The sequence below is a fragment of the Lagenorhynchus albirostris genome, chromosome 6, assembly GCF_949774975.1.
Source record: "Lagenorhynchus albirostris chromosome 6, mLagAlb1.1, whole genome shotgun sequence".
In the NCBI taxonomy this organism is placed as follows: Eukaryota; Metazoa; Chordata; class Mammalia; order Artiodactyla; family Delphinidae; genus Lagenorhynchus; species Lagenorhynchus albirostris.
The window spans coordinates 117,060,426-117,132,514 of NC_083100.1; positions in this window are offsets into that span (position 1 = coordinate 117,060,426).

Below are 72,089 nucleotides of genomic sequence, written 5' to 3' on the forward strand. Positions count from 1 at the left end.
GTCTAAAGTTTTATAGAAGGAAAAAGAATTGCCTCCTTATCTGTTTCAAGGAGTACAACCCCATACACTAGGTCCCCTAACCAGGCAGGACCCCCCCTCCCCAATCTTTTCCCTATTAGTTAGAAACTGCCTGAAGTCAAAAAGGGGCATAGATGTGGCAGACGGGTCAGGCCAGTGAAGATAAAATAATTCTCAAGGTCAATTCCAGTATGACAGTGTGAGGCACTCCACTGAACTGCTCCACAGTAAAAATGATGAAAATTATTTTTTTAAATACTATCATTTACAGCATCAACTCAACTGTTAGTATTTTAACCGGAACACTTATGTGCTTAGGATGAAAAAGTTTAGGATTATAAGGTGTTCTCTGAAATGCCAGTGGAAAGAAATATTTTGAGATATTGCTGATATGGGAATTTAGTATATAACATATAGGTAAAGCAATCTTCCAGCACAGTGAGCTTGAAGTTAACTCTAAAAGAATATACCTGGAGTAAAATAATCCCATCATCTTAAGTAAAGAAATGAAAGTTTTAAATCTTAGTAATGAGATAAAAGTAATACCAGAGAGTATTCTTTAAATAGAGAATATACAAATAAAAATTCAGGTAATGACCACTGGAAAAGCTATCAATTTAGAGACACAAAGATTTCTTTTCTTGTAAAAAAAAAACAGTTAAAGATTAAAATTAGAAGAAACCAACTCCCCATGACATTCAATTTTAAAGTAGCAAATTTAAGTGGAATAGGCTCTTTTGGTTTTCAAAATTCTTTTCGAATTACTGGGGAACTCTTAAGTGTGGTGGGAATAATTGGAAAAGATTCTTAGAGCTAGGGAAATTTCTGGGAAAATTTTTAGCTGTACTTAAAAAAAAAGACGTATTTTTTGCTTTGCTCAATAGGACACTTCGCTTTTGAAGAACTTTGTCAGTGCTGCATCTATAATCATTAAGCACCAACTATGTGTAAAATTTCATGACTTTTCATCTTATCCTTACTTATACTCTATATATCTAGATATTTCTTATACATTTGATTGTGTATCATTTCAATTTCCCAGTTTCTTTTTATTGGTATCATATGCTTTAGAAATATTTAAATCCCATGTCATTTTAATCTGTTATGTTAAAAGATAATAAATGAATAGGACAATCAAAATATATATATATATATGGTCATTTAAATCCTCTAAAAATGTTCCTAAGGGTAAAGAGCAAATGAAGAAATATCTATTGAAGAAAGTCTACAAAAATTCAGTCAGGGAAACTGTGGTGTTTCAACCTGGACAGATCCCTTCCTCCCTCCTCCAAGCTTAGCAAAACAAAGACTCCTTTCCAGACCACTGAAGCCAAGAACACAGGGCTCCCTCTCCCCAGCTCCCAGCTGGAAGGAGCTCCTTCCTTGGAGGAGCTGAACATCAGTGTTTCTTACCCTGTCCGATGCTACCTGTTGCTGAGTGACTGCAGCTGAGGGGTGGAGACTCCATTTTTTCAACCAGCTCCCACTCATAGAACTGAGGCTCTATTGCCAGGACAGTGCACTGAGAACACCAGGCTCATTGTTCTTCCCCTGGCTCATACAGTGGTGTTTCAACATCAGGAGAGGCAAACCAAGAGGAGCCCAGATCACTGCCTCCCCTCCATCAAGTATTCAGATCCTACAGCATGTGTGTCACTCAGAAAGAAGATTGACATTGTCCCCGCCTCCAGCTCCAGAACCCTAATTAAGAGATTTTTCTTGGGAGGAAATTAGCAGAGACTAAACATACAACTCTTAATTTCTTCTCAAAGGAACTGACTTTATTTGCAACAGAGCATGGAGAAGTTCAGGCTTAAGGGTGCTCACAAGAATGATGGAAGTTATGGTGAAAGGCAATTTGGGAAGAAATGCATGAATTTAATGAAGATACAGCCTAGACTATAGGCTGGCTAGTTTGCAGGAGAGAACCAAGGAGTCAGTCAGCTGAGAGAAGTCCTCCTGGTGCAGAACAGACATCAACAGAAACTATTTCTTAAAAGGAGCCACAATTTGATTGGATTAGTTTGAAGAATAACTTATGTCTCAGGACATTGTTGAAATGAAGATATACAAATGACGAATAAGCAGATGAAAAGATGCTTAGCATCATTAATCATCAGGAAAATGCAAATAAAGATACCACTTCAAACTCCCTAGGGTGGCTAGTCAGATAATAAGTGTTGGTAAAGATTGAAGAAATTTGAATACTCATACACTGGTGGTGGTAGTATAAAATGATCCATCTCCTGTGAAAAATGGTGTGAAAGTTCCTCAAACAATTAAACCTGGAGTTACCATATGACCCAGAAATTCCACTACTAGGCATATACTCAAAAGAAAAGAAAATATATGTCCACACAAAAACTTGTACACAAATGTTTATAGCAGCATTATTCATAATAGCAAAAAAGTATAAACAATCCAAATATACATTTCCTGATGATGGATAACAAAATGTGAACTAATCTGAAACCATAAAATTTTAGAATCAAACATGGAAAGTAGGCTCTTTGATATCAGTCTTAGCAATATTTTTTTGAATATGTCTCCTTAGGCAAGGGAAACAAAAGCAAAAATAAACAAATGGGACTATATCAACTAGAGAGCTTTTGCACAGAAAAGGAAACTATCAACAAAATGAAAAAGGCAGCTTAGTGAATATGAGAACATATTTGCAAATGATATATCCAATAAGTGTGAGTATCCAAAATGTATTTTTAAAAACTCATACAACTCAATGTCAAAAACACACACAGCTTGATTTTAAAAATGAGCAGAGAATCTGATTAAACATTTTTCCAAAGAAGACATACAGATGGCCAACAGGTACATGAAAAGATGTTCAACACCACTAATTATTAAGGGAAATGCAAATCAAAACCACAGTAAGATATCACCTCACATCTGTCAGAATGGCTATTTTCAAAAAGACAACAAATAAAAAGTGTCAACAAGGATGGGGAGAAGAAGGGAGCACTCGTACACTATTGGTGGGAATATAAATTGAAGCAGTCACTATAGTAAACAGTATGGACATTCCTTGAAAAATTAAAAATAGAACTGCCCATAAGAGCCAGCCATTCCACTTCTGGATATTTACCCAAAGGAAATGAAAACACTAATTTGAAAAGAATACGCACCCTTATGCTCCTTAAGGTATTATTTACAGTAGTCAAGACATGGATGAATGGATAAAGAAGAATGGAATATTACTCAGACATAAAGAATGAAATCTTGTCATTTGTGACAACGTGGATGGACCTAGAGGATATTATGCTAAGTGAAACAAGTCAGACAAAGAAAGAAAAATACCATATGATTTCACTTGTATATAGAATCTAAAAAACAAAGCAAATGAATAAATATAACAAAATAGAAACAGACTCATAAACACAGAGAACAAACAGGTGATTGCCAGAGGGGAGGGGAGGGGAGGGGAGGGGAGGGATGAGAGATAGGTGAGGGGGATTAAGAGGTATAAACTTCCAGTTACAAAATAAATGAGTCACGGGGATGAAATATACAGCATGAGGAATAGTCAATAATAATATAATATCTTTGTATGATGGCAGATGGTAACTAAACTTATGGTGATCATTTTGTAATACATAAAAATATTGAATCACTATGTCGTGCACCAGAAACTAACGTTGTGTTGTAGGCCAATTATACTTCAAAAACAAATGAACAAACTCATAGAAAAAGAGATCAGATTTGTGATTTTCAGAAGCAGAGGGAAGAGGCATTGATGAAGGTAGTCAAAAGGTACAAACAGTTATAAGATAAATACATACCAGGGATGTGATATGCAACATGATAAATATAATTAACACAGCTGTGCACTATATATGAAAGCTGTTAAGAGAGTAAACCCTAAGAGTTCTCCTCACAAGGAAAAAACATTTTTTCTTTTTCTTTTATTTTGTATCTAAATGAGTGATGGATGTTCACTAAACTTACTGTGGTAATCATTTCAAGATATATGTAAGTAAAATCATTATGCTATATGCCTTAAACTTATAAAGTGCTGTATGTTAATTATATCTCAATAAAACTAGAATAAAAAAAGAATGTTTTAAAAAATTTTAATGTGGTCTATCCATACAGTGGAATATTTTTTGGCCATAAATAGGAATGTAGTATCAATACATGCTATATCATAGATGAACCTTGAAAACATGCTAAGTGAAAGAAACAGTCACAAAAGACCACATATTATATGATTTCATTTATATGAATGGCCCAGAATAGGGATATCTGAAGAGACAGAAAGTAGAATAGTAGTTGTTTAGGGCTGGGAGAGGGGGATGGGAAGATAGGAGCATGGTACAGGGTTTCTTTCTGAGGTGATAAAAATGTTCTAAAATTGACCGGGGTGATGGTTTGTACATCTATAAACGTACTAAAAACCATTGAATTGTACAGTAAATGGGTGAATTTTATGATATGTGAATTATATCTCAATAAAACTCTCATAAAGAAAGCCTTCAGATATTTCCATGAGTATACACATAGAGCAGAACCTGGTAGGGTTGAGTTCTGACAGTTTCTGCCACAACTGTTAAATCATAAACTGAGGTGTGGCCAAGTCTACAGCATGTTACCGTCGTGTTCAAATATGAGGATGTGCTTGCATTTGTTTGTATAGAGTATCTCCACATGGATGTACAAGAAAGACACTGGCAGCACACATGTCTGGAAGGGGAGTTCGATGGCATGCAGACCGGAATGAGAGATACTCACCTTTCAGTATACATTTTGCATCTTTCAAATTTGTATCATGTGCGTATTCAAAAGAGTAATGAAATTAAATAAATAAAATCATTCAGTGGTTCCTTGTGGCCTTCGTAGTGAAATCACATTTACAAAATGGCATAAAAGTCCTTTCATGATCTTGATTGTACTCTGTCTTCAGCTTCTCCCCAGCACATCTTTCCTTCCATTCCCAGCCCTAAACCTCCTTCAGCTCCACCTCTGGGCTTTGTCTTCTGAATATGCCCACTCCCTCAATTGCATCTCCCTCTTGGCCTTGGAAGAACTACACAAGCACTCTGAGAAGCTTCCCCTGACCTGTCAGACTGTGTCAGATGTCCCTCTGTGAGCTCCAATGTCTCCCTGTGTCCTACCATTCAACAAAACTGGCTGTGGGGAAAACAGATTTAGAGCTCCTGGCAGAGGGCCTGGAACATAGGAAGCACTCCATTACTGTTTGTCAGTGAGTGAGTGAGTGAGTGAGTGAACGGGTAGGAGCAGACACCCATAAGGACCCTGCCACAGAAATAACCAGCAGACACAGCATAGGCTTTGAACCACTGAACAGCCCCCATGCGTCTAGCAATGTACCAGCTCTTGAGTCAGCCCCCAAAGAGAACACCTCAACCCGTCTTTGTTGAAGTTTAGCCCATTCACAGAAACAGCCCAAACTACACAGCATCAGCACAGTCATCACTGACATGCCTTCTTACACACCTTGATAACACACCTGTGAGGATACCATTCAACAGGTGAGGATCATACAGAGAGGTGAAGTGATCTGCCCAAAGTCCCTAGCTTGTAAGTGGTGGATCTGGAATTCAGAGCTGATTCCAAACCTCAGGCTCTTTCTACTCTATTATGCTGCGTTCCAAAAACTCCCAGCTCCCCAGAAAGGGAAATTAATAGCTTTCAAGGGATTTTCCTTGGGCTCCTTGGGTCCTCCTCACCCAAACTCATCTTTAAATCCTCTTTCAAAACATCTGTGTACATCTTTTATTATTTGGACTGACAGGTTTAGAACTTTATTGCCTCAATTATTTCAGTCCTTTGATACAGCCACTGTGGAGAACAGTATGGAGGTTCCTTAAAAAACTACAAATAGAACTACCATATGACCCAGCAATCTCACTACTGGGCATATACCCTGAGGAAACCATAATTCAAAAAGAGTCATGTACCAAAATGTTCATTGCAGCTCTATTTACAATAGCCCAGAGATGGAAACAACCTAAGTGTCCATCATTGGATGAATGGATAAAGAAGATGTGGCACATATATATAATGGAATATTACTCAGCCATAAAAAGAAATGAAATTGAGCTATTTGTAATGAGGTGGATAGACCTAGAGTCTGTCATACAGAGTGAAGTAAGTCAGAAAGAGAGAGACAAATACTGTATGCTAACACATATATATGGAATTTAAGGAAAAAAATGTCATGAAGAACCTAGGGGTAAGACAGGAATAAAGACATAGACCTACCAGAGAATGGACTTGAGGATATGGGGAGGGGGAAGGGTAAGCTGTGACAAAGTGAGAGAGTGGCATGGACATATATACACTACCAAATGTAAGGTAGATAGCTAGTGGGAAGCAGCCGCATAGCACAGGGAGATCAGCTCAGTGCTTTGTGACCACCTGGAGGGGTGGGATAGGGAGGGTGGGAGGGAGGGAGACGCAAGAGGGAAGACATATGGGAACATATGCATATATATAACTGATTCATTTTGTTGTAAAGCAGAAACTAACACACCATTGTAAAGCAATTATACTCCAATAAAGATGTTAAAAAAAAGATTCTAAATGGAGATTTTTCTACTAAAAATGTCAAAAGATGAAAAAAATCCACTAATCATGTTGCATAATATGGTACTTTATTCCAAAAATAAGGCTGACATACATTGGTTTTTATCATTTACTGTGGCTTTCTTGTGGGGTGTTCCATCTTCTAGGAAACATGATATTCACCTGATCACTTCTAAGTCATGGTCCCTACCCTTATGAAAGCACTCTATGATCTGATACAGAACAAGAAACACTGGGTGAATATGTTAGAATGCAGTAAGTGATATCAGCGATAATCAGAGAATGTGAAGTCCCAGCTACCTCGGTTGAACTTGAGATGCCTTTGAAGGCTACTCAAGCCCCAGTGCTGCCTATGAGTCAGCAGAGGCAGTCGGCAGCCTCCCTGGCACTGGGCTTCTCCCCTGCCCACTCCTGATTCCTTCTAATTTTGAGTATTCTAATGCGTTTGTCACTGTGGTTTTAATTTGCGTTTCTCTGATGACTAATGACATTGAGCATATTTTCATGTGTTTCTTGGTATACATATATTCTTTTAATGAAGTGTCTGCAGAAACTTTGAGGCCATTTTTTATTCGTTTCTTTGTTTATTATTGAACTTTGAGTTCTTTGCATTTCACAGGTAAAAGTCCTGTATGATATACAAACATTTTCTCCCGGCCTATGGCTTAACTTTTCATTCTCTTGACAATGTCTTTCAAGGAGCAGAAATTCTTATTTTTTATGAAATCCAGTCAATCAATATCTTCGTCTATGTATCATATTTTTGGTGTAATATTTAAGTATTTAAGTATATACATGGTATGTCCCTACAATTATTTAAGTCCTTTTATTTCTTTCAGCAATGCCTGGTAGTTATGAATGCACACAGGTCTTGCATTATCTTTTATTTGATTTATGTCTAAGTGTTTCATAAGTTTTATATTATTGTCAATAATATTTTTTAAATTTCAATTTCTGATTGGTTATTTCTAGTATATAAAAGTACCATTGATTTTCGCATGTTGATCTCTTCTCTGGTAAACTTGCTAAACTTATTTATTAGTTCTACTAGCTTTTTTTTATATTCCATTAGATTTTCTGCCTATTCAGGTACATGCCTTTTGTAAAAACAGTTTTACTTATTTATTTCCAATCTGGATGCCATTTATTCTTCTCATGACTTATTGTATGAGCTAGAATTTTTAGTACAACTAGAAAAGGAGATATGAGATCAGACATCCTTGGCTTTTACCTCATCTTTGAAGGAAAGCATTCAGAATTTCAACATTAACTATGCTGTCACTTTTGAGTAAATGCCCTTTATCAGATGAGGAAGTTGCACTTTTATTTTTGTCAAAAATGGATATTGAATGTTATCAAATGCTTTATATATATAATTATATATAATACATATATATATATGTATTATCCATCCATTCATCAATGGACACGTAGGTTGTTTCCATATCTTGGTTGTTGTAAACAATGCTGCAATGAACACAGGGGTACATATATCATTTTGAATTAGCATTTTCATTTCCTTTGGGTAAATATCCAGAAGTGGAATAGATGGAACATATGGTAGTTCTATTTTTTATTTCCTGAGGACTCTCCATACTGTTTACTATAGTGACTGCACTAATTTACATTCCCATCAACAGGGTACAAGTATTCTCTTTTCTATGCATCCTTACCAGTCCTTGTTATTTGTTGTTGTTTTTTTTTAATTTATTTTCTTTTATTTATTTTTTATTTTCGACTGCGTTGGGTCTTTGTTGCTGTGCGCGGGCTTTCTCCAGTTGCGGCGAGTGGGGGCTACTCTTGGTTGCAGAGCAGGGGTACTCTTGGTTGTGGTGCACGGGCTTCTCATTGTGGTGGCTTCTCTTGTTGTGGAGCGCGGGCTCTAGGCGTGCAGGCTTCAATAGTTGTGGCACGCATGCTCAGTAGTTGTGGCACTCAGGCTCTAGAGCACAGACTCAGTAGTTGTGCCACATGGGTTTAGTTGCTCCACAGCATGTGGGATCTTCCCGGACCAGGGCTCGAACCCGTGTCCCCTGCATTGATAGGCGGATTCTTAACCACTGCACCACCAGGAAAGCCCTATTTGTTGTCTTTTTGATAAGCCATTCTGACAGGTGCGAAGTGATATCTCACTGTGGTTTTGATTTGCATTTCCCTGATGATTAGCAATGTAGAACATCATTTTATGTGCCTGCTTGCCATCTGTATGTGTTCTTTGGAAAAATGTCTACTCAGATCCTCTGCCCATTTTTAAAATCAACTTGTGTGTTTTTTGCTATTGAGTTGTATGTATTCTCTCCATATTTTAAATATTAATTCCTTATTTGATATATGATTTGCAAATATTTATCCCATTTAGTAGATTGCCATTTTATTTTGTTGAAAGTTTCCTTTGCTGTGCAGAAGCTTTTTAGTTTGATATAGTCCCACTTGTTTTTTCTTGCTCTTGTTGCCTTTGCTTTCGGAATCAGACCAAAAAGTCATCACCTAAACCAATGTCAAGGAGCTTACTGGCTTTGTTTTCTTCTAGGAATTTTATGATTTTAGGTCTTACATTCAAGTCTTTAATCCATTTTGAGTTAATTTTTGTGTATGGTATAAGATAGTAGTCTAATTTCATTCTTTTGCATGTAATTGACCAGTTTTCTCACTACATTTATTGAAGAGGCTGTCTTTTCTCTACTGTATATTCTTGCCTCCGTTGTCATAAATTGACCTTAAATAGTGTGTTTGTTTATTGAGTATTCTGTTCCACTGATCTGTGCATCTATTTTTATGCCAATACCATACTGTTTTGATTAGTATAGCTCTGTAATATCGCTTGAAATCAGGGAGAATTATGCCTCCAACTTGATCCTCTTTCTCAAGATTGCTTTGTCCATTAGAGGTGTTTTGTGATTCCATTCAAATTTTAGGATTGCTTGTTCTATTTCTGTGGAAAATGCCATTGGAATTTTAATATAGATTGCATTGAATCTGTAGATTGCTTTGAGTAATATGGATATTTTAATAATATTAATTCTTTCAATCCCTGAGAACAAAATATCTTTCCATTCCTTTGTGTCTTCTTCAATTTCTTTCATTAATATCTTATAGTGTTCAGTGTACAGGTCTTTCAACATCTTGGTTAAGTTTACTCCTAGGGATTTTATTTTTTTCAGTGAAATTGCAAATGGGATTGTTTTCTTAATTTCTCTTTCTGATAGTTTGTTGTTAGTATATAGAAATGCAACACATTTTTGTGTATTGATTTTGTACCCTGAAATTTTCTGAATTCATTTATTAGTTTGAACAGATTTTTGGTGGAGTCCTTAAGGGTTTTCTACATATGAAATCGTGTCACCCATGAATACTGACAGTTACTTCTTCCTTTCCTATTTGGATGCCTTGTATTCCTTTTTCTTGCCTAGCTGCTCTGACTACAACTTCCAATATTATATTGAATAAAAGTGACAAGAGTGGACATCCCCGTCTTATTCCTGAACTTAGAAGAAAAGCTTTCAACTTTTCACCATTGAGCATGATGTTAGCTGTGGGCTTGTCATATGTGGCCTTTATTATATTAAAGTACATTCCCTATATACCTGTTTTATTGAGAGTATTTATCATAAATGGATGTTGAATTTTGTCAAAAGCTTTTCTTCATCTATTAAAATGACCAAATGTTTTTTTATTCTTCAGTTTGTTAATGTGGTGTATCACAACAATTTATCTGTGGATATTGAGCCATACTTGAATTCCTGGAATCAATCCCATTTGATAATGTTGCATGATCCTTTCAATGTGTTATTGAATTCAATTTGCTAATATTTTGTTGAGGATTTTTGCATCTATGTTCATCAGTGATGTTGGCCTGTAATTTTCTTTTCTTGTAGTGTCCTTTTCTGGTTTTGCTATTAGGGTAATGTTGGCCTCATAAAATGAGTTTGGAAGTATTGTTTTCTCTTCAAGTTGTTGGAAGAGTTTGAGAAGGATAGGTATTAAATCTTTGAATGTTTGGTAGAAATTATCAGTGAAGCCACCTGGTCTTAAACTTTTTATTTGTTGAAGATTTTGATTACTGATTCAGTACCCTTACTAACAATCAGTCTATTCAAATTTTTATTTCTTCATGATTCAGTCTTGGAAGATTGTATGTTTCTAGAAATTTGTCCATTTCTCCTATGTTGTGCAATTTTTTGGCTATTTATTGTTCATAGTAGTCTCTTATGATCCTTTGTCTTTCTGTGGTGTCAGTTGTAATGACTCCTTTTTCATTTTTTATTTTATTTATTTGAGCCCTCTCTTTTTGTCTTGGTGAGTGTAGCTAGAAGTTTGTCCATTTTGTTTATCTTTTCAAGTAAACAGCTCTTAGTTTCATTTATCTCTTCTGTTGTCTTTTTAGTCTCTATTTTATTTATTTCCACTCTAATCTTTATTACCTTCCTTCTACTAATTTTGGGCTTCATTTGTTCTTTTGCTTGTTCTTTTAGGTGTAAAGTTAGACTGTTCCTTTGGTATTTCTCTTGCTTCTTGAGTAGGACTGTATCATTATGAACTTTCCTCTTAGAACTGCTTTTGCTGCCTCCCATAGATTTTGGTGTATTGTACTTCCATTTTCATTTGTATCAAGGCATTTCTTGATTTCTCCTTTGATATATTTATTGCCCCTTTGATTGTTTAGTAGCATGTTGTTTAATCTCCACAGATTTGTGGATTTTCCAGTTTTCTCCTTGTAATGAATTTCTAGGTTCATACCTTCGTGGTTGGAAATGATGTTTGATGTGATTTACATTTTTTTTTAATTTATTGAGACTTGTTCTGTGGCCTAGCATGTGCTCTACCCTGGAGAATATTCCATGGGCACTTGAAAAAAATATGTAGTCTGCTACTTTGGGATAGTATGTTCTGTATATATCTATTAAGTTCATCTGATCCAATGAGTTTTTTAAGGCCAATGTTGCCTTGTTGATTTTCTGTCTGGATAATCTATCCATTGATGTAAGTGGGAAAGTAAAGTCTCCTATTATTGTATTGCTGTCAGTTTTTCCCTTTAGTTCTGTTAATATTTGCTTTGTATATTTAAATGCTCCTATGTTTGGTACATAAATATTTACAAGTGTTATATCTTCTAGTTGGATTGACCCCTTTATCATTATGTAATGTCCTTCATGTTTCTTACTACAGTCTTTTTTTTAAAGTCTATTTTGTCTGATATAAGTATAGCTATCCCAAATTTCTTTTGGTTTCTATTTGCATGGAACAGTGTTTTTCAATCTTTCACTTTCAGTCTTCAGGTGTCCTTACATCTGAAGTGAGTCTCTTGTAGGTAGCATATAGATGGGTCTTGTTGTTTTTGTTTTGTTTCATACATCAGCCACTTTATGTCTTTTGATTGGAGAATTTAGTTGAATTACATTTAAAGGGATTATTGATAGTTATGTACTTATCACCATTTTGTTAATTATTTTCTGGCTGTTTTGTAGTTCCTCTCTGTTCCTTTCTTCTCTTCCCCTCTTCCCTTGTGCTTTGATGACTTTCAATAGTGTTATGCTTAGATTCCTTTCTCATTATCTTTTGTGTATCTACTATAGCTTTTTGCTTTATTGTTACCCTGAGGCTCACATATAACAGCCTATATATGTAACAGTCTATTTTAAGTTGACAGCAATTTAAGTCTAAATGCATTCTAAAACCCTATAGTTTTACTTTCCACCTCACATTTTATGTTTTTGATGTCAAATTAATATATTTTATTTTGTTTATCCCTTAACTAATTATTGCTGTTATATTTTTACTACCTTTGTCTTTTAACCTTAGAACTAAGCTTTATAAGTGATTAATCCACTACCTTTATTATATATTTACCTTTATCAGTGAAATCTATACTTTCATATGTTTCCTTTTTACTAATTAATAGCCTTTCTTTTCAGCTTAAAAAATTCCTTTTTTGTAAGTCCTGTTTAGTGGTGATGAACTACTTTACCTTTTGCTTGTCTGGAAAACTTTTTAAACTTCAATTCTGAATGATAACTTTGTCACATTTTTTTCTTTCAGCACTTTGCACATAATGTGTCACTACCTTCTGGCCTGCAAGGTTTCCCTTAAAAACCTACTAATAGTCGTATGAGGGTCCCCTTGCACATAACAAGTTGCTTTTCTCTTGCTCCTTTTAAGATGTCTTTATCTTTAACCACTAACATTTTAAGTATAATGTGTCTTGGTAAAGATCTTTTGGGGTTCATATTATTTTGTACTCTCTGGGCTTGCTGGGTATGGATGTCTGTTTCCTCAGGTTAGAAAAGCTTTCAGCCATTATTTCTTCAAATACATTTTTTCTCTCTCTCTTCTCCTTCTGGGACCCCTATGATGTGAATATTATTCTGACCAATGTCCCATGAGTCCCTTAAGCCATCATCACTTTTTAAAATTCTTTTTTCTTTTTGCAGCTTTGTTTAATTGAGTTCCACTACCCTGTCTTCTAGCTTACTAAATTCTTTCTTTGCTTCATCGAGTCTGCCGTTGAGCCCTTTGATTGTATTTTTCAGTTCAATTATTGTATTCTTCAGCTCTGTGACTTCTATTTGGTATTTTCTTATATTTTCTATCTCTTTGTTGAAATTCTATGTTCATCCATTCTCTCCCAAGGTCCATGAGCATTTTTATGAACATTATTTTGAACTCTTTATCAGGTAAATTACTTATCTCCATTTCATTAAGGACTTTTTCTGAGGTTCTATTCTTGTTCTTCCATTTAAAACATATTCCTCTTTTCTTCATTTTGCTTGATTCTCTGTATTTGTTTCTGTGCACTAAGCAAAACAGCTACCTCTCTCCATCTTGAAAGAGTAACTTTGTCAAGGAGATGAACCTTGTCATTCAACCTTGCCCTAGCTCTTGGATATCTCTCAAACCTTTGTGATTGTCTAAGCAGCCTCATTAATTCTTGATAGGTCCCGGTTGTTCAGGGTGTGCCAACACCTATCAGCATTACAAAGGGAGGAATCTCAGTGGGCACTTAATTTCAGACTGATTGGAAGCCAAATTCGCAGGCAGCAACTGTTAAAGTATGCAAATATATTCAGCCCTGAGGGACCACAATTTTAAGCACTGCTGGCCTCCAGACCAGGCAATCTGGAGGTGTTCCCTGGGCAAAAGTTTCAAAACTAACGGCTCCCAATGAGTGTTTGAGCTCTTTTCTGGGAGGTAAGAGTAAACTGTAGTGAGGACAAAGGAGAGTGCGAAGATGGCTTCCCCTGGCCTCTGTTCCCTGAGAGCACCTCTATAGCCTCTAGATGTTGGCAAACCTGAAGCCTTTCCCCTCAGGTTGAAGCTCCAGGGCAAGTAAATAGAAACACACACCAGAGAAAGACTGGCTGTGTGTTTCAGTATGCTGTCTCTGCAGTGCCTTGGGGATGTCGCCTGCCAAGAACTGTCTGACTGTTACAGTCCCCTGGGACCCAGGGATGACAGCCCCCTGGCCAGCAGAGCCAGGTGAGCAAGGAGCATCCTTTGTGTGGACTGCATATACCCAATGGCCCCAGTGAGTCAGAGGGAAAGTTCAGGTCTTGGGCATGCCTGCCAACTTTAAGCAGGAAACCATAGGGCCAAGGCAAGCTCACTGGCTTTAGTGAGGCAGAGTAAGAATGCAGGGGTGGTGCACACCCTCCAGATTTAGCAAAGCAGTGACAGAGTGCAGGGACTGCATGTGCCCACCGGCACTAGCAAGGTAGGGGGAGAGCACAAAAACAGCAGTCAGCAGCCCCTCCATCCCTAGAGCTTCTCGACAGGCTCCTGCCCCTCCAGTAAACATTTTGAGATTAGCAAATGAATCTCCTTCACATATACTCTAAGCACTTTTTAAACTGCTGCTTTTTTACGAGTCCCTGGGGAAGGTGAGGCTGTCTGAGAGCCCATTAAAAGCAATATCTCAGTTCCTTATGGCCCTTTGGGTCTCCTGGACATGAGCCCAATTAGTTTTCCGACGTTGTGGAAACATTATCAAGCAGGTCTTAGGGTTGCAGTGCCTGATGTGGCATATGAACAGTTCCCTTCTCAGGGAAAAGCTCCAGATTTGTGAGATCCCTCCTAATTGTGAGTCTCCATACTGCGGGTAGAGGGAGGTTGTTGGTGAGACTGTGTCTCTGCCCCAATTACCCATTTCAATCTGACCCTTTTATCAATTGTCATGAAGGAGCTGTTTTCAGTTCTATTTCAGAGGGAATTTTTCCAAACGTAGCTGTAAATTCAGTGTGTCCATTGGAGGAGATGAGTTCAGGGTCTTCCTATGTCTCCACCTCAAACCACCACCCCTAATTATCCTTTCAACATCTGTAGAATCTTGTGATGTCAACTCTTTCCTTCCTTAACTTAGATTACATGTACTATTATTTCTCTAGTTTCTTAAGGTGAAAGTTTAGAACATTAACTTGAGATGTTCCTTCTTCTCTAACATAGGCATTATTGCTATAAATATACCATGATTAGTAATACTGCTTTAGCTCTACCCAACACATTTTGATATGTTTTTATTTTCATTCAGTTTTAAATTTCTTCTAATTTTCCTTTTAATTTATTCTTTAATCCATAGGTTGTTTAAGTTGTGTTATTTAGTTTCCAAATACTTGGGGATTTTCCAGATATACTTCTATTGCTGATTCCTAATTTAATTCCGTTGTTGTCAGAGAACATCCTCTATGTGACATGAATCCTTTCAAAATTATCAAAACACATTTTGTGGTCAGAGTATACTTTATCTTGGTAAATGTTCGATGAGCACTTGAAAATCATGTGTATTCTGCTACATAAGAGGGGTCTGTAAATGTTAGTTAGGTCACATTTGGCTTGTCATTTTGTGCCATATTCTTACTGATTTTATGTCCACCAATTCTTTACAGACAAGTGTGGAAATATCCAACTATATTTGTAGAAGTATCAGTTTCTCTTTGAAGGTCTATCCATTTTTGCTTCATGTACTTTGAAGCTTTTTTAGATGAATGAACACTTAGTATTCTTATGTGGAGATTAATCAATCCCTTCATTATTGTGAAATGACTTTCTTATCCATGGTAAAAATATTTTGCTCTGAAATCCACTTTACCTGATATGAAGATAATGACTCCTGATTAATGTTAGCACAATATATTTTTTTCCATTCTTGTACTTCTAATTTGCATGTGCGTGCATGTGTGCACACATGCATGCTACTATAGTTGGATCTTGCTTTTTAATCCAACTGGGACAATATTTAACATTTAATTCAGATGTACTTTAGACCAGTTTCATTTAATGTGATTATTGATTTGGTTGGGTTTAAAACTCATTTGTTTTCTCCTTGTCCAGTCTGTTACTTATTTTCTGTTTCCTTTCTTCTGAGGAGGAGGAGAACTTTTTGTAATTGAGGGTTTTTTCTTTCCTATCTATTTCTTGTTATTTATATTTATTTTATTATTTTTGGCTTTAATCTTTCTTATTCCCTTTTCTCTACCTATTGGTTTGCCCCATTATCCTATTTTCAACTTTTTTTTTACATCTTTATTGGAGTTTAATTGCTTTACAATAGTGTGTTAGTTTCTGCTTTATCACAAAGTGAATCAGTTATACATATGCATATGTTCCCATATCTCTTCCCTGTTGCATCTCCCTCCCTTCCACCCTTCTTATCCCACCTCTCTAGGTGGTCACAAAGCACCGAACTGATCTCCCTGTGCTATGCTGCTGCTTCCCACTAGCTATATATTTTATGTTTGGTAATGTATATATGTCCATGCCACTCTCCCAATTTGTCACAGCTTACCCTTCCCCCTCCCCATATCCTCAAGTCTATTCTCTAGAAGGTCTAAGTCTTTATTCATGTCTTACCCCTAGGTTCTTCATCACATTTTTTTTCTTAAATTCCATATATATGTGTTAGCATACGGTATTTGTCTTTCTCTTTCTAACTCACTTCACTCTGTATGACAGACTCTAGGTCCATCCACCTCACTACAAATAACTCAATTTCGTTTCTTTATATGGCTGAGTAATATTCCATTGTATATTAGTGCTACATATTCTTTATCCATTCATCAGATGATGGACACTTAGGTGGTTTCCATCTCCTGGCTATTGTAAATAGAGCTGCAATGAACATTTTGGTACATGAATCTTTTTGAATTATGGTTTTCTCAGGGTATATGCCCAGTAGTGAGATTGCTGGGTCATATGGTAGTTCTATTTGTAGTTTTTTAAGAAACCTCCATACTGTTCTCCATAGTGGCTGTACCAATTCACATTCCCACCAGCTGTGCAAGAGTGTTCCTTTTTCTCCACACCCTCTCCAGCATTTATTGTTTCTAGATATTTGATGATGCCCATTCTGACTGGTGTGAGATGATATCTCATTATAGTTTTGATTTGCAATTCTCTAATGATTAATGATGTTGAGCATTCTTTCATGTGTTTGTTGGCACTCTGTATATCTTCTTTGGAGAAATGTCTATTTAGGACTTCTGCTGATTTTGGATTGGGTTGTTTGTTTTTTTTTGTTTATTGAGCTGCATGAGCTGCTTGTAAAGTTTGGAGATTAATCCTTTGTCAGTTGCTTCATTGGCAAATATTTTCTCCCATTAAGAGGGTTGTCTTTTGGTCTTGTTTATGGTTTCCTTTGCTGTGCAAAAGCTTTGAAGTTTCATTAGGTCCCATTTGTTTATTTTTGTTTTTATTTCCATTTCTCTAGGAGGTGGGTCAAAAAGGATCTTGCTGTGATTTATGTCATAGAATGCTCTGCCTATGTTTTCCTCTAAGAGTTTGATAGTTTCTGGCCTTACATTTAGATTTTTAATCCATTTTGAGCTTATTTTTGTGTATGGTGTTAGGGAGTGATCGAATCTCATACTTTTACATGTACCTGTAAAGTTTTCCCAGCACCACTTATTGAAGAGACTCTCCGTTCTCCACTGTACATTCCTGCCTCCTTTATCAAAGATAAGGTGACCATATGTGCGTGGGTTTATCTCTGGGCTTTCTATCCAGTTCCGTTGATCTATATTTCTGTTTTTGTGCCAGTACCATACTGTCTTGATTACTGTAGCTTTGTAGTATAGTCTGAAGTCAGGGAGCCTGATTCCTCCAGTTCCTTCTTTCGTTCTCAAGATTGCTTTGGCTATTCGGGGTCTTTTGTTTTTCCATACAAATTGTGAAATTTTTTGTTCTAGTTCTGTGAAAAATGCCAGTGGTAGTTTGATAGGGATTGCATTGAATCTGTAGATTGCTTTGGGTAGTAGAGTCATTTTCACAATGTTGATTCTTCCAATCCAAGAACATGGTATATCTCTCCATCTATTTGTATCATCTTTAATTTCTTTCATCAGTGTCTTATAATTTTCTGCATACAGGTCTTTTGTCTCCTTAGGTAGGTTTATTCCTAGGTATTTTATTGTTTTTGTTGCAATGGTAAATGGGAGTGTTTTCTTGATTTCACTTTCAGATTTTTCATCATTAGTATATAGGAATGCCAGAGATTTCTGTGCATTAATTTTGTTTCCTGCTACTTTACCAAATTCATTGATTAGCTCTAGTAGTTTTCTGGTGGCATCTTTAGGATTCTCTATGTATAGTATCATGTCACCTGCAAACAGTGACAGCTTTACTTCTTCTTTTCTGATTTGGATTCTTTTTAATTCCTTTTCTTCTCTGATTGCTGTGGCTAAAACTTCCAAAGCTATGTTGAATAAGAGTGGTGAGAGTCGGCAAACTTGTCTTGTTCCTCACCTTAGTGGAAATGCTTTCAGGTTTTCACCACTGAGGACAATGTTGGCTGTGGTTTTGTCATATATGGCCTTTATTATGTTGCGGAAAGTTCCCTCTATGCCTACTTTCTGCAGGGTTTTTATTGTAAATGGGTGTTGAATTTTGTCAAAAGCTTTCTCTGCATCTATTGAGATGACCATATGGTTTTTCTCCTTCAGTTTGTTAATATGGTTTATCACATTGATTGATTTGCGTATACTGAAGAATCCTTGCATTCCTGGAATAAACCCCACTTGATCATGGTGTATGATCCTTTTAATGTGCTGTTGGATTCTGTTTGCTAGTATTTTGTGGAGGATTTTTGCATCTATGTTCATCAGTGAAATTGGCCTGTAGTTTTCTTTCATTGTGACATCCTTGTCTGGTTTTGGTATCAGGGTGATGGTGGCCTCATAGAATGAGTTTGGGAGTGTTCCACCCTCTGTTATATTTTGGAAGAGTTTGAGAAGGATAGGTGTTAGCTCTTCTCTAAATGTTTGATAGAATTCGCCTGTGAAGCCATCTGGTCCTGGGCTTTTGTTTGTTGTAAGATTTTAAATCACAGGTTCAATATCAGTGCTTGTGATTGTTCTGTTCATATTTTCTATGTCTTCCTGATTCAGTCTTGGCAGGTTGTGCATTTCTAAGAATTTGTCCATCCCTTCCAGGTTGTCCATTTTTTTGACAAAGTGTTGCTTGTAGTAATCTTTCAGGATCTTTGTATTTCTGCAGTGTCACTTGATACCTCTCCTTTTTCATTTCTAATTCTATTGATTTGAGTCTTCTCTCTTTTTTTCTTGATGAGTCTGGTTAATGGTTTATCAATTTTGTTTATCTTCTCAAAGAACCAGTTTTTGGTTTTATTGATCTTTGCTATCATTTCCTTCATTTCTTTTTCATTTATTTCTGATTGGATCTTTATGATTTCTTTCCTTCTGCTAACTTTGGGGTTTTTTTGTTCTTCTTTCTCTAATTGCTTTAGGTATAAGGTAAGGTTATTTATTTGAGATATTTCTTATTTCTTATGGTAGGATTGTATTGCTATAAACTTCCCTCTTAGAACTGCTTTTGCTGCATCCCATACGTTTTGGGTCATTGTATTTTCATTATCATTTTTTTCTAGGTATTTTTTGATTTCCTCTTCGATCTTCAGTGATCTCTTGATTATTAAGTAGTGTGATGTTTAGCCTCCATGTGTTTGTATTTCTTACAGATTTTTCTCTGTAATTGATATCTAGTCTCATAGCGTTGTGGTCAGAAAAGGTACTCGATATGATTTCAATTTTCTTAAATTTACCAAGGTTTCAAATGTGACCCAAGATATGGTCTATCTTGGATAATGTTCCATGAGCACTTGAGAAGAATGTGTATTTTGTAATTTTTGGATGGAATGTCCTATAACTATCAATTAAGTCCACCTTGCTTAATGTATCATTTAAAGCTTGTGTTTCCTTATTTATTTTCATTCAGGGTGATCTCTCCATTGATGAAAGTGTGGTGTTAAAGTCCCCTACTATGATTTTGTTACTTTCGATTTCCCCTGTTATGGCTGTTAGTATTTGCCTTATATATTGTGGTGCTCCTATGTTGGGTGCATAAATATTTTACAATGGTTATATCTTCTTCTTGGATTGATCCCTTGATCATTATGTAGTGTCCTTCTTTGTCTCTTGTAATAGTCTTTGTTTTAAAGTCTATTTTGTCTGATAAGAAATTTGCTACCCCAGCTTTCTTTTGGTTTCCATTTGCATGGAATATCTTTTTCCATCCCTTCACTTTCAGTCTGTATGTGTTCCTAGGTCTGAAGTGGGTCTCTTGTAGATAACATATATACAGGTCTCGTTTTTGTATCCATTCAGCCAGTCTATGTCTTTTGGTTGGAACATTTGATCCATTTACATTTAAGGTAATTATCGATATATATGTTCCTGTTTCCATTTTCTTACTTGTTTGGGGTTTATTATTGTAAGTCTTTTCCTTCTCTCATGTTTCAGGCCTAGAGAAGTTCCTTTAACATTTGTTCTAAAGCTGGTTTGGTGGTGCTGAATTCTCTCAGCTTCTGCTTGTCTGTAAAGATTTTAATTTCTCCATCAAATCTGAATGAGATCCTTGCTGGGTAAAGTAACCTTGGTTGTACTTGTTTCTCCTTCATCATTTTAAATATGTCCTGCCACTCCCTTCTGCCTTGCAGAGTTTCTGCTGATAGATCAGCTGTTAACCTTATAGGGATTCCCTTGTGTGTTATTTGTTGTTTTTCCCTTGCTGCTTTTAATATTTTTTCTTTGTATTTAATTTTTGATAATTTGACTAATATATGTCTTGGTGTGTTTCTCCTTGGATTTATCCTGTATGAGACTCTCTGTGCTTCCTGGACTTGATTAACTGTTTCCTTCCCATATTAGGGAATTTTTCAACTGTAATCTCTTCAAATATTTTCTCAGTCCCTTTCTTTTTCTCTTCTTCTTCTGGGACCCCTGTCATTCGAATGTTGGTGGGTTTAATATTGTCCCAGAGGTCTCTGAGACTGTCTTCAATTCTTTTCATTCTTTTTTCTTTATTCTGCTCTGCAGTAGTTATTTCCACTGTTTTATCTTCCAGGTCGCTTTTCCATTCTTCTGCCTCAGTTATTCTGCTATTGATCCCTTCTAGAGAATTTTTAATTTCATTTACTGTATTGTTCATCACTGTTTGTTTGCTCTTTAGTTCTTCTAGGTCCTTGTTAAACTTTTCTTGTATTTTCTCCATTCTATATCCAAGATTTTGGATCATCTTTACCATCATTATTCTGAATTCTTTTTCAGGTAGACTGTGTTAGGTCTGGTTGGTTTTTGCCTTGCTCCTTCATCTTCTGTTTGTTTCTCTGTCTTCTTATTTTGCTTAACTTACTGTGTTTGGGGTCTCCTTTTCGCAGGCCACAAGTTCATAGTTCCCGTTGTTTTTGGTGTCCATCTCCAGTGGCTAAGGTTGGTTCAGTGTGTTGTGTATGCTTCCTGTTTGAGGGAACTAGTGCCTGTGTTCTGGTGGATGAGGCTGGATCTTGTCTTTCTAGTGGGCAGGTCCACATCTGGTGGTGTGTTTTGGGGTGTCTGTGGCCTTATTTTGATTTGAGGCAGCCTCTCTGCTAATGGGTGGGTTTGTTTTCCTGTCTTGCTAGTTGTTTGGCATAGGGTGTCCTCCACTGTAGCTTGCTGGTCGTTGAGTGGAGCTGGGTCTTGGCATTGAGATGGAGATCTCTGGGAGATTTTTGCCATTTGATATTATGTGGAGCTGGCAGGTCTCTGGTGGACCAGTGTCCTGAACTTGGCTCTCCCACCTCAGTGGCACAGCCCTGATGCCTCTCTGGAGCACCAAGAGCCTATCTTCCACAAGGCTCAGAATAAAAGGGAGAAAAGAAAGAAAGAAAGAAGCAGATAAAATAAAATAAAGTAAAATAAAATAAAGTTATTGAAATACAAAATAATTATTAAGAAAAAAATTTTTTTTAAGTAATGAAAAAAAAAACGGACAGACAGAACCCTAGGACAAATTGTAAAAGCAAAGCTACACATACATAATCATACACACAAGCATACACATACACACTCATGAAAAGAGAAAAAGGGGGAAAAAATATATATATATATATATCGTTGCTGCCAAAGTCCACCTCCTCAATTTGGGATGATTCGTTGTCTCTTCAGGTATTCCACAGATGCAGGGTACATCAAGTTGACTGTAGAGATTTAATCTGCTTCTCCTGAGGCGGCTGGGAGAAATTTCCCTTTCTCTTCTTTGTTAGGACAGCTCCCGGGGTTCAGCTTTGAATTTGGACCCACCTCTGCATGTAGGTCGCCTAAGGACATCTGTTCTTCACTCAGACAGGACGGAGTTAAAGGAGCAGCTGAGCTGGGAGCTCTGGCTCACTCAGGCTGTGGGGAGGAATGGGTACGGATGTGGGGCAAGCCTGCGGCGGCAGAGGTCAGCATGATGTTGCAACAGTCTGAGGTGTGCCGTGTGTTCTGCCAGGAAGTGGTACCACTTTGCCACCTCCTGATTTCTTCTGTCCATCACTTGTTTACAAGTCTATCTCCCTCATCTGAGCTCCTCCTTATTCCCATCACACCCCAATAACCTCATAGTGTCGGGAGAACATTCACCATCCAAGACACGCCCAAGACAAGTTCAATAAAATTTATCTGACTCCCCTCCTGCCCCTCAGATCCATAATCCTGTGGTTCTAGAGTGAGAATCCAGCCACATCCCTCCACTTACCCACTTCTATGAATCCCTCAGGCCTTTGGGGGATGCTGAAAGCCTCGTATGTCTGGACTCTGCCTCACACCCCAGCTGCATCTCTTCCTATGCCCTCGTCGAGGTCCCTTGGTTCCCAATCACCTGCAGTTCTTCAGAGATGTACCAGATATGGCAGAGTCGAGGTAAAGGGAGAGATATCCCACACCGTATGGGTGGGTAGAGAAAAGCCTTAAAAGACAGGCAGAAAGGAGCACACCTCTTTCTATTTGCAATCAGATCCCATTTTAAGCAGTTTTTTTATCTAAATGGCTTATTCATTCACAAGCATTTACTGAGCACCTAGTGTGTGCCAGGACAAGGGCTAGGAGATGAGTGGTAAGCTGTGTCTTTCCCTCTAAGGGTCAACGTCGGGTAGACATTGAATTGGAAGCAGTAACACAATAATGTGACTCAGGATGTTGGGAACTTAGATGAGGGGAAATTAAGTCTGCCTTGGGGTTGGGGAGGCACTCTAGGAGGTCCTCCCATAGGAAATGCTACTGGGATTGTGTGTAAAATGATGTGGAGGTGGAGGATCGGGGGAGCCCTATGGGGCTTAAATACATAGGAGGCTGTTTGCAGCATTCAGGAAAGAGCAAGCACAAAGAAGAAGTCTCTTCGTTGAACACTTTCCTTGGCTCGGTTTCCTCAACTTGCTTCAAGAAGCTTCCATGAAAAAGTCACCATGAAATTCCATGGGAAAAAAAGTCCTTCATGTGAGATTCCAATTAACAGCACTTACACACCTGAAAACACCCACCAGGCACTACCTTAATGATCCCTAAGCTTCACAATGTGACCCACTTCCAACAAGGCCCACAAACACCTCTCCATCCTCCACCTCTCTCTCCCTGTGGTCAGCTTACATGAATGCCTGGCTGACCTTGGAAGCCTCATTTTGACAACGGGTCCCTGAATGACTCCATGGAGTAAGCCTCCCCATGTCTGCCTTGTCACTGATCAGACCTCCTGTGAGGCTGAAATAAATGTTGGTTGTGATAAGCCACTAAGAGAGCAGGGCTTTCTGTCTATCCACTACCATTATCTTTAAAAGACACATGGGAAAAGTCCAGAAGAGCATAAGGAAAAAGTAAAATCTATGCAAGGACTGTTGGAGGGTATTTGGATAACTTTCACTGGCATACATAATTGCCGCTCTGCATACATATGTTTTTCTGAAGAAAGAGTCCATGACATTTACTAGATTTTCCAGTGGGGTCAGAGATCCAAAAATGCTGAGCTTCACTGTCTTACATTATCTCATTTAACCATGTAAGTTAAGCATTATTGAGGCTCTTGGTCTAAATTTACTGAGCCAGTTCATTCGTTGATTCACTCAGCACATATTTACTGAGCATCCTTTCTGCTCCCATCACCCTCTGTGCTCTTGGAATATGCTTTAGAGCAGGACAGTCCAGTCCTTGTGGAGGTGCGCAAGAGAGGTGGCAGTGCCAGAGGGCCCATGGCCTGGGGGTGTGCCCACTCTGGGGGTGAGGGAAGGCACTCTGGAAAGGGAGATGTAGCTGTGACCCATTCACACCTGGGCTGGAAGGGTGCTGCCTGCTGAGGGAAGGGCCCATGTGGATGCTTAGCAGCAGGAGAGCAACCAAGGCCATCAAGAAGCCAGGAGTCTCTGTGCAGGAGCCTGAAGCTCTAGGGAAGGGCAAGGGGCCAGGGAGGTGGCAAGGCTGAGCCATGGAGGGCCCTGTGGGCTATGTAACAGCCCATGCTCACTCAGAGGCAGAAACCATGCAGGAGGGTCCTGTGACCCAAGGCTAGTGCCATTACTTCAATAATTCACTCAACAAACCAGCCGTGAGCCCCTCAAACCCCAGCGAGTGGTCAGTGGAGGCACTCTCCAGGTGACCCTGTCACCCAACATGCATTCACATGGGCACATTGCCATGTCCCACCCCAGGACCAGCTTGTCCCAGGGGCCAGCCCCAAAGTGACTCATCAGCATATCTGAGGTGCAATAAGTGCAAGTGAAACAGCCAGAACTTAATTCATAAGTGGCACCTTTATCTCCGTTCTCCTGATCATGGAGAGCAAGCAACAGCAGCCTGTAGGACTGTGTCTGTCTGACTGTCAGGGCTGTCACTCAGCTGATCTGATGTCTCAGTGCCTATTTGAAATGGAAAATTGTCCCATTAAGAAGATTGTGCAGAAGTCACCTGTCACCAGCATTTTCCCATTGCAGTGATGTCTACTGACCACCTGCCATTAAAGTCATCCTGTAAGGGAAAAAAGCTAAGGTGCCAGGAACACTGCATGGTTACAGTAAATTTAACGAAGGGAGCAAGGTCCAGTTTTTAAAATGAAAATACAGCAGGCTTCTAATGAAAAATAAGATTGTAGAGAATATTATCTTAATTGAAATAAGTTGTGTCTACATAGTTTTGTGTGTATGTATATCTAATTAATATCCAGAGATCAATTTACCTATTATTTTCTTCTCCATATATTGCTTGTTATTTCCAGTTAATGATTCATATCTGACCATTATGGAAAGATGATTCCAAATTGTACGTAATGAAAATTTAACCCTATCACTGAGGCATATGACATACACACACTGATACATATACACACATGTACATATGTATTTATACACATATATGACACATACCCATATATGGTGATGGAGTATTAAAAAATGTTTATGATTTTAAATGCTCAAGATTACAGGAGATTTTAGTTTTCTTCTTTCTTTTGACCTCATTTTTTGCTATGTAAATGCATTTACTTTGTAATAGAAATTCATTCAGAAACAATAGCCTTATCTATTCATTGGAGAAAATTTGGAAAAATCATAAAACCGTAAGTAAGAAAATTTAAATCATTCATGATTCCACCAGCCAGAAATAACCACTTCGGACATTTTGGTTCATTCTTTCCAAAAAAGTTTTTCTTTATATGAGAGTGTGTGTGAGTATGTGTTCGTATACAGAATTATATACTTATACTGAAAAAAATTTTTTTTAGGTTTTTAACCTTTTTTTCTCTTAATAAGAGGTTTTATCATGTCATTAAAAATTCTAAAAAAAAATGAAAAAAAATACAGTAGGCTTCAAATCCTGCCACAATTTGAAGACTTCCCATCAACAGAGCCTCTGAAGAGAGCACCAAGTCACTTGAACTCCAGCCCCCTCACCAGTTACTGGTTGGCCAACCCAGCTTGCCTAGTGCCCCCTCCTCTTGCCTGCTATGCAGTGAATTGACAAAATGGCACTGTTTTAATAGCAGAGATTATCAGCCTGCCAGAATCTGAATTAATGCAATGAAGATGTCAGGTGAAACTCTCCACTGACATTGATAAAAAGCAAATTTGAAAGCTCTCCCCAAAGAACCAATAAGTAAGCAGTTCAGGTCATAGTTGGTGAGGCAAGCACCTGGACCCAGCCATGTGGTCATCTCATGCTGCCCCAGAAAGCTAAGCCCAACACTGAGGTGTGGGTGTCCCAGAGCCAGAACAACTGGTTATCCATGTGAAGAAATGAGCTTGGATTGCTACTGAACACTCTGCTGAAGTGTCTATGCCAGGTGGATTAAAGACATAAATGTGAAAAGGAGACTGCTAAACATTTAAAAGATAACACAGGAGAATGTCTTATGACTTTGAGATAGGAAAGGACTTTCTTTCTTTCTTTCTTTCTTTCTTTCTCTTTCTTCCTTCCTTCCTTCCTTCCTTCCTTCCTTTCTTTCTTTCTCTCTTTTTATTGAAGTATAGTTGATATACAATGTTGTGTTAATTTCTGCTGTACAGCAAAGTGGTCCAGTTGTACATATATACACATTCATTTTTTATATTCTTTTCCATTATGGTTTATCATAGGATACTGAATATAGTTCTCTGTGCTGTACAGTAAGACCTTGTTGTTTATCCATTTTACATATAAAAGCTTACATCTGCTAATCCCAACCTCCCACTCCATCCCTCCCCAACCCCCTCTCCCTTGGCAGCCACCAGTCTGTTCTATATGTCCGTGATTCTGTTTCTGCTTCATGGATAGGTTCATCTGGGTCATATTTTAGATTCCACATATAAGCGATATCATATGGTATTCATCTTTCTCTTTCAGAAAGGACTTCTTAAACAAGACATAAAATGCACAAACCATAAAAGAAAGATGGATAATTTTAACTACATTAAAGTTAGGAAAATCTGTACATCAAATGACTTCACAAAGAGAGAGAAAAGGCAAATCATAAACTAAGAAAATATGCTTGCAACATGTATAACTGAATTATCATTGAGCACATACAAAGAATTCTGATTTAATAAGGAGAAGGCTAACAAGCTCCCCAAAAATGTGGGCAAAATACATGAACAGGCATTTTCCAGGAAGAAGACAACTATGACCCATAAGCACATGAAAAGTTGTTCAACCTCATTTGTAAACAAAAACTGGTACATTGGAACCATAAGAAAATACCATTTCACATTCGCAAGTTTGGAAAACTTAAAGAGCTGAAACTTCCAAAGATGTGAGTTTGCAGGAACTCTTCTTCACTGCTGCTGGGCGTCATTTGGTCCAGCCAAGGCAGAAGTAAGTTGAAGATGCAAAAGTCTCTTCAAAATATACCAAGATCAGCAGTGCTCACAGACTCTATACTTTTACACTATTTACACCCTTGAAAATTATTGAGGAAACTAAAGAAGTGTATGTGGATTCTAGCTATCTATTGATGTTTATACCATATCAAAAATTAAAACTAAGAAAGTTTTAAATGTGTAATCATTTATTTTAAAATAGCAATAATAATCCCATTTCATGTTAGATAATATTTTAAGTGTATTTTCCCAAAAAATAATTTAGTAGAAAAGTGGCATTGTTTTATATTTTGACAAATCCTTTTTAATGTCTGATTTAATAGAACACAGCTGGGTCCTCATGTCTGCTTCTGTTGTGATATATGTGATATGTGTTTTAGTTGGACTATGAGAAGAAAATCCAGCCTTTTGCAGATAAGGAGTTGGTAAAGGAAGGAGTTACCTTTCAGATAACTGTGGATATTCTTTCTTGGTATTATATCAAAACTTGATCAATGACTGTTCCTTAAAGATTAGCTGTAATGTGGAATCTGAAACTGCACCAGTGAAACTTTCATACTCAGTTACATTAAAATCCACTGGCCTGTCTTGCACTTTGAATGTCTCTCTTAACCATGTGTGACTCTGTAACATTGTGCATCAGTCATTTGGAAAATAACTGAGTCCCTGAGTTGCGCAGACTTTCCAAATGCACACTTATGAGAGAATGGCAGTGAAAAGGGCAAATAATATTTTAGCATTATTATGAAAGTGGTTTGACCTCAGAAACCCCCTGAAAGTGTTTTGGGATCAACAGGTATCCCCAGACCAACTTTGAGAACCATGCCATCCAGAAACTGCTGCAGGTGTGCGCCAGGCAATACCATGCACTGGAAAGTTCACAGAGGCAGTGTTATGATAGGAAAACATGGCAATGAACCAAATGCTCACCAAGACTGCAACAGAAAAATGAATTGTGGTAAATGCACACAATAGAATACTGCACAACGTAAGACAAAGCAAACAGCTACAGTTATATCCATCAACATGGATGGGTCTTCAACATGTAATAATGAGCAGAAGAAGGGAATCACAAGAGAATACATAGAATTAGGACTATCCCAGGTCCTCAAAGTTCAAAAACAGACAAAAATTAAGCAATGTAGTGTAGGGGTGCACACATGGGAAATGTAAGGATTATTTATTAACACAAAGATCTGGATGGTAGACACATTTCCTGAGGCAGGAGGGGACGGCAAATGTTAGTAATCTTCTACCTCTTAACCTGTGGCGGTAAGTACGTGAGCATCTGTTTTAGCATTAGTCTTTTTTTTTTTTTAACAACTTAGAATTTTTTTTTATACTTACTGAAAAAACTATTATTTAGGCATCCTTTTATAATATATCAGTATACTATAAAAAGTTAAATATAAGCTAAATAAATTTGTTTGTGTATTCCTAAAATTTCTCACTTTTAGAGTCCAAATCTTCTGAATCTTTTTTTGGCTCAGAGTTGTAAACTTTCCCAATTTTCCACAGTGTTTTTCTTTACCATCAAAAGTAATGGTGATATAGCATTTCTTAAAAGAGTGCTCCACTTCTGTCTCCAGGATATTCTTCCAAGTAGTTAACACCAATTCTGTGAGTTTTGGTAGCATTAGTCTTTAAACTGTGCTTGTGTTTTTTTCACTCTTTTGTATAAATGGTACATTTCATAATAAAAAATAAACTGTTACGGATAAGAGAGGAAAAGAATAAAAAATGAGAGAAGACAGATGAAGGTAATTCGCTGAGAACTGCTGCTCTCTGAGCCTGTTTCACAATGTGAACTGTCTTCACGGACAGTTGTCCCCTTTATCTGGGTCATCCTCCTAAGTAAGCCATTAGCAAACCTATGGACCTTGCTGTTTCCAGGATAATAGAATCTTTGGCAAATGAGCCCTTTCTCAGGAATCCTGCTCCGACCTGGCTCTGGTCCTCTGAGTCAGAGCCTGCCCCACTGGAACAGGGCATCTGGGTCTCCCCTGCCTTCCTGTGAGCTCCCCAGGGCAGGACTCACACCTCACCCAGGGTCCCTACAGAGCGGGGCTGCTTTTGCTGTGCCCGGCAGCCCGTGTCAAATGCCAGCAGATGAATAGTGATGAGGCTTCAGAGGAGAGACAATGCTGCTGCCGGGGGAGTAGGTACACACTCTCACCCCTCACATCTCAACACTAGCTCCACGAGGAAAGGCCTGCAGAGCCCTCCCGTGCCCAGCCTCTCTCCCCTCACTCCTGCCAGGCAGGACACTTGTCTTCGCCTGAGCTGGCCATCGCCTGGGCCCTCTCCTTCCTCCCACCTCCCCTGGATCTGGCTGCCTTCAGTTCTCAGTCGGTTGTCACCTCTTCCAGGCAGCCCTCCTTGTGCCCCGCCTCCCCACACTTCTGTCTATCCCAGCAAGTTACAGACAACATGGAAGTGTCCTCATCTGTCCCCTCTGTGCCCTGATCTCCCCTATGCTAAGCATAGGGTCTGGCAGGGAGTGGGTGTGAAATCGTTTTTGAATGCCACAAGGAATGGAGGAGCCCTTGTCTCCTCTGGTCTTGCCTGGTCAAGTCCTGGCAGAAGGATGAAGGACATGTGACCTACTCATCCCCCAGGGGACTGGAAGCCCAGCCAGCAGGCTCTGTGGGGAGGTGCTGAGCTGAGAAGGCCAAAAGCCACCTGTGCTGTCCCCGGCTAAGTTATGTGGCCCTGACCTATAGAGGCCACAGACCAATAATTTCAGATCAGATCCCCCCAAGACTGCCCAGGAGGCCTGCCAGAGCAGCCAGAATCCCAGCTCACCCTCTCTGAGCACAGCATGCCTGTGTCAGGAAGACAGCCACCCCCAGGCGCTCAGGGAAACAGACAAACGGCCAGCCCATGGGGGCAGGGCAAAGACACCCCAGGGGACCTCGCCTCCAGGGTCAGTGCCAGACCACACACATGGGGCTGCTCTGAGCACAGTCTCCATTCTCCTTCTCTCTGGTGTGGATCAGAACGCAAGCAGCAGCTTCTCAGATGCAGAAACCGGGATGGTTAATTTTATGTGTCACGTTGGCTGGACCAAACATTATTCTGGATGCTTCTGTGAGAGTGTTTTTGGATATTATCATTTTAATCAGTGGGCTTGAGTAGAGCAGATTGCGCTCCACCGTGTGAGTGGGTTCCTTCTGATCAGCTGAAAGCCTGAATAGAACAAAAGACTGCCGTCCTCCAGGGAAGAGGGGATTTCTCAGCAGGCAGTCTACAGACTTGAACTACAGTAGTGGCTCTCCCTGGTCTCCAGCCTGCTGGCCTGCTCTGCAGGTTTTGGACTTACCAACCTCCGTAAGCACATGAGCCAATTCCTCCAAATGAACATCTTTCTAAACATACACGCACATCCTGTTTGCTCTATTTCTCTGGAGAGCCCTGACCAATACAAAGATCTATTTGCCAGGATCTCAGGGCCAGGAGCAGCCTCTCTGGGCCTGAATTGCTCACCTGTTACATGGGGGTAAGAACGGTCTTATGGGGGTTCCTGAAAATTAAATGAGCAAGCAGGCATAACGTGACGTGGCTCACAGGGGCATGTAGTGAATGTCAGAGGGAGACGGGGGAGCAGAAGAGAAGTATGAGAATGAGGGGAAGATGGAGAGGAAGAAGATGAGAAGCCCTTCCCAGAACTCAGGAGGAATCCTGAGGGGGGTTCCCCGCCCTCTGCCTGCAGCAGCCCTCTCCCCTCTGCCCAGTGTACGATCACCGCTCTTCCCAAAACAAAGCTGCCTGGCTTTCCTCTTGGGAGAGTGGGAGGAATCCTCATACTGCCAGGCTGATGAATCCCCAATGGTAAATGGAAGACCCAGGGCCCCATTAATGTCCAAATAGCTCACTGTCTTACACTCCCAAGTGAGGGATAAAAGCCACCTCTTTTAACCCCTAAGTGGTGCCTTGAGAGGCCCCTGGAAATGATTTCAGTGTGAAGTGATGTTCCTAGATAACAGGGTGGGGTGAGAAGGGAGCAGGAGGCTGGGGTTGAGGACACAGAGCAGCAGCCTGCAAAGGCAATGTCACGTGTGGACACAGCCACCTGAGCACAGGCACGTCAACCGCCTGCTCAAGCCCCTGCTCTGTACCTTGGCTGTCATGCAATCCTACGCTTTCTAATTGACTTATTAGCAAGGTCACTTTCCATGTCATTAAATATTCCTGAAAAACTTGATTGTAAAGGCTGCATAATTAATCATCATCTAAACGTAGTATAATTAATATACCCATTTCTCTATTGTGAGATTTGTTCATCATTTCCAATTTTTTACTATTATAGATGATGCTGCAGTGAAAATTCAACATTCATAAATCTTTGATTACATCTTTGATTATTTCTTTAGAATAGAGCCTGAACTGAGGGTTATTGAGTCTAAGAGTTATCATGTGAAGTTTCTGTTACATAAAGCCAAGCAGCTTAAAAGAAAAGGTCATTATCCATATACACTCTCACAGCTGTGCTTGAGAAAATCCTTTATATCGTATCTTTATCTTTTTGAGAGGCAAAATATTGCATTCTTTCAATATTTTCTTATTATTGAAGGAGGACATTCCCCATAAGCTGCAAAGCAGTGGTTTGCTATTGTGCTCTGTTGTTTTCACTTCATTTTTACATCCTCTGTTCACTGAGCAATATGGGATTTTTACATGTTAAAAAATACTACTTCCTTCCAAGTGTACCACAAATACTTATATTCAGTGTGCACTTGCCTTTAAGTTTTACTTATTTAAGTTTTACTTATAAAATTTCCTTTTAATTTCTATATACCTAAATCTTACCGTATTCTTTATGCCTTTGGTGCTGTGCTAGTAAAACTTACCCTGGCACAGACTGTGTAAAATATTCACCTACATAATCTCTGGCTGCTCTCTGTCCACCCCAGCTGCTCAGCACCTCTCCTCCAGGGTGCAGGCCTCTGTGGAACTGAGCTGGCTGGACACATTGTCCTGGTGGTAATCCCAAGTTTTTCTTTTAACGTGGCCCTAACAATTGGGCCAGTTTTTAAAGCTTAATGTTAAAAGAATTAGGCTTACAAAGATGATTTCACTCAAAAATATATTCCAATCAGATAGCCTTGAATTCATTGATACCTTACCTGTCACAAGAGCAGGGTAGAGTTACATGATTATAACCCATCTTACTGACTGCCTGTAGGCTCTGACTTTCTATGCCCATCCCATAGGCAGGCCTGGGCCTGATCATTCAAAACTATGTACAAGGCCTTGATCTGAGCCAGGGGCTGTGCTTTGCACTGAAGGTGGAAAAGCATGTGCAGATGGCACCCGGCCACAGAGAGCATCCACTCTGCTAAGTCACCACAGACTGGGGTGGGAACCAAGTGGAAAAAAAGAAACTGGAACGAGGCTGCGTGGGTGGTCAGGAGACCACCTGGGATGACACCTGAAGAACAAAAGGAGAGTCCTTCACAAACAGCCAAGGGAAAGTGTCCAGTAAAGACAACCTCAGAGTTCCCGGGAAAGGATGAGGTCAAGTTCAGGCACAGGTCAGGTGAAGACGTGGCAGGTAGAGCTGCAGGGCAGACAGGAGCAGGGCCTGAGTTAGATCTGTCACAAAAGTCTGGGCATCGATGAACAGTTTTGAGCCTAGAAGTTGCATGATCTGATTTATATTTTCCAAAGATGACTTAGGCAGCTGTGTGGAGGTGGATTGAAGTAGGGCATGAGGAGAGGAAGAGAGAACAAAGGGTTTGTTGGCTCAGAACAGTGAGAAATGGCGATGCCTTCAAAACACAAGGTAAAAAGAACAAGATTTTCCACTTGCATCAATGTAACAGATGAAATAAACCTTCCTCCCATCACAAACGAAAAGAAGTAGTGGGTGATATATAATAAAACATATTTTTTAAGCAATGGTGAATTTAAACGAGAAAGTAAGGGAAATCCTCAGAAAGAAAAACATGGTAACTAAAAATGAAATTGATAAGTAGGTGAGTTAATTCTATGGCTGCCAGGGCCAGGGGCAGCAGGAGTGGAGATGGCTGCCTATCTCGATAACCTAGGAGATTGGATTTTAACAATCATGAAGGAATAGGAGGCAAAGCTTTGGGCATTAGCTTGACGAGGAGTCGGGACTGAGAAGCTCTATATATGTAGTTAGAACTTTGGAGGGGGTATAGCTTCAGCGTAAAAAAAAAGAAAGAAAAGAAACTTGAGAAAATGTATCTTCAAAGTATAAAAAGACAAGGAATTTTGTTATATTGGCCTAACACTCCCCTGAGAATTTCTAACCATTTCCCTGCCTTTGTGCATGTTTAAGGTTGAAATTTATACTACTTGTGCTGTCTGAGGAGCTCTAAGTCAGGAAATAAACATAAAAGTGGTCCCTAGAAGATTATGTCCCTGGAAACCACCACAGCCACAAGGGAGAATTTTCTCTGGGAGAATACACCATCAACCTGGGCTCCACAGAGCCCCTGTGGTAGACAGAATTCTAACTTGCCCTAGGATTTCTATCTCTAATGTGTACACACAGCTTCTCCCAGCTATTCAATCATACACAAATCTACATGCTACTGGGAAGAGATGCTGCAGCTGTAACCAAGACCTGACCCAGTTGACAGTAAGAAAGGGCTATTATCCTGGGTGGACCCTTAATCAGGGGAGCCCTTATCGAAGGATGGGGTTCTTCCTGGAAAAAGGGTTCAAAGGGAAAGAGATTCAATGCATGAGAAATTCTCCATTGCTGGTTTTGAAGGAGAGGGCCACATGGCAAGGAATGGGGGCAGCCTCTAAATGCCGAAAGTCACCACCAGCTGACAGCCAGCAAAGAAACAGAGACTCAGCCCTGCAACCACAGAGAAGTGCATTCCGCCAACAAGCTGAATGAGCTTGGAAGCATCTTCTGCCCCAGAGCCTCAGAAGAAAACTCAGAACAGCCAGCACCTTGGTTTCAAGCTGGTGAGACTGAACAGAAAACCCAGACATGCCTTGCCAGACTTCTAACCTTCAGAACTATGCTTGAAATGATATATTTAGCTATGTAAAAGAATAATAAACAGGTATTGTTTTGAGCCTCTAAGTTGGTGGTAATGTGTTATGTGTTTTCAATAGAGAACTAATACAGGTTTCGTTAACTGGAAGTGGGTGTTGATGTAATTAATACCTAAAAAGTGGCAGTGGCTCTAGGCAGCAGGCAGAGGATGGAAGAGTGTTGAGAAGCATGACCAAAAAAAGCCTCAATTTCAGTGACCAGAGTGTTGGTAGAAATCTGTATTGGGAGCATACTACAGGTGAGGCTTAGAAGGAAGTGACAAACATGTTACTGGAAATGGAAAGATGGGGAATCCTTATTATTTATTGGCAGAAACTTGGCAAAATTGTGTCCTGTGGTTAGGTGGAATGCAAAACTCATAAGCAATAAACTTGGATATACAGCTAAGAAGAATTTCAAGCAAATGTTTAAGATGCAGCTGGGTTTTTTATCGCTGATTGTAGTAAAATGTGAGAGGAGAGATATATATTGAGCGAAGAACTGTTAAACAAAAAGGAAACAAGAGTGGATGATTTGGGAGTTTCTCAGCCTATCCAGGTGTCAGAAGGTGATAAAATTAAGAGATTACTTTCAAAAGCATGGCATAGAGAAAAAGCCACAAGTGCAACTGTACAACTTTTTGTTAAAACCTCAGAAAGATCAAAAGGTCAGAGTATTCAACCACACAAAGGGCTCTTTCAAAAGATAAAAATTATGCCTCACAGGTCTTCTCAACCAAACCAGAGAGACTACATCCTCTTTCCTTTGTCCCTCAGCCATCTCATCTGGAGCCAGACAGGGAGCAGGGATTATCTCAAATAGATATGTGGGTGTAATTTCTATCTAATGGGCTGAATCCTAGTGCAATTAACACAAGGCCTACAAGGCTCTGAGGAAGGTTGCTCTGGACAAAATAAACGCCAACTTGGATTAAAGGGAGAAAGAGACTACAAAATCAAAAGAGGCAACCAGACCTGCAGGATCCTAGTAGCAGGAAGCAGGTTGATGAAACAATATAGCTGCAAACATCTGCTACCTCTCATGGAAAAGGAAGGATGACTCAGAGACCAGAGAGCAGAACCAAGACTGCAGAGAGTCGAACCAAGAGAAACAGGATAATTCGGAGGCCTTGAAACCTAAGTGGAGACCACTGGCTGGAATTCACCAAACTGGATTTCAGAACCGCTTTGAAGTGGTGACTCCTCTTCACCTTTCATTTTCCCCCCTTTTAGACAGGAATGTCTATACCATTATCCTCTCTCTGTCCCATCATTGTATGTTGGGATTACTGGGAAGATAACATCTCTAGTTTCACAGGCCCACAGATGGGGAGGAAATGTGCCCAAGGAAACTACACCTGGAAGCCTTAGCCACACGTGGGTCTAAGTAAGATGATGAGATTCTGGACTTAGGTTGACTACTTAATGGGAAGGTTTTGGAGGGGATATAAATTGTGGGGGGTCCAGAAGGTGGACTATGGTAGGCAGAATTCAAAGACTGCCCTCAAGATTCCCCCCTGAAACTAACTCCCTTCCCATGAGTATGCACAAGACCTGTGAGTGTTATAGAGTCTCAGCCCCGTGATTATGTTACATTACAAGGCAAGTGGGGTTTTCCAGTGTAATTAAGATGACTAGTCAGTTGACCTTAAGTCAAAATGGAGATTTTTCATATGCGTTTGACCCATTCACACAAGCTCTATATATCTGGCTCTAGAAGTCAGAGGCAGAGGATATCAGAGATCAAAGCAGCAGGGACACTCCTACTGACCTTGAAGGAGAAACTCCCATGTTGTGGAGGGGACCACAGGGCAGGAATAGGGCTGAGAGGGGTTCCAGCCAACAGCAACAAGAAACAGAGCTCTTAGTCTTACAACCACAAGGACTGCATTCAACCAACAGCCTGGATGCACTCAGAAAAGGACGCTGGACTTCATATGAGAATGTCTATGACACCATGATTTCAACCATGTGAGACCCTCAGTAGAGAACTCAGTTGGGCTGTGCTGCACTCCTAACCAGTGGGAAATGTGAGATAATAAATTCATGTTGCTTCCACCCTCTGGGGTGGTGGTAATCTGTTATTCAACAACAGAAAACTAATAAAATCTTCCCCCCGCCAAAATAAAAAGAAAAGAAATGAAAGATGTGCTCCAAACCAAGATTACAAAACACACAGGAAAGAACAATGTTGCTCGTGTGAGAATAAGTATGCATGAGAAAAATGAGCGTTAAACCCCAGGAACATTACATAAATAAACCACTGAACCCAGAAGAAAGTGGTGGGTTGCAAGAAAAGAATAGTGAGCAAGGAAGCTGATAAGCAAATGTGTATAAGTAAAACTAGTTTAGCAGGATTTCACTTTCAACAGAGAAAGGACTTGCCCATTCACCTAAACCAGTCAAAATGGACAAATGTTTAAAACAGTGGCTTGTAGAATGCTGATGTTAGGCAATGAAGAACAGTGATCATTGGGAGATAGGAAACAAATGAAGTGAGCCCTGTGATTGTCCCAGTTCACTACCTTGAGAGAGTTCCAGGCCCTGGTGCAGGGAGGGGTGTCCAAGACAGAGCCCAGCAGACTGAGAGGATTAGAAGAAACAAGAAGCAGTGCTCACACAGGGCCAGACATAGTGCTTGTTCCCACCGGCCAAGCAGTGAAACATTGTGATTCACTGACACTGTGTGGAGAGCACAGAAGCTCTTACCTCAGTCCTGGGATAAGTAAACTCTAGACTGCACTTCACTCTGGTCCCAGCCAACAAATATTAAAAAGCAGGCCAACCTGAGTCAGCAGAAGGAAGGAAATAATAAAGACCAGAGAGGAAATAAATAAAATATAGATTTAAACAAATAGAAAAAAATCAATAAAACCAAGAGCTGATTCTTTGAAAGGATAAACAAAATTAACAAACCTCTAGCCAGAGGCTCACCAAGAAGAAAAGAGAGAGGGTCCAAATAAGCAAAATAAGAAATAAAGAGGAGAGGGACTTCCCTGGTGGTCCAATGGTTAAGACTCCACTCTTCCACTGCAGTGGGCACAGGTTCAATCCCTGATTGGGGAACTAAAATCCTGAATGCCGTGTGGTGTGGGAAAACAAAAATTACAAACCCAGTGTGGTAGACTGAAATAAAGAGGAGAAATAACAACTGATACCACAGGAATTCAAAAAACCATAAGAGAATGCATAAACAACAAGGTCCTACTGTATAACACAGAGAAATATACTCAAATTCCTATAATAAACCATAATGGAAAAGAATATTAAAAAATGTATACATATATATATGAATTACTTTGCTGTACAGCAGAAATTAACACAACATTGTAAATCAACTATATTCAATTAAAAATATTAAAACTGAAAAAATAAATTATGACACATAAAAAAATTATAAGAGGATACTATAAACAATCATATGCCAACAAATTGGACAATGTAGAAGAAATGGACAAGTTCCTGGAAACATACAGCCCACCAAAACTGAATGAAGAAGAAACAGATAATTTGAACAGACTGATCACTAAAAGTGAAATAGAATTGTAATTAAAAAAAAAAAGAAACTCCCTGCAAATGAAAGTCGTGGACTGGGTGGTGTCACTGTGGAATTCTACCAAACATACAAAGAGCTCATACATATCCTTCTCAAACTCTTCCAAAAGATTGAAGAGGAAGGAACACTTCCAAAATCATTCTATGAAGCCATCACCCTGATATCAAAACAAGGCAAAGACACTACCAAAAAAAAGAAAATTACAGGCAAATATCTTTGATTAATATAGATGTAAAAATCCTCAACAAAATACTAGCAAACAGAATCCAAAAACACACAAGAAGGATTACACACCATGATCAAGTTGGATTCATTCCAGGGTCATAAGAATGCTTCAACATACACAAATCAATCAATATGATACACCACATCAAAAACAACAACAAAAAAGACAAAAGCCACATGATCATCTCAATAGGTACAGAAAATGCATTTGATAAAATGCAACATCATTCATGATAAAAACTCTCACCAAAATGGGAATAGAGGGAACATATCTCAACATAATAAAAGCCATTTACAACAAACTCACAGCCAGTATAATACTCAACAATGAAAAGCTGAAAGCCTTCCTGCTAAATACTAGAACAAGCAAGGATGCCCTGTCTCACCACTTCTATTCAACATAGTATTGGAAGTCTTAGGCACAGCAATCAGTCAAGAAAAAGAAATAAAAGTGATCCAAATTGGAAGGGAAAAGATAAATTTGTTATTATTTGCAGATGGCATGATGCTCTCTCCCTCCCTTCTCTCTCTCTCTCTCTCTCTCTCTCTGTGTGTGTGTGTGTGTATATATATATATTTAATATATATATAATATTAATATATATAATATATTAATATATATTTCATATATATATATTTCATATATATGAAAACCCTAAAGACTCCACATAAAAACTATTCAAACTAATAAATTAATTCAGAAGGTAGCAAGATACAAGATTAACATACAGAAATCTGTTGTATTTCTCTACACTAATAATGAAACATCAGAAAGAGAAATATTTTTTAACCCTATTCAAAGTCACATCAAAAAAGAATAAAATAAAATACTTTGGAACAGATTTAACCAAAGATGTGAAAGACTTATATGCTGAAAACTATAAAACACTGATAAAGGAAATTGAAGATGATAAAAAAAAATGGAAAGATATCCCTTGCTCTTGGACTGGAACAATTAATATTGTTAAAATCGCCATACTTCCCAAAGCAATGTACAGATTTAATGTGATCTCAATCAGATTACCCATAACAGTTTTCACAGAGCTAGAACAAATAATCCTAAATTTTATATGGAACAATAAAGGATCCAGAATTGCTGAAGCAATTCTGAGGAAAAAGAACGAAGCTGGAGGAATAACACTTCCAGACTTCAGACAATACTATAAAACTACAGTAATCAAAACAGTGTAACATTGGCACAAAAACAGACATATCAATGGAACAGAATAGAGCCTGGAAATAAACCCACACACCTACAACCAATTAATCTTTGACAAAGGAGGCAAGAATATACAATGGAGAAAAGAAAATCTCTTCAGAAAGTGGTGTTGGGGAAACCAGACAGCTACATGTAAATCAATGAAGTTAGAACACTCTCCTACACCATACACAAAAATAAACTCTAAATGGCTTAGAGACTGAAATATAAGACATGACACCATAAAATTTTTAGAAGAGAATATAGTCAAAACATTATTTGACATAAATCATACCAATGTTTTCTTAGGTCAGTCTCTCAAAGCAGAAGAAATAAAAGCAAAAATAAACAAATTGGACTTAATCAAACTTATAAGCTCTTGCAGAGCAGAGGAAACCATAAACAAAACAAAACGACAACCTAGAGAATGGGAGAAAAAAATTGCAAACCATGCAACTAACAAGGAATTAATTTCCAAGCTACACAAACAGCTCATATAACTCAATATCAAAAAAACCAGACAACCCAATCAAAAAAGTGGCAGAAGACCTAAATAGACATTTCTCTAAAGAAGACATCCAGATGGCCAACAGGCCCATGAAAGGAAAAGATGCTCAACATCACTAATTATTAGAGAAATACAAGTCAAAACTACAATGAGGTATCAGCTCCCATGCATCAGAATGGCCACCATTTGCAGCAACATGGACAGACTTAGAGATTATCATACAAAATGAAGTAAGTCAGGCAGAGAAAGACAAATATTATATGATATCACTTATATGTAGAATCTTAAAAGCTAGTACAAATCAACTTATTTACAAAACAGAAGCACACCCACATACATAGAAAACAAACTTATGGTTACTAAGGGGGAAAGGTGTGGGGGGGGATAAATTAGGATTAACAGACACACAATACTATGTATAAAATGGATAAACAGCAAGGATTTACCATATTGCACAGGGAAATATATACAACATCTTGTAATAACATATAGTAGAAAGAATCTGAAGCTACACCTGAAACTAACACAATATTACAAATCAACTATAGTTAACTAAATAAATAAGCAAAACCAAAAAGATGAAGCTCTTTTAAGTAACTTAATTGTGTCCCCAAACAAAGCTCAAGAATATTTTTAGGAATACAAGAATATCTAGGTACCAAAAAGGTAAAATTCACAATGTATAGCATCCAATCAAAATCAGCAGGATAAAATAACCCAATACAAGTATTTAATCAATTAGTGGAACAGACCCAAGACAGACACAGGTGTTAAAATTAGCAGACATGACATTAAACTGGTTATTAAAACTGTGTTTTGTATGTTATAAAAGTTAAGCATAGACATGAAGCTATAAAAAAAGAACAAAATAGGACTCCCTGAGATGAAAACTACCTTAGAGAAGTAAATACTAGTGAACTTGGAGACATACCAAAAACAACTATCTAAAATGGCACAAAATGAGTTTGGGAGCATTCCTTCCTCTGCAATTTTTTGGAAGTTTGAGAAGGGTGGGTGTTAGCTCTTCTCTAAAAGTTTGATAGAATTCACCTCTGAAGCCATCTGGTCCTGGACTTTTGTTTGTTGGAAGATTTTTAATCACAGTTTCAATTTCATTACTTGTGGTTGGTCTGTTCATATTTCTATTTCTTTCTGGTTCAGTCTTGGAAGGTTATAACTTTCTAAGAATTTGTCCATTTCTTCCAGGTTGTCCATTTTATTGGCATAGAGTTGCTTGTAGTAGTCTCTTATGATGCTTTGTATTTCTGTGGTGTCCATTGTAACTTCTCCTTTTTTGTTTCTAATTTTATTGATTTGAGTCCTCTACCTCTTTTTCTTGATGAGTCTGGCTACAGGTTTATCAATTTTGTTTGTCTTCTCAAAGAACCAGCTTTTAGTTTTATTGATCTTTGCTATTATTTTCTTTGTTTCTATTTCATTTATTTCTGCTCTGATCTATATGATTTCTTTCCTTCTACTAACTTTGGGTTTTGTTTGTTCTTTCTTTAGTTTCTTTAGGTGTAAGTTTAGATTGTTTATTTGAGATTTTTCTTGTTTCTTGAGGTAGGCTTGTATTGCTATAAACTTCCCTCTTAGAACAGCTTTTGCTGCATCCCATAGGTTTTGGATCATCGTGTTTTCCTTGTAATTTGTCTCTAAGTATTTTCTGATTTCCTCTTTGATTTCTTCAGTGATCTCTTGGTTATTTAGTAAGGTATTGTTTAGCCTCCATGCGTTTTGTGTTTTTTACATTTTTCCCGTGTATTTGATTTCTAATCTCATAGCGTTGTGGTCAGAAAAGATGCTTGATATGATTTCAATTTTCTTAACTTTACTGAGTCTTGATTTGTGACCCAAGATATGATCAATCCTGGAGAATGTTCCATGTGAGTTTGAGAAGAAAGTGTAATCTGCTGTTTTTGAATGGAATGTCCTATAAATATCAATTAAATCTATCTAGTCTATTATGTCATTAAAAGCTTGTGTTTCCTTATTAATTTTCTGTCTAGATGATCTGTCCATTAGTGTAAGGCAAAGATAATTAGGTGGAGAAAGAAAAATATCTATACAAATATTACTGGGAAATGTAGATACCAGATGCAGAAGCAATGAACTTCAATTCATACCTCTCATCATATATAAAAGTTAACTCAAAGTGGATCATATATCTAAATACAAAACTTAAAACTATAAAACTTCTAGAAGAAAACAGAAAAAAGTCTTTGTGAGTTTGAGTTATGCCAAGGGTCAGAACCCCACATGTAAGCCATATCCAGCAACTGTGACATAAGAAGGAATTCTATATCTCTAAAGGGCAGTACAAAAGTGTTTAATAAAATAAAAATTAAAAGTGTTTAATAAAATACATAAAAGGAGTGGAGGAGTCAATATGGTGGTGTGGGAAGATATGAAGTTAGTGTCTCCCCACAACTATGGCACCTGCTGCCTGGGCTCTGACCCCCAAGGAAATGGAGGAACCCCAGAGTGAACCACCACCCTACACAGCTTGCAGGATCTTGATTCTTGAGCCCAGGGTTGTGTGGAAGCCCCTGCAGTGGGAGCTGCAAGTCTGACCCACTGGACTAACAAAGAACCTCAGATCCCAGGGAATATTCATTGGACTGAGGTCTCACAGAGTTCCTCATCTCAGCACCAAGACCCAGCTCTACCCAATAGCTGACAAACTCCAGTGTTGAAAGCCTCAGATCAAACAACCATTAAACAGGAACACAATCCCACTCATAAAGAAAAAAAAATGAGACAGCAAAAAAATATGTCACAGATGAAGGAGCAAGGTAAAAACCTACAAGACCAAATAAATGAAAAGGAAATAGGCATTCTACCTGAAAAAGAATTCAGAGTAATTATACTAAACATGATCCAGAACCTCTGAAATTGAATGGAAGCATGGATTGAGAAAATACAAGAAATGTTAAACAAAGATCTAGAAGAACTAAAGAACAAACAAACAGAGATGAACAACACAATAACTGAAATGAAAAATAACTAGAAGGAATCAATAACAGAATAATGGAGGCAAAAGAACAAATAAGTGAGCTGGAAGACAAAATAGTGGAAATAACAGCTGAGGAGCAGAATAAAGAAAAAAGAATGAAAAAAAGAAAAGAATTGAAGACAATCTCAGAGACCTCTGGGACAACACTAAATGAACCAACATTCGAATTATAGGGATCCCAGAAAAAGAAGAGAAGGAGAAAGGGTCTGAGAAAATATTTGAAGAGATTAGAGTGGAAAACATCCCTAATACGGGAAAGGAAATAGTCATCCAAGTCCAGGAAGCACAGAGAGTCCCATGCAGGATAAACCCTCAGAAAAACACACCAAGACACATATTAATCAAACTGACAAAAATTAAATACAAAGAAAAATTATTAAAAGAAGCAAGGGAAAAACAAAAAATAACATACAAAGGAATCCCCTTATGGTTATCAGCTGATTTTTTGGTGGAAACTCTGCAGGCCAGAAGGGAGTGGCAGGTTATACTTAAAGTGATGAAAGGGAAAAACCTACAACCAAGATTACTATACCCAGCAAGGATCTCATTCAGATTCAATGGCGAAGTCAAAATATTTTCAGACAAACAAAAACTAAGAGAATTCAGCACCACTAAACCAGCTTTACAACAAATGCTAAAGGAAACAGGAACAACAAATGCTAGGCAGGAAACACAAGAGAAGGAAAAGACCTACAAAAACAAACCCAAAACAATTGAGAAAATGGGAATAGGAACATACATATCCATAATAACCTTGAATGTAAATGGATTAAATGCCTCAACCAAAGAACACAAACTGGTTGAATAGATACAACAACAAGACCCATATATATGCTGTCTACAAGAGACCCACTTCAGACCTAGGGACACATACAGACTAAAAGTGAAGGGATGGAAAAAGATATTTCATGCAAGTGGAAATCAAAACAAAGCTGGAGAAGCAATACTCATATCAGATAAAATAGACTTTAAAATAAAGACTGTTACAAGAGATAAATGGGGACACTACATAATGATCAAAGGATCAATCCAAGAAGAAGATATAACAATTATAAATGTTTATGCACCCATCATAGGAGCACCTCAATACATAAGGCACATGTTAACAACCATGAAAGGAGACATTGACAGTAACACAATAATAGTAGGGGACTTTAACACTCCACTTACTCCAATGGACAGATCATCCAAACAGAAAATAAATAAGGAAACACAAGAGCTTTAAATGACACAATAGACCAGATAGATCTAATTGATATTTATAGAACATTCCACCCAAAAGCGTCAGAATACACTTTCTTCTCAAGTACACATGGAACATTCTCCAGGATAGATCACATCTTAGGTCACAAATCAAGCCTCAGAAAATTTAAGAAAATTGAAATCGTATCAAGCATCTTTTCTGACCACAATGCTATGAGATGGAAATCAATTACAGTAAAAAAACTGTAAAAACACAAATACATGGAGGCTAAACAGTGCACTACTAAGTAACCAAGAGATCACTGAAGAAATCAAAGAAGAAATTTAAAAAATACATAGAAACAAATGATAATGAAAACACGACAACCCAAAGCCTATGAGATGCAGCAAAAGCAGTTCTAAGAGGGAAGTTTATACCAATTCAATCTCACCTCAACAAACAAGAAAAATCTCAAATAAACAATATAACCCTACACTTAAAACAATTAGAGAAAGAAGAACAAAGAAAAGTCAGTAGAAGGAAAGAACTCATAAAGAGCAGAGCAGAAATAAATGAAATAGAAACAAAGAAAATAATAGCAAAAATCAATAAAACTAAAAGCTGGTTCTTTGAGAAGATAAACAAAATTGATAAACCCTTAGCCAGACTCATCAGGAAAAAAGAGAGAGGTGGAAAATCAATAAAATTAAAAATGAAGAAAAAGAGAAATCACAACTGACAGTGCAGAAACACAAAGGATTATAAGAGACTACTATAAACAACTATATGCCAATAAAATGGACAACCACAAAGAAATGGACAAATTCTTTAAAAGGAACAATTTTCCAAGACTGAACCAGGAAGAATTAGAAAAGGTAAACAAAGCTATCATAAGTAATGAAATTGAAACTGTAATTAAAAATCTTCCAAGAAACAAAACTCCAGGACCAGATGGCTTCACAGACGAATTCTATCAAACATTTAGAGAAGAGCTAGCACCATTCCTTCTCAAGCTCTTCCAAATAATTGCAGAGGGAGAAACATTCCCAAGTTCATTCTATGAAGCCACCATCACCCTGATGCCAAAACCAGAAAAAGATATCACAAAAAAAGAAAATTATAGACCAATATCACTGATGAACATAGATGCAAAAAACCTCAACAAAATACTAGCAAACAGAACCCACCAGCACATTAAAAGGATCATACACCATGATCAAGTGAGATTTATCACAGGGATGCAAGGATTCTTCAATATAAGTAGATCAAAAACTGTGATACACCACATTAAGAAATTAAGGAATAAAAACCATATGATCGGGCTTCCCTGGTGGCGCAGTGGTTGAGAGTCCACCTGCCGATGCAGGGGACACGGGTTCATGCCCCGGTCTGGGAAGATCCCACATGCCGCGGAGCGGCTGGGCCCGTGAGCCATGGCCGCTGAGCCTGCGCGTCTGGAGCCTGTGCTCCGCAACAGGAGAGGCCACAATAGTGAGAGGCCTGCGTATCGCAAAAAAAAAACAAAAAAAACCCCATATGATCATCTTAATAGATGCAGAAAAAGCTTTTGACAAAATTCAACACCAATTTATGATTAAAACTCTCCAGAAAGTGGGCATAGAGAGAACCTACCTCAACATAACAAAGGTTATATATGACAAACCTACAGGAAACATCATACTCAATGGTGGAAAACTGAAAGCATTTGTACTAGGATCAGGGACAAGACTCTTATTCAAAATAGTTTTGGAAGTCTTAGCCACAGCAATCAGAGAAGAGAAAGAAATTAAAGGAATACAAATTGGAAAAGAAGTAAAACAGTCATTATTTGCTGATGACACGATACTATACATAGAAAATCCTAAAGATGCCACCAGAAAACTACTCGATCTAATCAATGAATTTGGTAAGGTTGCAGGATACAAAATTAATGCACAGAAGTCTGTGGCATTCCTATACGCCAACAATGAAAAATCAGAAAGAGAAATTAAGGAAACACTCCCATTTACCATTGTACCAAAAAGGATAAAATACCTAGGAATAAACCTGCCTAAAGAGGCAAAAGACTTGTACTCAGAAAACTATAAAACACTGATGAAAGAAATCAAATATGACATAAACAGATGGAGAAATATATCATGTCCTTGGATTGGAAGAATCAATATTGTGAAAATGACCATACTTCCCAAAGCAATCTACAGTTCCAATGCAATCCCTATCAAACTACCATGACATTCTTCACAGAATTAGAACAAAAAGTCTTACAATTGGTATGGAAACACAAAAGACCCCAAATAGCCAAGGCAATCTTGAGAAAGAGAAATGGAGTTGGAAGAATCAGGCTCCCTGACTTCAAACTATACAACAAAGCTACAGTAATCAAGACAGTATGGTACTGGCACAAAAACAGAAATATAGACCAATGGTACAGGATAGAATGCCCAGAGATAAACCCATGCACATATGGGCACCTAATTTATGACAAAGGAGACAAGAACATACAATGGAGAAAAGACAGCCTCTTCAATAAGTGGTGCTGGGGAAACTGCACCACTACATGTAAAAAAATGAAATTAGAACGCTACCTAGCACCAAAAACAAATATATACTCCAAATGGATTAAAGACTTAAATGTAAGACCAAACACAACAAAACTTTTAGGGGAAAACATAGGAAAAACACTCTTTGACATAAATCACAGCAAGATCTTTTTTGACCCACCTCCTAGAGTAACAGAAATGAAAACAAAAATAAACAAATTGGACTTAATTAAACTGAAAAGCTTTTGCACAGCAAAGGAAACCATAAACAAGACAAAAAGAAATCCCTCAGAATGGGAGAAAATATTTGCAACTGAAACAACAGACAAAGGATTAATCTCCAAAATATACAAACAGCTCATGGAGCTCAATATCAAAAAATCAATCCAGTTAAAAAATGGGCAGAAGACCTAAATATACATTTCACCAAGGAAGACATACAGATGGCTAAGAAGCACATGAAAAGATGCTCAGCATCACTAATCATTAGAGAAATGCAAATCAAAACTACACTGAGGTACCACCTCATGCCAGTGAGAATGGCCATTATCAAAAAAGCTAGAAACAATAAATCCTGGAAAGGGTGTGTTGAAAAGCGAACCCACCTACACTGTTGGTGGAAATGTAAATTGATACAACCACTATGGAAAACAGTATGGAGGTTCCTTAAAAAACTAAAAATAGAACTACCATATGACTCAGCAATCCCACTACTGGGCATATACCCTGAGAAAACCATAATTCAAAAAGAGTCATGTACCACAATATTCATTGCAGCTCTATTTACAATAGCCAGGACATGGGCTAACCTAAATGTCCACTGACAAATTAATGGATAAATAATATGTGGTACATATATACAATGGAATATTACTCAGCCATAAAAATAAACGAAATTGATTTATTTGTAGTGAGGGGAATGGACCTAGAGTCTGTCATACAGAGTGAAGTAAGTCAGAAAGAGAGAAAAACGAATACCATATGCTAACGCTTATTTATGGAATCAAAAAAAAAATGATACTGATGAACCTAGTTGTAAGGCAGGAATAAAGAAGTAGACATAGACAATGGACTTGATGACATGGGGTGGGAGCACGATGCTGGGGCAAAGTGAGAGTAGCATCGACATGTATACACTACCAAATGTAAACTATTTGGCTGGTGTGAAGCAGCAGAATGGCACAGGGAGATTAGCTTAAGGCTTTGTGACGACCTAGAGGGGTGGGACAGGGAGGGTGGGAAAGAGGCTCAAGAGGGAGGGCATACAGGGACATGTGTATGCACATGGCTGATTCACTTTGTTTTGCAACAGAAACTAACACAATATTGTGAAGCAATTATACTGCAATAAAGATCTATTAATAAATAAATAAATAAATAAAAATAAATAAAATAAAAGAAGATTATTCTGAAACTACATGTGGCCTTCAAAGCCTCTCTGGCTCTACACAGAAAACATTTGCCAACCTCTGGCTGAGACAATATTTCTTAGATATCAAACCAAAAGGATTTGTCCATAAAATTAAAAGTTGATAATTTGGACCATATCCAAATTAAGAAATTCTTCTCTTTGAAAGACAGTATTAAGTGAATGGACACACAAACCACGACTATTGATGGGTTGTTTTGCTGTGCAGAAGTCTGATGTAGTCCCACTTGATTTTTGCTTTTGTGCTTGTGCTTTTGGTATCACATCAAAAAAAAATCTTTTTCAAGATCAACTTCAAGTTGCTTTTCCCTTATTTTGTTCTAAGAGTTTTATGGTTTGGGTTCTTACGTTTAAGTCTTTAATCCATTTCGAGTTAATTTTTGTGAGCACAGTAGAATAGGGGTCCATTTTCATTTTTTTTATATGTAATTATCCAGCTTTTCCAACCATTTATTTAAAACACTGCCTTTTCCCCATTGAGTATTCTTGGCTTACTTATCATATATTAGTTGATCATATATGCAAGGATTTATTTCTGGGCTCTCAATTCTGTTCCATTGATATATGTGTTTACTTTTATGCCATTACCATACTGTTCTGATTACAATTTCTTTCTAATGCATTTTGAAACCAGGAATCGTGGTGCCTCCAGCTTTGTTCTTCTTTTTCAGGATTACTTTAGCTATTCAGGGTCCTTAGTGGTTCCATATATACATTAGGCTTGTTTTTTGTATTCTTGAGAAAAATGCCATTGGAATTTTGATAGGCATTACATTGAATCTATAGATGGCTTTGGGTAGTATAAACTTTTAACAATATTAATTCTTCTGATCCATGAATATGGAACATCTTTCCATTTATTTGTGTCTTCTTTAATTTCAAAACTATTAAAGTCTTGTAGTTTTCAGTGTACATGTCTTTCACTTCCTTGGTTAAATTTATTCTTAATTATTTTATTGTTCTTGATGCTACTGTAAATAGGATTGTTTTCTTTTTTTTTTTGTAAGTCAAATCAATAAAATTTATGTGTTCCAATGGTAGAGGTACACAATGTAATAATTCCTACTTTATATCTTTTAGTTTAATTTTTGAATTAATTTTTAAAATCAAAATTAAATAGAAAAATATAGATAGTCCATTTTTAGTGTATCAAAATGCAATTGATTTCTGTATGTTGATTTTATATCCTGCAACTTTACTTAATTTACTTTTTAGTTCTAATAGTTTTTTGGTGGCATCTTTAGGGTTTTCTATTATAATATCTAATCATCTGCATAGACAATTTTAGTTCTTCCTTTTCAAATTGGATGACTTTTATTTCTTTCTGACATGATTGGCCTGGCCAGGACTTCGGGTGTTAAATGAGAGTGGTGAGAGTGGGTACCATTTTCTTGTTCCTGATATTAAAGGGAAAGCTTTCAAACTTTCATTATTGGCTTTCTTCACTCTCTTTCATCCTTTTTCTTTTTGTTCCTCCAACCAGATAATTTCAAAATATGTTTTTTAACACTCTGTCAAACTTCTCACTTTGTTCATGTATTGTTTTTCTGCTTTCATTGAATTGGCTTTCTGTGTTTTCCTGCAGCTGACTGAGCTTCCTTTAAAACAGATATTCTGAATTCTTTGTCAGGTAAATCACAGATATCCATATCTTTGGGATTTGTTACTGAAAAATTATTGTGTTCCTTTGGTGGTGTCATGTTTCTTTGATTTTTCACATTCCTTGAAGTCTTGCATTGCTATCTTTGCATTTGAAGAAGCAGTCACCCCACCTCCAGTCTTTACTGGCTGGCTTTAGGAGAGAAATACCTGTATTAGGGATTCTGAGGTTTTCTCAGACCTTTTCTATGTGTACACTTCCTCTGCCCTTCTCGGTCCCTCTTGTAGCAGAATTCTTAAGCTTACATGCTTTCTCTCAATCCTGCAAATCCAGACTGGGTGTATTGCTTTCCCTAGGACAGTGCTGAATGCTCAAATTTGTGGTTTCTCCCAAGCCAATTGATTTGGGCATGTGCTCCCTAGCCATCTGCAAAGGTTTGCTCCTGCACTGTTGGGAGCATGCACAAGAGCTTGACACAGGTTGGGAAGGGAGTTGTATTTGGGTGAGATGTTCAGAGCAGTGGCCAGTTGGGAGGATCTTCAGACAAGGCATCCCCAACTTCTCATAGGTGGACCTCCTGATGGTGTTTGTGATACAACTAGTAAGATCCATGTCCCTTTGTTACATTCTGTTCTGAGCCCGGCCTGCTGTTCTTCCAGCTGCTCACTGGCCTCCCAGCTGTGCAGTTTGCAACTCAGTCTTCTGAATGGGGCGAGAGAGAAATGGGACTCTTTGGCAGCATCTCACACAGCTGGGGAAGCCAGACACTCAGTCATATGCTCTCACTTTCCTTCACAGAAGAAATCACAGGGTTTTCCTGGTGGTGAGCTGTGCCACCTCGAGGGAGGAATGACTCAGTAAGATTCCAATGTTCCACTTACCCTTTTCAATGTGTCAATGTTGCACTGGGTAGAATGCTCAGAACAATATTGAGTAGAAGTGATGAGGGTAGGCAATCCTTTCTGGTTGCCAATCTCAGGTAGAAAGCTTTCAATATTTCACTATTAAATATGATTTTGCTATAGTTATTTTTAAGATACTTTTCATCATATTAAGGAACTTCCCATTTATTCCTGGTTTGTTAAGAGCTCTTGATATGATCTCACTTGTATGTGGAATCTGAAGAAAACAAACTCCTAGAAACAAGTAACAGGTTGGCAGTGGAGATAAAGTGTGGTTGGGGAGGTGGGGGTGAGAGAAAGGGTGACTGTGGTCAAAAGGTTTAAACTTCTAGTTCAAAAAAAATAAAGTTTTTGTCACGAAACGTCATCAAGTGACTTTTCTTTATCTGTTTAGATAATCATATGATTACTCTCCTTATTCTGATAATATGGTGAACTGCCTTAATTTTCTAGTGTTACAGCAATCTTACAATTCTTGAGTAAACCTAAGTTAGTGTGGTATATTTTCCTTTGTTGAAAATATTTTTTAGGACTTTTTGCAACTATGTTTTTGAGTAAAATTAGCTTGTAATTTTCCTTTCTTTAAATGTCCTTGTCGGGTATTGGTATGATGTTTGTTCTGAGCTCATGATATTAGTTGAGAATATTTTCACTTTTTCTATTCTCTAGATGAGTTTGTATAACATCTGTGTTATTTCTTCTTAAAATGTTATCAAGAAGTTACCAGAAAACCTATCTGAAGTTGTGTATTTATTTATGAGAAAGGTTTTAAGTAAAGACTAAAATTTTTAAGAAATATGAGAAAATATATAATTTCTATTTTTCATGTCATTTTCAGTAAGCTGTTTTTTTCTCTTAGAAATTTATTTCATTTAATTTCCCACATTTATTGACATAAAGTCTTTACAATATTTCTTACAATATTTTCAATGACTTTAGATTCTGTAGTTAGAATTCTACAGAATTCTACAGTTAGAATTCTACAGTTAGAAATCTACAGAATTCTGTAGATTCTGTAGATTCTATTTCTCATTCCTGATATTGGTAATTTTCATTCCTGATGTTGGCCAAACAAATCACATGACCGTGTCCAGCTTCAAGGAGGCTAAGAAGTATCATTGTCTCATGTGCTCAGAAGTAGACAGAGCCAGGTATCAGTGAACATAAATAATGTTTAGCACACTCTACTTCCAAGAATATGGAGGTTATTAGAAGGAGAAACCAAGATTCGATCTCCTGAGCCATGCATGCACACAGAGCACTCACTGCCTCCTGGGAAATAAGCAGTATCCCCAGCCAGACCCGATCCCTGTCCTTCTATCTTCTCTAAAACAAGCCGCACAGGCTGGTGTGCAGTGGTCTTTCAGGTCTTGCCCTGGCCCTGGGCAGAGGCAACACTACTGGACCCACACACACCTGCTTTTAGAACAGACAACCCTTAGAATACATTACATCTTTATTTTGTTTCAAAAGTAATAATCTTCCCTGACAAAGCTGTGCAGTGAGCGAGCCAGTGTTAAACTTATTATAAGAAAATTACTCTTGGTAATGATCTGAACTTTTAAAAATCCATTTTCCATTTCTGAAATGAAATAGCTCAGTTTCTCCCCCATTTATTTGTTTCATGGAAGAGATTGGAAATAGTATCAATTTTCTGCCAGCATATTAAAACATGTTTTTATTAACTAGTAATTGCAGTGAGACTTTGGAAATCAGCAACAAAATGCTTTTGGAGAGTTGAATATATACACTTCTGATTTCTTTAATAAAATTATAACTCTATATTTACTGTAGTTTATACGTTCATCCATCCTGGTACAGCAGTGCATGGTGGGGGTTTTCTCTACCTTTTCCCAACACATTAATACTGAGAAGCTCAAGGTCATAGATAATTCTAAAGACCATATATTAACCTTACTATAAGTACAATAACTTTTGCAGAATTTCATAAATATAGCAGATGGCATGGGATGACATTGGTTTATTGAAACATAATCTGAACATCTCAACCTGGGAGGCACCATGGAAAAGTGGAAAGGGTCTAGATGTCAGAATCTGACATGCCAGATCCAAATACCAGCTGCTGTCATGTGTTACCTAAGAAACTCTCGGTCTCACTGAGCATTAGTTTCCTTACCTGTATAGCTTGTAAATTTGCTATGAAGATCAATTATGAAAAATGTAAGTCAAATATCTACCATCACAGTTCCTGGACCACAGTACACACCATAATGGAAATGGTAATGACTATTGTCATTTTCCTTATATGACCCTCTCCAGTACTGGTTGCTGTCTTTGAGGAGGGCACAGCCTAAGTGCCTGCTGTTAGGTACTAGAGGGAGGGGAGATTTATCAGTGTTACCCAGAAATTGTCCACATACTTACTTCAGGTCTGTGCCCAATCAAGAAGTGATGCTGACTGCTAAATGGATTTCCCAGAGACCAGAGGGTCAGGCAGTGTTAGGCATGTCCAGTGGGGGAGAAGATATTAATCAGATGGAGTCCTAAGTGCCTATTTCTTCTGCAGAGTCTATGAGAGAGAAGTCAGGCATCCTTAGTGACAGTAAAGCTCACTTATGGTGAGCTTTGGAGAGATGTGCAAGCAAAGACTTCTGAAGATTTTTCCGAGAGTATTAATGAGGGCTTGGATAGAGGGTGGGATGGGGTCAGAGAAGAACACCTACAGGGGATCACAGATCAGGGCTGGCTGAGGAGAAGATACTAGCTGAACGTTATAGAGCTGGGGTCTGTCTGCTGATGGGTTTCCTGAAATCCCCTAAAGGGGAAGAACTCAAAGCTCCTTTAGGGTGTCCTGAAGAGTTGGTTGGATTTTCACTCTGCTGGATTCTTCACAAATGCTCTTGGAGTCTTCATACAGCTTCCAGGTTCATGAATCACTCCAAGTGTGGACTCAAATAAATGTCTGGGCTGGGATGATGCCATATGACTGCTGTGAATACAGGTGTCAGAGTAGACAGATGCAGGGGCTTCATCCAGAAAGAGCACATGCTCCAGAGACAGACACCTGTGTTGAAACATGTCTCTGCTCACCACCAGCTGTGGGACTGCAGGTTGCATCAACAGATGCTAAATCTAGAGGGAAATTTCTATGAGAAGCAGGATATTTGCATGGGCTTAAAGTAGTCTCTACAGATTGTTTATTAGATGAGTTACAAGGAAAAAAATTGTTAGTATAGAATGGAAAAATGAGACAACACTATGTCCAAGTGATTAAAATTAATATCACCATTGAGGAACAGATGGATTCTGTATGCCTCTATATGTGATGCCCTAAGAAGGACATAATATCACTTTTCTAGCATCCTGACTTAAAATACACAACCCAAATCTAGCTGAAAGACAACATTAGGCAAACCCAAAATAATTATTATTCTATTTTAAAAACTGAAAGAGACAGACAGAGAGAGACAGAGGAAAAGATTTATTATGAGGAATTGGCTCATGTAATTATGCAATTTGCCATCTGCAAACTGTTTTAGATTAAAGGAGGTTAAAGAGACACTGAAACTTAATGAAATACCTAATCCTAGACAGGATCCTGTATTGAAGCAAGGAAAATGCTATAAAGAACATTATTTGGTCAATTGACAAAATTGGAATATGGTCAATATATCAGAAAAAAAGTTAAATTTAATGAAGTGGATAATTGTAATGAAGGGTATATGAGAATGCCTAAGTATTTAGAGATAACTAAATGACTTAGGAAAAAATATACTTTGTATATAGAGAAAAATAGAGAAAGCAAATGGTAAAGCAAATGGGAGAAAATATTAACAGTGGAATCTGGATGTATGGATGTTCTATATTCTATTCTGATCTGGAAACTTTCTATAAGTGTGAAAAATAAAAAGTTTTTAAGTGACTCTTATTATCACCAGATGCACTTTAAATTTTTTTTTTCTAAGCCATTTGGTTATCTCTAAATAGAGAGCCTCAAGAACAAACTTAACCAAGCAAAAGAAAAAATAAGTGAAAGGTGATTTAAAATTATCTAGTTAGAGGACCAAAAGAAAACAGAGTGAAAAAAGCCTACAGGACTTATGGAACATCATCAAAAGAAACAATATACACATTTGGGGAATCCAAAGGAGAAGAAAGAGAAATGACCATAATGTGTATTTAAGCAATAATGGCTGAAAACTCCCCAAACGTGGGGAGTTAAATGAACCTCCACATTCATGAGGTTCAAAAGACCCCAAAGATGTTGAACCTGAAAAAGTCTACACAGAGATACATTACAATTAAATTGTCAAAAGTCAGAGACAAAGAGAATTTTGAAAACAGCAAGAGAAGTGATTTGTCACATACAAGGAATCCTCCCATAAGATCCTAGCAGAAACTGCAGGCCAGGAGAGAGTGGGATGATACATTCAACATTCTGAAAGAAAAAAACAGTCAACCATGAATATTACACCCAGCAAAGCTGTACTTCAGAGATGAAGGAGCAATAAAGACTTTCCCAGGGCTTCCTTGGTGGCGCAGTGGTTGAGAGTCCGCCTGCCAATGCAGGGGACGTGAGTTCATGCCCCAGTCCAGGAAGATCCCACATGCCGCGGAGCGGCTAGGCCTGTGAGCCATGGCCGCTGAGCCTGCGTGCCCAGAGCCTGTGCTCCACAACAGGAGAGGCCACAACAGTGAGAGACCCACATACCACAAAAAAAAAGAAAGACTTTCCCAAACAAATAATAGCTGAGGAAGTTCATCACCACTAGACCCAACTTATAAGAAAAGCCAAAGTGTGTTCTTCAAGCAGAAATAAATATGCTACGTAACATCACAGAAACATACAAATATGTAAAACCCATCAGTAAAGGTAAATATATAGTCAAAGTCAGACTTTCTAATATTGTAATGGTGGTGCATAAATTATTTACAACTCTAGTTCAAAACTTTAAAAAGAATGTCCATTGACAGATGAATGGCTAAAGAAGATGTGGCACATTTATACAATGGAATATTATTCAACCATAAAAAGGAGTGAAACTGAGTCATTTGTAGTGAGGTGGATGGACCTAGAGTCTGTCATACAGAGTGAATTAAGTCAGAAAGAGAAAAACAAATACCATATACTAACACATATAAATTGAATCTAAGAAAATGGTACTGATGAACTTAGTGGCAGGGCAGGAATAAAGATGCAGATGTAGAGAATGGACCTGAGGACACAGAGGGGGAAGAGGAAGCGGGGATGAAGTGAGAGAGTAGCACTGACATATATACACTACCAAATGTAAAGTAGATAGCTAGTGGGAAGCTGCTGCATAGCACAGGGAGATCAGCCCGATGCTTTGTGACGACCTAGAGGGGTGGGATAGGGAGGGTGGGAAGGAGGCTCAAGAGGGAGGGGATATGGGGATATACGTATACATATAACTGATTCACTTAGTTGTACAGCAGAAACTAACACAACATTGTAAAGCAATTATACTCCAATAAAGATGTAAAAAAAAAACTGTAACTACAATAATTTATTATTGGACACACAAAATAAAAAGAGATGCAAATTGTAAGATCAAAAACCTAAAACCTAAGTGGAGGTGAGAAGTTAAAGTATAAAATTTATGTAGGGTTTCCCTAGTGACTCAGTGGTTAAGAATCTGTCTGCCAATGCAGGGGACACAGGTTCAATCCCTGGTCCAGGAAGAACCCACATGCTCAGAGCAACTAAGCCCAGGCACCACAACTACTGAAGCCCGCATGCGACAACAACTGAAGCCCCTGCATGTAGAGCCCATGCTCTGCAACAAGAGAAGCCACCACAGTGAGAAGCCCACACACCACAATGAAGAGTAGTCCCCACTCACCGAAGCTAGAGAAAGCCCGCACACAGCAACTAAGATCCAACACAGCCAGACATAAATAAATAAACAAATTTATTTATTTTTAAAAAAAAGCTTATGTAGATTATACAAGTTAAATTATTAGCAGCTTAAAATAGGATGTTATAACTATAAAATAATTTATGTAAGCATCAGAGTAGCTACAAAAGTAAATTCTCTCTACACATGTAGAAAAATGTGATAAAGGAGTCAAAGCATACCACTACAAAAAGTCATCAAATTACAAAAGAAGACAGCATGAGAGAAAGCAAGGAACAAAAAATCTACAAAATAGTCAGAAAACAATTAATAAAATGGCAATAGCAAGTCCTTACTTATCAATAATTACTTTAAAGTAAATGAATTAAATTCTCCAATCAGAAGACATAATAGCCAAATGGATTTTAAAAAATAAAAAGAAACAAAATCCAATGAAATGCTGCCTATAAAAGACTCAATTTGGCTTTAAGGACACACATAGACTGGGAGTGAAGGGATGGAAAAACATATTTCAGGCAATTTGAAACCAGAAGAAAACAAGGGAAGCTACATATATCAGACAAAATAGACTTTAAGCTAAAAATGGTCAAAAAAGAAATAAAAATGGTCACAAGACATAAAGAAGGTCATTATATAATGATAAAGAGTAAATTCATCGAGTATAAAACAATCATAAATATTTATGTACCCAACATCAGATCAGCTAAATATATAAAGAAAATACAAACAAAGCTAAAAGAAGAAATAAACAACAATATAATAACAATTGAGGACTTTAAGATTTCACACTCAACAAAGCATAAATTATCCAGAGAAACAAGGAAATAATAGATTTGACAAACACTATAGAAAAAATGAACCTAACAGACATACACAGAACATTCAATCCAACAGTAAGCAGAATATACATTCTTCTCAAGTGTATGTGGAATGTTTCCTACAGACCATATGTTAGGCCACAAAATAAGTCTCAACAAATTCAAGAAGATAGAAATTATATCAGATATCTTTTCTGACCACAGAGGTATGAAACTAGATATCAACAAGAACATGAAAGAGGGAAAATTCACAAATACCTTGAAATTAAAAAACACTCCTAAACAATTGTTAAATTAACTAAATAAGGAGGTCATTAGACTAAGATGACCAGAAGTAAACCCACGCTTATATAGTCAATTATCTATGACAAAGGAGGCAGAATATACAATATGAAAAAGACAGTCTTCAATAAATAATACTGGGAAAACTGGACAGCTTCATACAAAAGAATCAAACTGAACTACTTTCTCATGTGGTATACAAATATAAACTCAAAATGAATTAAAGACTTAAATGTAAGACCTGAAACCATAAAACTCCTAGAAGAAAACACAGGCAATACACTCTTTGTCATTGGTCTTAGGAAAATTTTATTGGATCTGTCTCCTCAGGCAAGAGAAATAAAAACAAAAATAAACAAAGTGGACTATACCAAACTAAAAATCTTTTGCACACTGAAGGAAACTATAAAATGTAAAAGCCACCTATTGAATGGAAGAAGGTATTTGCAAACGATATGTCCAATAAAGGCTTAATAACCAAACTATATAAAGAACTCATACAACTCAACATAGAAAAAAAAAACACAACCCAATTAAAAAATAGGCAGAGGATTTGAATAGGCATTTTTCCAACGTCATACAGATGGCCAAAAGGCACATGAAAAGGTACACAACATCACTCATCATCAAAGAAATGCAAATCAAAACCAAAATGAGATCACCTCACAAAAATCACCCCACACCTGTCAGAAGGGCTGTTATCAAAAAGACAACAGATAACAAGTGTTGGCTAGGATGTAGAGAAAAGGGATTCCTAGTGCACTGTTGCTGGGAATGCAAATTGTTGCAGGCACTATGGACAACCCTATGGAGATTTCTCCAAAAATTAAAAATAGAACTGCCATATGATCTGGCAATTTCACTTCTGGTTATTTTTCCAAAGAAAATGAAAACACTAATTCAAAAAGATATATGCATCCCAATGTTCATTGCAGCATTATTTACAACAGCCAAGATATGGAAGGAAGCAACCTAAGGGTCCATCAACAGATGAATGGATAAAGAAATATATATAGATAATAGATATAGATATATATATGGATATAGATATACACAATGGGATATTACTCAGTAACAAAAGAAATGAAATCTTGCCTTTTGCAACAACATGGATGAATCTAGAGGGTATTATGCTAAGTGGAAAAAGTCAAGCAGAGAAAGACAAATACCATACGATGTCACTTCCATGTGGAATATAAAAAACAAAACAAACAAAACAAAATGAAAACAGACAGATACAGAGAACAAAAGGATGGATGCCAGAGGGGAGGGGCAAAATAGGTGAAGGGGATCAAGAGGTACAAACCTCCAGTTATAAAATAAATAAGCCATGGATTGTAATATACAGCATAAGGAATATGGTCAATAATATTGTAACAAATTTGTATGGGAACAGATGGTTACTAGACTTATTTCATAATGTATGCAAATGTCAAGCAAATGTACACCTAAAATGAACATAATAGTGTATGTCAATTGTATTTCAATTAAAAAATGACATAGTTAACAAAGGTGAAAATATTTTGATACTTTAAGATATACAAACATAAGTTATTAGTGATTCTTGCTTGGTGCTGTGCCAGGCACTATGCTATTTTTGCATTTGTCATTTCATCTTCCCATGCAGTGAGTACATAGTTACAGAGGAGGAAATTGGGAATTGGAGAGGTGGATGGGATTGCAGCTCAGATTTCTAATTCCAGAGACACACCAAACTCTTTCCATCACAACATACTGACTCTCCTCCAACAGACTCTTCCTCCCAGCTTTCAGAGTTGCCTGTTTTAGCAGCAGTCTTGCACAAATGGTAGTAATTATCTAAACTTTTCTAAATAACTGTCTTCTGTCAAAATCACTCCATCACTTGGTTTATGTCCTTAATTCAAATGCTACTCATGGTCAAGGCTCTTCTTTCAACAGCAGCTTGGAAAGAAAAAGAAATATACCCAGCAGCTGCTTCATTATAAAAGACTATATTTGGCACTGAAGAAAAACCTCCATGTGAGCTGGAAATCCTGCAGGCCCAGGTCAGTAACTTCCATCACCACTGCCACTTCCCGTACCAACCAGCAAACCACAGAGGGCTGTGGCACAGTAAAGGGGGGACACATGGAAGGAGGAGATCAGGGGGTGGTATTTGAAAGCCAGAGGGCCCCAAGTGGCTACCATGCCTTTCTATGAACTACGAGAATAATAGCAACAGTGGATATTTGTTGTGAGCCTATATGCTGCAGGCCTGGTCCTCATAAACATGGCAGGTGGGAGCTGTTCTCCCCCGCTATTTCAGGTATAATGACGAGGCTCTTGTGATGCAATAAATTCTTCTAATAAAAGGAGTCCCTGGGCCCTGTCAGGGAGCTGGGCAGACAGAGCAGCAGTCACAGCTTCTTGCCTTAAGCAGTTAACAGTGTTGTAGGTTATGGGGAATGTATGTTGCCATGATGGACATCAGTAAGTGCCAGGGGGAGTGGGGGGTGGGACCTGGACAGGAATGGCCGTGCGGAGAATAGGCGGAGGTAGGCAGCAGAGCTGGCATAGGATCACAGGTGGAGGAAGTTGTGTGAGGGAAGGCAAAGGCAGGAGAGAGCCTGATAGAGGCCCCACAGGGTAGCAGGGACACCCAAGCCTACCCCTTGCTCAACTATACCTCCTGGAGACAAGGTTTCAGACCACCAGCCAGCACCGGCTGGCCATCCTTCCCTAGGTTCAGAAAAGTGTTAAGTGTGTGTAAGCTGGGAGGTAGGGGGTCAGAGGCCGGGGGTGGGTGTTGCCTTGTGTGCAGATACCTCCTGAGGAGAGCAAGGAGGAACCCCACCTGGGGACTTGTGGGACCTCTCCTCCTTCCCAAGTGAGGACACCTCTCTGTACTTGGGGTTCCAGCCCCCGCATAGTGACTACCTAAGAGGTTCCCAGCGCACGTGCCTCTACATGTATCCATGGAACAATGGATACTCTTCCTCCCAGGGCTGTGGGGTTACATGCATCAGGCATGTGGGAGACCCCTTTTCTACAATGAGCGCAGTCTCAATGCCTGACAGCTCTTAACCCACCTGTCTAATCCTGCGAAATCCCTGGGAAGTAGCAATTGTTCTTAGACATTCAACAGGTGGGAGAACTGGGGCACAATGAGGTTATGAAGCCTGCCTGAGCTCACAGAGCTAGTGGGGCATGGGGCTGGAAACCCTGCAGCAGGACCTAGCTCCACAGCACTTGTGCTGGCCCTTCTCCCCAACTCCACCCAGACAGCAGGGCCTCCCATGTGGGAGGCCGTGGGAACTGGGCAGAGGACACTGGAGCCAAAGGTATCTGTCAATGAAAATGATCAATAAACAATCTATAATAGGAATAGAAAAGAGTTTTATTGGAGCCAAACTGAGGACTATAGCCTGGAAGCCAGCTTCCCAGATTACTCTAAGAAACTGCTCCAGAGAAGCATGAATTTCAGCACAGTTTTATGTCTTGTCAGAGCAAAGAACATCAAACAAGTCAGGGATACATTCCTTCAAGGTTTCAGAAATAACAGATCAGCATGGACACAGCAAGTAGGCATGGCCTTGGCACCTGGGAAGGAGTCTTATCATTAAAGGGGTTCCAGCGTTGCATCCCAGGAAGGGAGGCACTTAATCTTCATTTTTAACTTGGACATTCTTTACTTCCAGTCAATGTGCGCTTTTCTTTAATAATTAAAGCAGATGTACAATGTATGTTTGATGGGCCACAAACAGGCTGTTTTAGTTAGCATAAAATTCCAAGTTACCTCATGTATAAGCCAGAATGACTTCCTCAAACCTCAATATGTGAACATTTCTTCTATCATATCACTGAATTTTCCGGGCAGAAGGTAGACAGTAAAGCCCTGAGGCTAATGAGGGAGGGGCTGCTGTTTCCTGAAAAACAACTAAAGATCAAGGAGAAGGACTGCCTGAGTGGCATGGCTGTGAACTCCATCTCCACCTAATGAGATGTCCTGGGAATGAGCCAGGCCTTCATTAGTCCAAAGAACAATTAGGTGGAGCTTCTGAGCTCCGGGACTGAAGAATGGGACATGAGTTTTGCCATACAGATCTTCCTCCACTTTCCACACAGTTAGGTCCTGACAAACCCATTGCAAATCGAAAATATTGGACATCAAAAATAAATTTAATACACCGACCTACCAAACCTCAGAGCTTAATCTAGCCTACCCTTCCTTAAACATGCTCAGAACACTTACATTAACCTATAGTTGGGCCAAATCATCTAACACAAAGCCTATTTTATAATAAAGTGTTAAATATCTCATGCAATTTAGTACAGTGGATACTATACTGAAAGTGAAAAGCAGATGGTTGTCTGGGTACAGAAAGGTTATAAGCGTATCGGGTGTTCACCCTTGTGATTGCATCGCTGCCACTGCTCAGCATCAGGAGACAGTATCATACATACCACGTATCACTAGCCCAGGAGAGAGTCAAAATTCTACTGCTTACGTTATCATTTCCACATCATCATAAAGTCGAAAAATCATAAACTGAACCATCGTAAGTTGGGGACCATCTGTATTAATTCCACGTCTTGGTGATTCACTACTTTTCATTAGTCTCTTTGATCTTATTGAACACTTTATATACATACAATTCACGTCGTCAGAAATCAATGTGTCTGAAAGTATTAAAAGTCTTTTAGGGCTTCCCTGGTGGCGCTAGCGGTTGGGAGTCCGCCTGCCGATGCAGGGGACACGGGTTCATGCCCCGGTCCGGGAGGATCCCACATGCCGTGGAGCAGCTGGACCCGTGAGCCATGGCCGCTGAGCCTGTGCGTCCGGAGCCTGTGCGTCCGGAGCCTGTGCTCCGCAACGGAAGAGGCCTCAGCAGTGAGAGGCCCGTGTACCGCAAAAACAAAACAAAACAAACAAACAAAAAAGTCTTTTAAAAGAAAGTAAATATTTCTCAGAATAACTTTAGTCTTCCCAAAGGATAAATTGGCATTCTATAACAGAGAAGGACAAACCTGACTCCACATTGGATCTATTCCTTTAGCTCTTAACCTCTGTGCCCTGTTGCCTGTGCTTAGTCATGTTGGCTCTGCACCTTTGTAAAGGAATGTTGCCTATAGCCTGAAATATATAGGATAGCCCTTTCTCAAGGCTCCGCCTCTCAGGCTTGACCTTTAAAGGTATAACACTTTTCCATTCATACAGAGATGAAAATTTACAGAACAAAAAGTAACAATTGTCTTCTTGGAGGTTTATAGGAACACTGTGACCAGAACTACATGGACAGCTGCAAGAAAAAAGGATTTCAGTACCAAAAAGTCTACAACAACCAGCCACACACCTCCTCCCCTTTTAGTATAAAAGAAGCCTGAATTCTAACCTGGAGAAGATAGTTCTTTGAGACCCTAGTCCACCATCTTCTTGGTCCATTGGCTTTCTGAATAAAGTCACTATTCCTTCCCCAACACCCCTTCTCTTGACTTATTGGCCCGTCATGCAGCTAAGCAATATGAGCTTGAACTCACTAACAATTCTTACTTAAAGGTCATTTTATGCCTGCTATTATCACAAGAGTGAGACATAAGGTGATCATGTAATATATCATCCAGATGGGACAATTTTGAGAGTGAATTTGGGGGCAGGGGGCCTATTAATGACACTAGGACAGTAGACATAAACTAGATCTGGCCCCAGCAAATGGGGCATCTCATCCACCTGATCAGATAGAAAGTGAAAAATGCAATTCACCACTCAGATATTTCCCAGATGGAGAAACATTTGGCCTCTTGTGGAGAAACATATTTTCTTGAAGAAGGATAGGTTTTTTTTGGTTTTTTTTTTTTTTATTTAGCTGCACCAGGTCTTAGTTGCAGCATGCAGGATCTTCATTACCGCGCGTGGGATTTTTTCTTTTTCTTTTTTTTTAGTTGCGGCATGCAGGATCTGGTTCCCTGACCAGGGATCGAACCCAGGCCCCCTGCATTGGGAGCGCCGAGTCTTAACCACTGGACCACCAAAAAAGTCCCAAAGAAGGATAGTTCTTAAAGACATGTCATAATTTTTAAACGTTCAGATACCTGCCAAATTACTATTAGTTTGTGCCATTAAGTTGATCTACTAAAGTAAACAGAGGAGGGCAATAAAAATATAGGCTGTGAAATTTAAAATGCCATTGTTCTCATCTAGGTCAGTGCCCTTTAAATGTGGATTTAGGCAGAATTGGTTTTTTAAAATTTAGTTACTGTTTAGAGTGGAGTTTTTAGTACATTTTTAGAAATAATGACAAATCATTCTCAAAACAGATGGTTTAGGTGGTGCAGAATACTCACTTTAATGGAATTTAACCCAAATATGAAAAATGGATGAATTCAAACTGTTCCATCTCTTTGAATCATTATTTAATCTGGCTCCCTGAAGGGAACAAATTTAATTTGAAAAGATTCAGGATATTGACTCCAGTGTGGGCTCCCAGGGATAGCAGAACAGAATGGAATCACTAGGAAGGAAATTTATCTTTCATATCTAAATGGTGCAATTTACAGGCAAAGTCTTCTTCTTGAGGAAATTTCTTTTTAATTGAAGCATAGTTGATTTACAATGTTAGTTGCTAGTGTACAGCAAAGTGATTCAGTTATACATTTTAAGTGTATATATATATATATATATATATATATATAGTCTTTCAGATTCTTTTGTATTATAGGTTATTACAAGATATTGAATATAGTTCCATGTGCTATGCAGTAAATCCTTGTTGTTTATCTATTTTATAGTAGTGTGGGTATGTTAATCCCAAGCTCCTAATTTATCCCTCCCCACCCCTTTTCCCCTTTGGTAACCGTAAATTTGTTTTCTATGTCTGTGAGTCTGTTTCTGTTTTGTAAATAAGTTCATTTGTATCATTTTTTACATTCCACGTATAAGTGATATCATATGATATTTGTCTTTCTCTGACTTACTTCACTTAGTATGATAATCTCTAGGTCCATCCATGTTGCTGCAGATGGCATTATTTCATTCTTTTTTATGGTTGAGTAATATTCTTTTGTATATATGTACCACATCTTCTTTATCCATTTATCTGTCGAAGGACACTTAGGTTGCTTCCATGTCTTGGCTATTGTAAATAGTGCTGCTATAAACATTCGCATGAATGTATCTTTTCAAATTAGAGTTTCCCCCTGATATATGTGCAGGAGTGGGATTGCTGGATCATATGGTAACTCTCTTAGTTTTTAAAGGAACTCCATACTGTTCTCGATAGTGGCTGCACAAATTTACATTCCCACCAACAGTGTAGGAGGGTTCCCTTTTCTCCACATCCTCTCCAGCATTTATTATTTGTAGACTTTTTGATGATGACCATTCTGACTGGTGATAACTCATTGCAGTTTTGATTTGCATTTCTCTAATAATTAGCAATGTTAAGCATCTTTCCATGTGCCTGTTGGGCATCTGGATGTCTTCTTTGGAGAAATGTCTATTTAGGTCTTCCACACATTTTTTGACTGGGTTCTTTGTTTTTTTGATATTGAGCTGTATGAGCTGTATGCATATTTTGGAAATTAATTCCTTGTTGCTTGCATGGTTTGCAAATTTTTTCTCCCATTCCATAGGTTGTCTTTTTGTTTTGTTTATGGTTTCCTTTGCTGTGCAAAAGCTTATAAGTTTAAGAAGTCCCCTTTGTTTATTTTTGCCTTTATTTCTTTTGCCTTGAGAGGCTGACCTAAGAAAACATTGGTATGATTTATGTCAGAGAATGTTTTGCCTATATTCTCCTCTAAAAATTTTATGGTGTCATGTCTTATATTTGCCTCTAAGCCATTTAGAGTTTATTTTTGTATATGGTGTGAGGATGTGTTCTAACTTCATTGATTTATGTGTGGCTGTCCAGTTTTCCCAACCCAACTTGCTGAGGAGACTGTCTTTCCTCCATTGTATACTCTTGCCTCTTTTATCGAAGATTAATTGACCGTAGGTATGCTTTAGGAAACTCTTATAAACTGAAGCAAGCATCTAAAACTCTGATTTTCGTCAACAATACTGAGTCAGCATCTATTTGTACTGTGAAAAAAAATCCTGAGCATGGAGTTTTGTCAGTGTCCTTCAGCTCAGCTCACAGCCCCATTCTGAGAGCAGGACACAGGCAGGTGTAGAGAACACCTGGCTGGTGTCTCTAGACATCACATTATTCACCTCTGGGGAGAAATATCTATTTCATACAAGCTTGGAATTTGGGCTCTGCCCTGAGAAAAATGGCCCCTCTGATTCTGTAGGTAAAGAAAAGACAGATGTTCTGTCTAGATGGGAGCATTAGCTGGAGGAGAATCCACCTCATAGCAGTCAGGACACCTACATTGTGAAAACCAAGTGCTATCATGCATTCGATCCCTTGATTCTCACAGCAACACTATGGTGGAGGTCAGTGAGCTGTTCACCAAACCCTCTCCCTTCCCTCTTGGGCACAAATAGAGAGTAAATTTCCCAGCAGCCTTTGTAGTTTGTGCTGTGTGACATGGAATGTGAGTGGAGGTGATGTGTGCTCTCTCTCACTCTTCCACTGTCTGCAGCCAGAAGTCTATGCCAACAGCTTCCTGGTAGCTGAGCTTTGGGGATGGCAGGGGCTCCATCCAGATGTCCAGCCTGGGTCTGTGGATAAAGGCACAAAGCGCCCTCCACCCCTTCCCTCCATGGACTGACTGGACTTTACGTGAGCAAGGAATACAGTGCTAAATTGTTTAGCCAAGCCACCCAGAAGCTAAGGTTTATGTATTATAACAGCTGGCTTTATCTTAACTGATAAAAATTGACTGAGGTTAGGCAGTGTTGGGCTGGGGGTGCAGGGGAGGAGGGGAGGAGAAGCAACTGTGTATCACGTGCCTGGAGCATCTATTACCCCCCAGACATCCTGCCAGCGCCTTGCTTCCGTTCTATCATGTCATGGTTACAACCACCCTAGCAGGGAGTTCTCTTCATCTCCATTTTACAACCAAGGCAAAGATGGCTCAGAGGAGTTAAGTGATTTGCTTAAGATATATACCCTGAGAAAACCATAATTCAAAAAGAGTCATGTACCAAAATGTTCATTGCAGCCCTATTTACAATAGCCAGGTCATGGAAGCAACCTAAGTGTCCATCATTGGATGAATGGATAAAGAAGATGTAGCACATATATACAATGGAATATTACTCAGCCATAAAAAGAAATGAAAGTGAGTTATATGTAGTGAGGTGGACGGACCTAGAGTCTGTCATACAGAGTGCAGTAAGTCAGAAGGAGAAAAACAAATACCGTATGCTAACACATATATATGGAATCTAAGAAAAAAAAAAAGAAAAGGTCATGAAGAACCTAGGGGTAAGATGGGAAAAAAGACACAGACCTACTAGAGAATGGACTTGAGGATATGGGGAGGGGGAAGGGTAAGCTGGGACGAAGTGAGAGAGTGGCATGGACATATATACACTACCAAACGTAAGGTAGATAGCTAGTGGGAAGCAGCCGCATAGCACAGGGAGATCAGCTCGGTGCTTTGTGACCACTTAGAGGGGTGGGATAGGGAGGGTGGGAGGGAGGGAGATGCAAGAGGGAAGAGATATGGGGACATATGTGTATGTATAGCTGATTCACATTGTTATGAAGCAGAAACTAACACGCCGTTGTAAAGCAATTATACTCCAATAAAGATGTAAAAAAAAAGGTCTGGCAGCTGGCACATGTCGGAGGAAGGATTTTAACCTGAGTCCCTCCAGTTCTGAAGCTGAGCTCTTTCATTAAAACAAAGCTCCAGCTTGTCCTGGTTCCAGGCTCAAAGTTACTCCCACTACATCCTCACTATTCAGTCTAAGAAGTATTTCTTGAGCATGATGTAAACCAGTAGTGTGCTGGGGTGTCCTGCCTTGTCCATCCCTGTCCTGAGCCAGGACACCCTCCCCCAGGGTCTCCCCTATGAGTGGCAGCATCTGTGTCAGGCCCACTCACCCGTCAGACCCACCACCAGTGAGCTCAGGCATGTCCAGTCATCCAGCTGCAGTCTCCAGAGCTCCAGCTGTGGTCACTCTGCCCACCTGCTGCAGCCACCAGTCCTAGGGCATCACACGCTGACAGAGTTAGTGTGTAGACACTCCAGCTCCTTGACCCTGGAGAGTGTGTGTTTGACCAGCCCAGTGCCCAGCCTCCTGAGGCTCTGCTGTCTGCCCGGCTCTCACTTCTCTCCTGCACCTCCCAGGTAAACTCCCTGCCTTGGAGTCCTGTCTTAGAGTTTGTTTCTGGGGGAATCAAACTAAGATATGCTACCTCCTGAGGCCTGGCTCTGGGCTTGAACCAGGTCCAAATCTTCCCTGTATCCTCTTATTAAGACTCACCCGTTTAGACCCCAGCTGCTCTGAGATGTTCAGCTCAGTTCAAAAAATATTTCCTGTGCCTCTCGGGCAGCCAGACCTGACTCAGGTGTGTCTGTGCTGGCAGACAGCCCCAGGGGTAGTGGGAGAGGGCACGCAAGGAGAGGAGATTCTGACCTAACGCAGTGAGAGCTGCTTTCCCTCTTACTGAGTGCCGGCTCCATGCCTGGATGGTACCAGCACCGAGCACCAGGCAGGGAATCAAAGAGACAGCACCTGCCCTCTAGAGCTTTGATTCCAACCAGGATAGATGTGTCAGCGTCGCTGCTGCTGGAATGCAGGGATGGGGGGAAGTCAAGGGCAGCTCCAGAATACAGGCCTGAGTGAGAGGAAAGATGAGGATCGCCGAGCAGTGGAAAGAGAGGGTGGGTGTCAGGTAAGGTATCGGAGTCAAGTCGCCTATCGGACGTCTCCAGAGATGGGAAGAACACCGTCAGAATTCAGGAGAGAGGGTCAGCAAGGGAAAGACTTCTGATGAATTAAAAAAATTTTAGGGCTTCCCTGGTGGCGCAGTGGTTGAGAGTCCGCCTGTCGATGCAGGGGACACGGGTTCGTGCCCTGGTCCTGGAAGATCCCACGTGCCGCGGAGCGGCTGGGCCATGGCGGCTGAGCCATGGCCGCTGAGCCTGCGTGTCCGGAGACTGTGCTCTGCAACGGGAGAGGCCACAACAGTGAGAGGCCCGTGTACCACAAAAAAAAAAAAAAAAAAAGAAAACCCAAATCACAGTAGCTTAAACATATAGGGGTACTTACCTCTAATGCAATAAATCCCAAAGGAGGCAGTGCTAGGCAGGCACATGCCCACATCTTCTGGCCACAGACAGCTATTTCTCTGGCCACATCTTTGTCTACTGAGCAAAAGGGAAGCAGAGAAGGAACATCCCTAGGTCATAAAAGCAAAAGCTTTACTGGAAACCATCAACTTGTAACTCGTCAGCTAGACTGCATCACCTGGCAACTCAGAGATGCATGAGAGGCAGGGAAGTGAGGGCTTTATCCAGGCACATTGACCCCCAAACAAAACCAGGATTCTGTTACTAAGGAAGAAAGGTGATGGATACTAGGAAGGCAATAGCTATGTCTGCCACCTTGGACAGCATAAAGAATTACTCTTGAAGAGCAGCCTAGGCCTTTTGTTGACACCCTGTGTCATGGTTGTCATTTGTAAGGGCTGGGCACCTGCCATATCTGTGGGGGCCTGGCCTGAAAGGGCATGCATGTGGGTTCTTTGAATGCATGAAACACATCACACTTTCATTCCATCCTCAAGTTTCCATCTGTGGGCGCTGCATGCCCACCACAGAGCATAAGAACAAAGTGTGTGGTCACCTCTACAACATTCAAAATACCTCAGTAATTACCAGTGTGGCAAGAAGTTATGGGGTCCCTCCTTCCCTGTGAATTTTCTCAGAGGTCCCAAAGGCCATGAACAACTCAACCGGTGCCACAAATCCTCAAGCTTTCTGGACCATATTCATGTTCAGATTATTAAACTGGTTTCCAGGTATTGACCACACCAGCCAACACCAAAGCTGAGAGCAAGACAGCCAGCAGGGAGTCCCTGTGGGAAGAGTTTTTGGCATGCAGGGGCACTTCCCCAGTGGAGACAAGGGCTGTGCCACCTCTTCACCTGACACCAGGTAGAGAGTTTCTCAAGAGAACCACTCAGAGGTCACACTGAGACATCCAGGAGTGTGCAAGATTCAGGGACATCTCTGACTCGGCCAGGAGAAGTCTAAAGGCAAAGGCTAAGGTCAGGAGGCCTAAAACACAGAGCAGAAAGATGAGTACAGCATTGGGAGGGGACCACACTTCTGCCATCGCTGGGGGGAGGTCACATGCTCCCCAACTTCACAAAAAGGAGCAAGTCTGAGGCCATCTCAAAAGGAAACACACCTAAGAACACACCAGGTAGAGGGAGGACAGAAAAATCCCCTAATGAGGGTGGGGTCCAAGGACCCCATTGAGAGATGGAAAGAAGATCTCACAGGACCTCCAAAGTATCTATAAGACAGAGTTAGCAAGTGTGCATGACCGATGTCCACTGCTAGGTGAGAACCACACCGGCCAGGTGAGATATCCCTGCCTCTTCTGTCTCACACCAGCCCTGAAGGGACCAGAAATAAATACTAGCAAGTGAGATGAGGTAAAGTAGGATAAAAGTGAAGACGGCCACAGAGGCTCTCTCCCCTATTCCAGGCTTCCAAACCTAGTTGAAGTCCCAGATGATGGGGAAATAAGGGAGGAAAGAAGATTCAAATTAGATGTGTTAGGAGTTTACTATTTTTTATATTATACCGGATGGGACTGAGAGGAACTGGAAAAGTGTTGGAGCCTGCCCAAAATACCCAGAAAGGGTGTTGAAGGGGACAGTGGGAAAATGGATAAATGTGGTGTCTGCTTTTATCCTACCAGGTATGCTAGGATAATGAAATGGTTAAACTGAATTTACTTATAATTATCTTTCTGGAATCAAAGTAAGATCATTAGGTTAAAAAAAATCTCAGACCAAGAAATATAACCAATAGAATTATATGAAAGCTTCCCAATTTATATTCCCAAAGCCATTCTTCAATTTTAAATGTTTCCCTTCCACAGTGTTCAAAAGCTGAAGAAACTCCACTAAAAAGAGAATTTTTCCAAAATATCTCTACTGGGAATATTCCCCATGAGGTGTGATGTCCATTTCTCATCCTTTGCAACAGAACAGAGGAATCCCCATGGAAGAAATGTCTCTCAAGCCATTGGTCCATTCTTTTTTTAATGAGATTTTTCTTTCCCTTTAATTGATATTTTTTAAAATTTTTATTGGAGTGTAGCTGCCTTACAATGTTGTGTTAGTTTCTGCTGTATAGCAAAGTGAATCAGTTATACGTATACATATATCCCCTCTTTTTTAGAATTCATTCCCATTTAGGGCACCACAGAGCACTGAGTAGAGTTCCCTGTGCTACAATAAGTTCTCATTAGTTATCTATTTTATACATAGTAGTGTATATATGTCAATCCCAATCTCCCAATTCATCCGACCCCTCCCTTCCCCCCTTGGTATCCATAAGTTTGTTTTCTACATCTGTGTCTCTGTTTCTGCTTTGCAGATAAGTTCATCAGAACCATTTTTATAGATTCCACATACAAGCGATATTATACGGTATTTGTTTTTCTCTTTCTGACTTATTTCATTCTGTGTGACAGTCTCTAGGTCTATCGACGCCTCTGCAAATGGCACTATTTCATTCCTTTTTATGGCTGAGTAATAGTCCATTGTATATATGTACCACATCTTCTTTATCCATTCCTCTGTTGATGGACATTTAGGTTGCTTCCATGTCCTGCCTATTGTAAATAGTGATGCAATGAACATTGGGGTGCATGTATCTTTTTGAATTATGGTTTTCTCTGGGTATATGCCCAAGAGTGGGATTACTGTGTCATATGGTAATTCTATTTTTAGTTTTTTAAGGAACCTCCATACTGATCTCCATAGTGGCTGTATCAATTTACATTCCTACCAACAGTGCAAGAGAGTTCCCTTTTCTCCGCACCCTCTCCAGTATTTACTGTTTGTAGATTTTTTGATGATGGCCATTCTGACTGGTGTGAGGTGATACCTCATTATAGTTTTGATTTGCATTTCTCTAATAATTAGTGATGGTGAGCATCTTTTCACGCATTTAGCTGGCCTTCTCATTGGTCCATTCTTGAGGTATTTGCAGCCTCCAAGTATGTGAACTTTTTTTTTTTTTGCAGTACGTGGGCCTCTCACTGTTGCGGCCTCTCCCGTTGCGGAGCACAGGCTCTGGACGCGCAGGCTCAGTGGCCATGGCTCACGGGCCCAGCTGCTCCACGGCATGTGGGATCCTCCCGGACTGGGGCACGAACCCGTGTCCCCTGCATCAGCAGGCGGACTCTCAACCACTGCACCACCAGGGAAGCCCTCAATACTTATCTTTTTAAAGAACAACCTTAAGTCTTCTAAGGGTTCACAAACCCATTGCTCTCTAGACCTTTCAGAAGTTGGGTCGTTTTCTGATGACAGTGGTGCTGCTTTAATCTCAGTGTGATGAATCCATGGCTTTACCCCAGCTAACTTGACAGACGAGCACGTGGTAGGTAATACTACATGTGGTCCTGTCCACCTTGCAGTCAGCTGGTGTTCAGGTCCTTGTTCTCTCTAGGTTTTAAGAAGGACTTTGTCTCCGGGTTTTAAAGGATGCAAGGCTACTGCCGTTGGATAGGCAGACCTGCTGGAGGCAAACTCATGAACAGAGGTTAGTATAGTGCCCAAAGTTGTAACATAATTGGCATCTGCTAGATCTTTAAAACATTTATAGATTCTCTCACTAGGCAGACACTTGGAATGGCCTACCATACAATATTTCAAAGGGGCTTAATTTAAGCCTACTTCTGAGAGCCACTCTGATCTGTAGCAGGGAAGCTGGC